At 40.2% G+C, this 72,089-nt stretch overlaps 3 protein-coding genes across 5 annotated transcripts; 1 reads left to right on the top strand and 2 right to left on the bottom strand.

Moving 5' to 3' along the window:
- Window positions 1-15,091: 15,091 nt before the first annotated feature.
- Window positions 15,092-27,759, top strand: hnrnpu.L (heterogeneous nuclear ribonucleoprotein U (scaffold attachment factor A) L homeolog). 3 transcript variants are annotated; one of them, XM_018261737.2, is made up of 14 exons: window positions 15,092-15,811; window positions 18,936-19,035; window positions 19,120-19,193; window positions 19,892-20,031; window positions 20,132-20,231; window positions 21,111-21,223; window positions 21,376-21,639; window positions 22,294-22,413; window positions 22,522-22,647; window positions 24,161-24,329; window positions 25,128-25,394; window positions 26,197-26,384; window positions 26,532-26,606; window positions 26,955-27,759. In XM_018261737.2, the coding sequence occupies exons 1-14, from the start codon at window positions 15,262-15,264 to the stop codon at window positions 27,006-27,008; spliced, it is 2,340 nt and encodes a 779-aa protein (XP_018117226.1). In that variant the 5' UTR covers window positions 15,092-15,261; the 3' UTR covers window positions 27,009-27,759. The 3 variants fall into 3 exon arrangements, with proteins under 3 accessions (XP_018117226.1, XP_041418042.1, NP_001082474.2); XM_041562108.1 differs by lacking the exon at window positions 26,532-26,606; NM_001089005.2 differs by having other exon boundaries at window positions 15,140-15,811; window positions 26,532-27,107.
- Window positions 27,760-32,455: 4,696 nt separating this feature from the next.
- On the bottom strand, window positions 32,456-39,807 carry cox20.L (cytochrome c oxidase assembly factor COX20 L homeolog). The gene is given in 4 exon segments (NM_001095885.1): window positions 32,456-33,406; window positions 35,448-35,511; window positions 36,303-36,417; window positions 39,767-39,807. Coding segments are annotated over 4 exon segments (354 nt in total). The 5' UTR covers window positions 39,803-39,807; the 3' UTR covers window positions 32,456-33,267.
- Window positions 39,808-55,586: 15,779 nt separating this feature from the next.
- desi2.L (desumoylating isopeptidase 2 L homeolog) lies at window positions 55,587-70,929 on the bottom strand. The gene is given in 5 exon segments (NM_001095287.1): window positions 55,587-55,983; window positions 62,547-62,688; window positions 65,153-65,246; window positions 66,878-66,950; window positions 70,728-70,929. Coding segments are annotated over 5 exon segments (579 nt in total). The 5' UTR covers window positions 70,767-70,929; the 3' UTR covers window positions 55,587-55,752.
- Window positions 70,930-72,089: the final 1,160 nt, after the last annotated feature.

Below are 72,089 nucleotides of genomic sequence, written 5' to 3'. Positions count from 1 at the left end.
CACCACTCTCCCATTCTCACTCCTTTAACTAACTTTTGTTCCTATTTTGCACTTCTTTTCACACACAGACACACCCTTCTGCCACAATGTACTTCTCTTTTACATATTCATATTAAGGGGGTTATTTACTAAACATCTTTTTTTTCTGGTCAGGCTATTTGGAGCAAAAACTCGAATTTTTCGAGATATATCCCCTCCGATGCTGCAAAAATCCCAGAATCTGAAAACTCGGCATCTCAAACCTGTATAGGTCATGTATAACTCAATGGCAGATGTCCTTTTCCCAATTTGAAGATATTGTGGTCTGCGCTGGGTTTAGCCCAATAATCAGAAAAAATTGGGGTTTCCTGCGATAATCTGAAAAAAATAAGCAATTCAGGATTTTAGGGGGGGGCGGCATGCTGCCCAACCACACCCACATTGGTTCAAAAACACTGGGGATGCTCAAGAGACAATTATTTTTTAAATTTCCTGTGTGCCAATCCCCATTGCTCCGGTCCAGATGATGAAAATTTGCATGAATAAAGAGGAGGGGACAGGAGCGATGAACGGCAGTGGGCCTAGGGGCGCCAACTATGTAAAATGGGGCCTGTATAGAGATAAGCCCTCGAAACACCTCCTTAAAGGAAAAATATACCACCCAAACAATGTAGGTCTCTATAAAAAAAGATATTGCATAAAACAGCTCATATGTAAAACCCTGCTTCGTGTAAATAAGCCATTTTCATAATAATATAGTAGTATGTGCCATTGGGTAATCATAAATAGAAAATTACCATTTTAAAAATTAAGGGCCCCCTGGGATCATACAATTCACTGTGCACACAAACACACCAAACAAACTATACTTTTTAGGTCACAAGCACACTTCTTCCTGTTACAGTTAGAGCTGTAGTATTTCAGGTAATGAAATGGTGGTTCAAGGCAAGAGATGTAAAAGGTCAATATTTACTTAAATATATATTCCAGTTTGGTAAGATTCTTAAATATGCCACTTAATATGATATAAACTATTTGTTGCTTAAGTATTCATTTTGGGGGTATATATATATATATATATATATATATATATATACATATATATATTATATATTTGTCTTTCAGATTTCATCTGGGATGAAATCTAGCCACATTAAAGAAAATGTTGTTCACTAATTGATTATTTCGTCCACCTGCATAGTGGGTGTGTTTGGGCGGTGGGTGTTAGCTGGGTGAGCCTTTAAATCGCTTTCACTTGTGCATGTTTGTATCTTTATAAAGGCCCCATGCGAGGGCCGAAACGTTGATGAAATAAACACTTTATCTTTTTGAAGAAAATCCTGGTGTGCTTTAGCTTTTTCTGCCTTTGGATATTTGATTTCTGAATTGCACCCAGGTATGTAACTTTTAAAGTGTGTGCTAAAGCCTTTCACAGCATATATATATATATATATATATATATATATATATATATATATATATATATATATATATATATATAGGTCTGGAAGCCAGCACAACTCGTATATCGGTTACAGTTGCCTGGGTGCAGTTAGGTTGAAAAATAAAGAAGCTTGCACTCTCAGGTCTTATTGAAACATAAAATGGTGTTTATTTAGAAAATACAAATGACTAACGTTTCGGCTAACACTCAATACTTTCTCAAAGTTCAAATACAGACAAGCACCAACCTTTTATACCCCCAGTGGCGGGAAAATGAAGGTAGTGATGTCACAGTGACGTGTGTGGAGAGTAAATCAACATAAAACAATTAAAGAAACAAAGAAGATCAATAAACGGGGACTATATACAAATGTATACTTGCAGAGGAATAAAGACATGTTTTATTAGTGTCACAGTGAAGTTATGTCAAAAAAGCAATAAACTTTGCAACAATGTATGGTCATCCTTGATAAAGGCCCCAATGTGGGCCGAAACGTTGGACACGTGAGTGATGATTCAATAAAATTCACTTTGATTAAACTACTTGGAGTGCGGGTCCATTTTGAAGATTGTATGTTATAACTCGACCGAGCACCCACCACGTATCACAAGGGATTGAGTGCAGGTACTTTCTGAACATATATATATCTATTATATATATATATATATATATAGCCTGAAAATATCTGCTTAGAGAGCTAAAAACCCAATTGATACATAGCCCCATACTTAACCAGAGGTGCGGTTGTGAAGACTCTCCAGCCAGTGGCATAACTAGAGGACAACTAGCACCCTAACCCCCCCAGTCTGCCTCCCCATGGGACATGCGTAGGGTTGCCACCTGGCTGGTATTGATGGTTGATCCCAATGTTATTAATAGGGAAAAAAGATAAATATATAGGTATTTTTTCCAGAAAAGGTGGTAAACCTAGACATGCGCCTTGCAGACAATATTACCTTCAGTCCTGTGTAGTATGCTGCTGTGACTGCAGCTGGCCCTGCTGTGGGGGGGGGGGGGGTAGGCCTAGGTGTTAATATCACAAATATCACCATAACTCCATTTACAACATTTAATTAAGATCCATGTATGGATGAAAATATTGTGCTAGATTAGGTGGTATATTAGGTGTATATTAAGTACAGAATAAGAGAATCCTTATAGTAAGGTTTAAGGACATAGTTCTGCAGGGTTAGAGGCAAATGCCTGGAGTTTGGGGAGCTCTTTGAGGGCTAGTTGTGACTCTAGCTCCCCATTCTTGTTAGTTTATTTAACTCTTCCTTTAAATATAATATTTGCACTTATATATATTTTTGTATTCATATATAGTAAAGAGAATAGTCATAGTGTCCTGTAAACTAAATACAGTGTGGTTATACCATGTATATTTTCTTACTTCACATGCGCATCTGCATTTTCTAGGCAAGTGCAGTTAGTGCAAATGCTTACATGAAACTGTCCCTGAAGAAATCACATCCACTGACATCTACTGAAGTCAGATGTGGTTGTTCAGACTAAACTGTCTGACCAAAGACACTGTATTATGCAAAGTTAATGCATAATACAGTTTTGCTACTGCTGTGCACTCTGGAATGTGTGTAATTGCACATTCAGATAGTAAATTCAACTTTTGCAAGCTGTTTGTATGATCGCACCAGTCTACATGGGTTTCCTTCCATACCTTAAAAACACACATAGGGCAGATTTACTAAAGTGTGAAGTGGCCATTAGGGATGTAGCGAACGTCGGAAAAAAAGTTCGCGAACATATTCGCGAACTTGCGCAAAAATGCGAGCGGTTCGCGAACGGTTCGCGAACCCCATAGACTTCAATGGGAAGGCGAACTTTAACATCTAGAAAAGACATTTCTGGCCAGAAAAATGATTTTAAAGTTGTTTAAAGGGTGCAACGACCTGGACAGTGGCATGCCAGAGGGGGATCAAGGGCAAAAATGTATCTGAAAAATCTGCCTGTGTGTGCTTGGAAGAGATAGTGTAGGGGGAGAGCTGTTAGTGATTTCAGGGACAGATGATAGTAAGTTTGCTGGCTAGTAATCTGCTTGATACTGCTCTGTATTGGAGGGACAGAAGTCTGCAGGGATTTGAGGGACATTTTAGCTTAGGTAGCTTTGCTGGCTAGTAATCTACTGTTCTCTTTAAACAACTGCCATACGTTGACCTTGTAGGCATTGTTTGCCCAGTTTTTTTGGACGCAGCCACTGAAGCACAGTTGCCAGAAAAAATATGCCATATAAATGCTGAAAATAGTCATTTTTCGCCATACGTTGACCTTGTAGACATTGTTTGCCCAGTTTTTTTGGACGCAGCCACTGAAGCACAGTTGCCAGAAAAATTATGCCATATAAATGCTGAAAATATAAATTTTTTTGGTTGCAGCCACTGAAGCACAGAGGCCAGAAAAATTATGCCATATAAATGCAGAAAATATGCATTTTTTTGGTCGCAGCCACTGAAGCACAGTTGACAGAAAAATTATGCCATATAAATGCTGAAAATATAAATTTTTTTGGTTGCAGCCACTGAAGCACAGAGGCCAGAAAAATTATGCCATATAAATGCAGAAAATATGCATTTTTTTGGTCGCAGCCACTGAAGCACAGTTGCCAGAAAAAATATGCCATATAAATGCTGAAAATAGTCATTTTTTGCCATATACGTTGAGTCAACGTATGGCAAAAAATGACTATTTTCAGCATTTATATGGCATATTTTTTCTGGCCTCTGTGCTTCAGTGGCTGCGGCCAAAAAAACTGGGCAAACAATGCCTACAAGGTCAACGTCGTTGACCTTGTAGGCATTGTTTGCCCAGTTTTTTTGGCCGCAGCCACTGAAGCACAGAGGCCAGAAAAAATATGCCATATAAATGCTGAAAATAGTCATTTTTTTGGTCGCAGCCACTGAAGCACAGTTGCCAGAAAAATTATGCCATATAAATGCTGAAAATATAAATTTTTTTGGTTGCAGCCACTGAAGCACAGAGGCCAGAAAAATTATGCCATATCAATGCTGAAAATATAAATTTTTTTGGTTGCAGCCACTGAAGCACAGTTGACAGAAAAATTATGCCATATAAATGCTGAAAATATAATTTTTTTTGGTTGCAGCCACTGAAGCACAGAGGCCAGAAAAATTATGCCATATAAATGCAGAAAATATGCATTTTTTTGGTTGCAGCCACTGAAGCACAGAGGCCAGAAAAATTATGCCATATAAATGCAGAAAATATGCATTTTTTTGGAAGCAGCCACTGAAGCACAGAGGCCAGAAAAATTATGCCATATAAATGCAGAAAATATGCATTTTTTTGGTTGCAGCCACTGAAGCACAGTTGCCAGAAAAAATATGCCATATAAATGCTGAAAATAGTCATTTTTTGCCATACGTTGACCTTGTAGACATTGTTTGCCCAGTTTTTTTGGTTGCAGCCACTGAAGCACAGAGGCCAGAAAAAATTAAACCAGTAGGGTTTGCACCCTAGTTTGTAACGGTGGCGGAGGGAGGAGGAGGACGCTAAAGGACAGCTGTGTGTGGAGTCATGAGGCTTGAAGAGAAGGACAGCTGCATAGAAGTCAGAACAAGTCTTCCGGCGTGCAGTAACCCTCCGAGATCCACCCCTCATTCATTTTAATAAAGGTCAGGTAATCGACACTTTTGTGACCTAGGCGAGTTCTCTTCTCAGTTACAATCCCTCCTGCTGCACTGAAGGTCCTTTCTGAGAGCACACTTGAGGCTGGGCAAGACAAGAGGTTCATGGCAAATTGTGACAGCTCTGGCCACAGATCAAGCCTGCGCACCCAGTAGTCCAGGGGTTCATCGCTCCTCAGAGTGTCGATATCTGCAGTTAATGCCAGGTAGTCCGCTACCTGCCGGTCGAGGCGTTCTTTGAGGGTGGATCCAGAAGGGTTGTGGCGCTGCCTTGGACAGAAAAACATTTGCATGTCTGACGTTACAGACTGGCCAAAGGGCTTTGTCCTTGCAGGTGTGCTCGTGGCAGGATTACTGGCACCTCTGCCCCTGGAATGTTGATGAGTTCCTGAAGTGACATCACCCTTAAAAGCATTGTACAACATGTTTTGCAGGCTGGTTTGTAAATGCCGCATCTTTTCGGACTTGTGGTATGTTGGTAACATTTCTGACACTTTATGCTTGTACCGAGGGTCTAGTAGCGTTGCGACCCAGTACAGGTCCTTCTCCTTAAGCCTCTTGATACGGGGGTCCTTCAACAGGCATGACAGCATGAAAGACCCCATTCTCACAAGGTTGGATGCAGAGCTATCCATCTCCGCTTCCTCATTATCAAGGACTGCATCATCCACGGTCTCCTCCCCCCAGCCACGTACAAGACCAGGGGTCCCCAAAAGGTCACCACTAGCCCCCTGGGAAGCCTGCTCCTGTTGGTCCTCCTCCTCCACAAAGCCACCTTCCTCCTCTGACTCCACTTCTGGCACCTCTCCCTGCGTTGCAGCAGGTGCCTGGGTTCGTTCTGGTGATTCCGACCAGAAATCGTGCGCTTCCAGCTCCTCGTCACGCTGGTCTACAGCCTCATCTGTCACTCGTCGCACGGCACGCTCCAGGAATAAAGCGAAGGGTATTAGGTCGCTGATGGTGCCTTCGGTGCGACTGACCATATTTGTCACCTCTTCAAAAGGTCGCATGAGCCTGCAGGCATCGCGCATAAGCACCCAGTAACGGGGGAAAAAAATCCCCAGCTGTGCAGATCCAGTCCTACCACCCAGTTCAAAAAGGTACTCGTTGACGGCCCTTTGTTGTTGCAGCAGACGTTCCAACATAAGGAGCGTTGAATTCCAGCGAGTCTGGCTGTCAGAAATCAAATGCCTGACTGGCATGTTGTAGCGCTGCTGAATGTCAGCAAGGCGTGCCATGGCTGTGTAGGAACGCCTGAAATGGGCCGACACCTTTCTGGACTGGGTGAGAACGTCCTGGAATCCTGGGTACTTGGAGACAAAACGTTGGACTATTAAATTTAACACATGTGCCATGCAGGGCACATGTGTTAAATTGCCTAGTCTCAACGCTGCCAACAGATTGCTTCCATTGTCACACACCACTTTTCCGATCTGCAGTTGGTGTGGGGTCAGCCACCGATCGGCCTGTGACTGCAGAGATGACAGGAGTACAGATCCGGTATGGTTTTTGCTTTCCAGGCACGTCATCCCCAAGACAGCGTGACAACGGCGTACCTGGCACGTCGAATAGCCTAGGGGGAGCTGGGGGTGCACAGGTGTGGAGGAGGAGAAGGAGGACCCAGCAGCAGAGTAAGAAGAAGAAGAAGACGAGGTAGAGAGCGATGGAGGAGTAGAGGTGGTGGCAGAACCGCGTGCAATCCGTGGCGGTGACACCAACTCCACTGTTGTTGTTGAGCTACCCATTCCCTGCTTCCCAGCCATTACCAAGTTCACCCAGTGGGCAGTGTAGGTGACATACCTGCCCTGACCATGCTTGGAGGACCATGCGTCAGTAGTCATATGGACCTTTGGCCCAACACTAAGTGACAGAGATGCGGTAACTTGGCTCTGCACATGTTGGTACAGGTGTGGTATTCCCTTTTTAGAAAAAAAATTGCGGCTGGGTACCTTCCACTGCGGTGTCCCAATTGCTACAAATTTGCGGAAGGCCTCAGAGTCCACCAGCTGGTATGGTAAAAGCTGGCGGGCTAAGAGTGCAGACAAGCCAGCTGTCAGACGCCGGGCAAGGGGGTGACAGTCAGACATTGGCTTCTTACGCTCAAACATGGCCTTCACAGAAACTTGGCTGGTGGCAGATGACTGGGAATGGGAACAGGTGGTCAAGGTGGAAGGCGGAGTGGAGGGTGGTTCAGACGGGTCAAGGAGAGCAGAGGTAGAGCAGTAAGATGCTGGACCAGAAGGAGTGTGGCTTTTAGTTTGCCTGTTGCCTTTGAGGTGTTGCTCCCAAAGTGCTTTGTGCTTGCCGCTCATGTGCCTTCGCATAGAAGTTGTACCTATGTGGCTGTTGGGCTTACCAAGGCTCAGTTTCTGACTGCACTCATTGCAAATTACAATGCTTTTGTCAGAGGCACACACATTAAAAAAATCCCACACTGCTGACTTTTTGGAAGTGTGCGATCTGGCGGTAACAGTAGAAGTTGGCGGAGTTGGCGGTATTGGCGGCAATGGCGGGTGCGTTGGCCGGCTGAACACAGGTGCCGATACATGTTGTTGCCCTACTGATCCCTGCGGGCTGTCCTCCCTGCTTCTTCTAAGTCTTATTCTCCTACTGCCTCTCTGACTCTCCGTCTCTCCATCTGAACTACCCTCCTCTTGCTCTCTTCTACTAGGCACCCACAAAACATCAATCTCCTCATCATCATTCTCCTCAGATGCATCAATTTCTTCTGACACATCACAGAAGGAAGCAGCAGCGGGGACCTCCTCCTCATCACTCATTATGTCCATCTCTATCGTGTTCTCTGCCAGAATTAAATCTGGTGTAAGGTCCTCATCTCCTTCATCTTCTTCTGGCAATAATGGTTGCGCATTACTCAGTTCAAGAAACTCATTGGAAAATAACTCCGGTGGATACGGATTACGTAAAATATATGAATGCTGCTTGAAAAAAAGTAACTCAAGTGGTTTTTCTAGAGACGATAATATTATCAATATTTAGACAAAATGTGAACAAGCTCACACAGCTCGATGGCGGGTTGAAGAAAACACTGTGCAAATAATGCCTACAAGGTCAACGTATACACTACTACAGCGGTGGATACGGATTACGTAAAATATATGAATGCTGCTTGAAAAAAAGTAACTCAAGTGGTTTTTCTAGAGACGATAATATTATCAATATTTAGACAAAATGTGAACAAGCTCACACAGCTCGATGGCGGGTTGAAGAAAACAGTGTGCAAATAATGCCTACAAGGTCAACGTATACACTACTACAGCGGTGGATACGGATTACGTAAAATATATGAATGCTGCTTGAAAAAAAGTAACTCAAGTGGTTTTTCTAGAGACGATAATATTATCAATATTTAGACAAAATGTGAACAAGCTCACACAGCTCGATGGCGGGTTGAAGAAAACAGTGTGCAAATAATGCCTACAAGGCCAACGTATACACTACTACAGCGGTGGATACGGATTACGTAAAATATATGAATGCTGCTTGAAAAAAAGTAACTCAAGTGGTTTTTCTAGAGACGATAATATTATCAATATTTAGACAAAATGTGAACAAGCTCACACAGCTCGATGGCGGGTTGAAGAAAACAGTGTGCAAATAATGCCTACAAGGTCAACGTATACACTACTACAGCGGTGGATACGGATTACGTAAAATATATGAATGCTGCTTGAAAAAAGTGACTCCGGTGTTTTTTCTGGAGACGGTAATATTATGGATATTTAGACAGAATGTGAACAAGGTCACACAGCTCGATGGCGGGTTGAAGAAAACAGTGTGCAAATAATGCCTACAAGGCCAACGTATACACTACTACAGCGGTGGATACGGATTACGTAAAATATATGAATGCTGCTTGAAAAAAGTGACTCCGGTGTTTTTTCTGGAGACGGTAATATTATGGATATTTAGACAGAATGTGAACAAGGTCACACAGCTCGATGGCGGGTTGAAGAAAACAGTGTGCAAATAATGCCTACAAGGCCAACGTATACACTACTACAGCGGTGGATACGGATTACGTAAAATATATGAATGCTGCTTGAAAAAAGTGACTCCGGTGTTTTTTCTGGAGACGGTAATATTATGGATATTTAGACAGAATGTGAACAAGGTCACACAGCTCGATGGCGGGTTGAAGAAAACAGTGTGCAAATAATGCCTACAAGGCCAACGTATACACTACTACAGCGGTGGATACGGATTACGTAAAATATATTATGGCTGCTTGAAAAAAGTGACTCCGGTGTTTTTTCTGGAGACGGTAATATTATGGATATTTAGACAGAATGTGAACAAGGTCACACAGCTCGATGGCGGGTTGAAGAAAACAGTGTGCAAATAATGCCTACAAGGCCAACGTATACACTACTACAGCGGTGGATACGGATTACGTAAAATATATTATGGCTGCTTGAAAAAAGTGACTCCGGTGTTTTTTCTGGAGACGGTAATATTATGGATATTTAGACAGAATGTGAACAAGGTCACACAGCTCGATGGCGGGTTGAAGAAAACAGTGTGCAAATAATGCCTACAGGGCAAATAATGCCTAAAAGGTCAACTTATACACTACTACAGCGGTAGTAAAATAAAAAAAGTAAAATAAAAAAAAAATGAATATTAAAAAAAAAAATTAAAGTTGGTGCTGCTGAACTACTAGGAGCAGCAGATTAGCACACCAGTCCCACTCCCCAACACTGCTAGACTAATAGCACTGGGCTCTTATAGTAGTAGTAGTAGTAGTAGTAGTAAAACAACAAAAAAATAAATAAAAGCAGTCCTTACAAGGACTACTGTTATTGCAGCAGTCAGCAGATGAGATCAGAAGCAGGACAGCTGCCCACTGCAGCTACATACAGAGCACTGCAGTAGAAGGTAGATTACTAGCCAGCAAAGCTACCTAAGCTTAAATGTCCCTCAAACCCCTGCAGACTTCTGTCCCTCCAATAACAGAGCAGTATCAAAACGATTACTAGCCAGCAAACTTTCAACTGTCCCTGAAATCACTAACAGGCAGCAGCTCTCTCCCTACACTATCTCTTCAGCACACACAGGCAGAGTGAAAAAACGCTGCAGGGCTTCGGTTTTTATAGGGAAGGGGAGTGGTCCAGGGGAGAGCTTCCTGATTGGCTGCCATGTACCTGCTGGTCTGGGGTGAGAGGGCAAAAAAAAGCGCCAACAATGGCGAACCCAAAATGGCGAACGTCGCGCGACGTTCGCGAACTTCCGGCGAGCACGAACACCCGATGTTCGCGCGAACAAGTTCGCCGGCGAACAGTTCGCGACATCTCTAGTGGCCATTGCTAACAAAATTCCCCAAAAATCTCATCCGCAGGCATATCACCAATTTTCTAACAGGCGTAGAGGACAATTCGCTAGAGAAAGAGACCATTGCTAGTGCAGTTTTGCACCCTATCACTAGGGGAATTTTCGCTCAGGCGAACGATCGTTAATCTGTAAATTCAATAATTCAATGCGAATTTTACAGAACATTACCTCTTTTGCCAGAGTTTCCTTCGCCACCTTAGACCTGGCAAACTGATAAGATGAAGCTACATCCTCCTCATTCTTATGCCAGTGACATCACTGGGTGGCCACTTCCTACATGTAAAGTTTCTATATATTTCAAAAATATAACTGGGTAACCTTTGGACTGAGGGTTACCTTGGTAAGAGGCCATTCTTACAAACAATTTTTTTTTACTTTTTTGTTTATTGTTTATTGAAACAAAGCCATAGACTATTATTTATGCATTTAATTGATATGTAAACATCTTGTTGCTATCTAATTAAAGCATATTTAGCAAATAAAATCAGAAGTGGCAGCCGTATAATGGATACAAAGTACTCCTAAAGAAAAACATTACTTCAAACAGTACAGCAAAAATAAAAAGAGTAAACATAAAATCTATTTTCATCCAGCATAATATTTCTTGGTTTCTATATGATCTTTTATGAAAAAAATATACATACATTCACTACTGAAAATGAATAGCAGTTGCAGGTATTTGCAGCACAGTAAAGTAGAGGACATTTGATAGCTGGTCAAGAAAGTTTTATAGACACGGGGTGCTGTTCATTTCCATTTCAGCTGTCTATTTTGTTGTGAGGCCGTCCACCCGAGATCACTATAAGTAACTTTACATATTTAAGAAACTTCTATGTTAACTGTTCCTTTAAATTTCAGTGGCATAAGGTGTGCTGCTGCTCGCATAATATTGCTCAGGGCTACAAGCTCTTTTGCATAGCAAAGAACAATAAACAGGGACAGATGGGCTTGCCACACTCATGCTGTCTCTATCAGCACTATTAACAATCCACAATTATGTCTCTTCTTAATAAAACAGAATGTACCCCACAAACGATACAGCACTATAAGTGCAACATCATAAAAGCAACATTTGTTCTCCACTCTATCTACAGTAAATGCACAGTATAACTGTTAACATGGAATATTATTCAATTTAAGAAAAAATTAACCTCCATGTAATTCTGCTGTATGAGAAGCACCAAGAAGAAAAAAACAAAAGACCAATGACATATTTAACTTAACATGTGCTTTATTTCAGATAAGCTGGGGGGGGGGGGTGACACCTAAATATTAATTGAGTGGTCCCTTTAACCTCCACAAAAGAAATGACAGGAAAGGAAGGTATGTAATATATAGCATATACTATTCTTAATTTATAATCAATCTGTGAATCTTTAAATGGGATGTTCACCTTCCAACACAATTTTTGGTTCAGTTGGTTTCAGAAAAAGACTTTTTCAATGACTTTTTGAAGCATATCTTGGAGAGGGGGGTCACAGACTGTAATGTAAACTGATACATTAGTTGATACATTTCTTATCTTTGGCCCTGTTAAGCTGATTCCCAGAGAGCAGCTGTTATAATTGATACTATAGTTGCTAATATTCCACATATTCTGATGAGAAATACATCAACTAATATTGCAAATTGTAACAGTTCAGATTCTGCACCAGAATTGCTGAGCTGCCAGACTGAAATACCAGGAATAGAACCATTTAAGACTGGTGGCAAAAATGCCACTCCTGGTACTTTAAGAGCCGAATTTCCGGCTTTCCAAACGGAAATTCGGCTCTTCTAGCACAGAGAGCGCAGTTAGGCTCTCTGCGCTAGAGTACTGGCCCTCTCTGCCGCCCTCTTGGACCCCCCTGGACCCCCTCAGGCGCAAAAAGGTAAGCGCACGGGGGAGGAGGGGTGGCAGCAACTGCTGCAGCCTGAGGCGGCTGAGGGGCCAGGATCGCTCCTGGTTCTGACCCATACCTTTGAACAATGGAAATCGGTCAGTTTGTCTTTTGAATACGTTTGAAAATATTTTCGACTGAACCACTATATTGGCCAGTGCGTGGTCCAATGGCAGATGAGGAAGACCCCAGCAGTGTTGGACTGTGACACCAAGGGCCCACCAAAAAACCTTAGACTAGGGCACCACTCAGTACTATTTTCTTCTTCTCCTCACTCAACTCTATTCTCCTAGTCTCTTTTATTTACATACTATAATCTATTATTTCATCTATTTAGCTACTTTCTTCTCATAGAAATAAGGAATGGCCATGAAATAGGTCAAATGTTTAGAAGCAGGAGGGCCCTCTGACACCTGGGCCCACTGGAAGTTTTCCCGGTTGGACCCCAGTTCCTCTTCACTTCTTGCCTTCTTGCCATTACTAGTGTGGCCACCAACAGTGGCATAACTCCAGTGAAAGCAGACCCTGTGGTTGAAGGTGAGGAGGCAGGAATGTAAAGGCGAGGACATAATAAATGATCAGTTTCAACGTATGTTGGTAGCATAGTTCAACTTACCAACATTTGGGGGCCCTAAATTGAATTTGCTATTGTGCCCAGTAACATCTTACACCACTGACCACCTAGGGTTGCCACTTTTCTGGAAAAAAAATACCAGCCTTCCTATATATTTATCTTGTTTCCCTATTAAAGGGGTTGACTATGAAGATTTTCATTCATCCAGGTCATAGTATATCTAGTATAGGTCAATCTAAAAACAACTGGACTTGCTGAGTAATCAATGAAGACGTTAGTGAAACATCTTCATTGATTACTCAGCAAGTCCAGTTGTTTTTAGATTGACCTATACTAGATATTAAAGGGGTTGTTCACCTTTAAAATAACGTTTAGAATGACGTAGAGAGTGATATTCTAGAGTTTGCAATTGGTTTTTATTCTTAATTATTTGTATTTTTTGGGCTATTTAGTTTTTTATTCAGCAGCTCTCCAAAATGCTATTTCAGCAATCTGGTTGCTGGGGTCCAAATTCCCCTAGCAACCATGCACTGATTTGAATAAGAGACTGGAATATGAATAGGAGAGGCCTTAATAGAAAGGCGAGTAATAAAAAGTAGCAATAACAATCAATTTGCAGCATTGCAGAGCATTTAAATATATAAAAGTAGTGTAACTGCTGTTCCCAGAATTCCCCCTTTGGTTCCGACTCGGTTTTTCCCGTTTCTCCTCAGGTGGAAATCACAATATCACAAAAAACAAGTATTCCTCTCACATTTGAGAAGTTTTTTTGAAAAGGGCATCAAATCTCCACTCTGGGGTCAAAGTTACTGTGCGTGCTGTTATACCGCTTTCAGCTCTGACCTGCGTTGCTTCCACCCGCCATAACGAGGGTTGCCACCTTTTCAGTAAAAAAAAAACGGCCTTCCTATATTCTTGAAGTTTTTTCCTATTAATAACATTGGCACCAAGCATCATTTTTACTGGTCAGGTGGCAACCCTAGCCGTAACACCCCATGGCGCTTGGAGATAACGTCACCGCCCTTGCTTTACGCGTTCCGTCGCTTTGGGACTTTGTCAGAGGCTTCAGAGCATTTGTTTTGAAATGGGGTCAGTGACCCCTATTTGAAAGCTGGAAAGAGTCAGAAGAAAAAGGCAAATCATTCAAAAACTATAAAAAATAAATAATGAAGACCAATTAAACAGTTGCTTACATATAACATACTAAAAGTTAACTGAAAGGTGAACCACACCTTTAATAACATTGGGATCAACCATCATTTTTATCAGCCAGCCCAGTAAAATACCAGCCAGGTGGCGACCGTATGGCCACCATGTATGTAGGTTTACCAACTGGCTTGTATTTGGCTGTTTTCTCTTATTAAATTGTTCTTTATGCCAATATTATCAATAACAGACAAAAATATTTAAAGGTTTGCAAAATGTCATCTATTCGGTATTTATAGTTGTGTTTCAATAGAATCCATTGTACATTTCTGCCATTATTTTCCCACAATGCTCCCAAGCAACCCCACTCCTTCCAGCAGGCCCGGACTGGCAATCTGTGGGTTCTGGCAAATGCCAGAGGGGCTTCTATAAGGTGCCATAGAAATCAGTATTCAGTGGGCTGGTGGAGGCTGTTTGGGCCTATATGTGGGCTGATTGGGCCTCTGTGTACCTGAAATTCCATGGCCTATTTTAATTCTCATTCCGGACCTGCTTCCAGTCTATATATACATATAGATATATATGGGGTAAAACACAAAAGGCAAGAAATGGCGTTCGCTAGTTTATAATACGGCCAACCAGGGCGCAGGCACAAACGTAGGGGTGCGCAGCATTGGATGCAATACGGTAATCCAGCAATTTTGATAACGGGAAAAACAAGAGGGACACAGTGCGGCCGGGTGTGAGATTGGAGCGATTTATCAGTTACAGCGGGGGTGGGGCGAATATTAAATAATTTGCGTAGGCGAATGCAGATAATTAGTGGAAATGAGAGGCGCGGTAATACTGGTTTAATACGCAATTGCATTATTTATGTGTGGAGCCCATTGGCCTCCTGCTTTATTAAGGGTGAGGGAAGAAACTAAGGGAATTCATGTTCGCATCACGACGCATTTTTGGGCCATTTAGCGGCTGCAAGAGTTAAGAGTACTGGGCGTGGCTCCTTGGTACCAGACTCTTCCCACTTCCCGATAGGCGGAGCGAGTAGAACCTTGGAGAGCCCGACTTCCCTCGAACCTCATTCTCTTCTCTTTCCTCCCCCACAGAGGGCAGCGCGCTCCGTCCTTGCTGGTGCCGCCATTTTGGAAGGAGTAAGAGCGCAATAAACACGCTCGCGGTCCCTCTCGTAGATCAGTCCACTAGCACGCACAGCTCACCGGTACAATGAGTTCCCCGGTAAATGTGAAGAAGCTCAAGGTATCTGAGCTGAAGGATGAACTGAAGAAGAGGCGCCTTAGCGACAAGGGACTGAAGGCCGACCTGATGGAGAGACTGCAAGCTGCGCTGGACGAGGAGGGAAGCGCTTGTGGGGAAGGGGGAGTGGCGGCCCCTGGTGAAGCCGAGGATGTGGCTGATCCAGAGCAGGCTGCAGCCGGAGAGGAGGAAGAAGAGGAAGGGATGGAGCTAGGCGGAGAAAATGGAGGCGATGGGGCCGAGGAAGTGCCCGACGAGGAGATCGCTGAAGCTGAGCAGGGAGATGAGAATGGAGACGATCAAGGCTTCCAGGAGGGAGACGAGGAGGATGAAGAGGAAGATGAAGGCATCCCAGTTGGGCTGGAAGAGGAGGAAGAGGACGAGGAGGAGGCGGAAGCGGCTAGTGGAGAGAACGGACAAGACGAGGAGAAGGAAGAGGATGAAAGCGAGAGTGCGCCCAGCGCCCCACAGCCACTCATGGCCATCAAATGCGACGAGACTGGCGGCGCCGGCAGAAGCGGTGAGTTTGGGGAGGGGAGCGGCACGTTATCATTTGATACATGCAGCCCTCTTGTATTGTACCCGCTTCTATTGCACCTCTTGTATTGTACCCGCTTCTATTGCACCTCTTGTATTGTACCCGCTTGTATTGTACATCTTGTGTTGCACCCACTGCACTAGCACAACGCCTTATAAAATCAGGGATATTCTAGTAGGTGTCCTTTCATCATTGTGCGTGGGAGGAGACTCGGCTAAGGCCTCGCTGACTTGTATATAATAATACCGCGCCTGTTCCCGCCGTGCAGATGGTTTTTCCCCGAGTACCACTGACAAAGGGGGTTGTCGCTAGGGGTGTGCGTAATGCGCGCCCATCTTGTCACGTCTCCTCAAGGAATCATTGTGTCGGCGGGCTTGGGACAAGTCACTGCTCGGGGAGGAGCTTCCCTGCCCCCATGTTAGAGTGCGGCTGTGGAGGAGCACCTGCTGTTGCTGCTCGTGTGGGCGGGCGCAGCCATTATTGTTTGTTAGGGGATCCGCTTGATTGAGTGTCTTTTGTGGTTTTTCCTTTTGTTGCGCTTCGTAAGGAGAAATGGGGCTTTAAGAGTGTAACTTGGTTCCAAAGTGTTGGTTTATTATGTGTGACTGAGGTTAACAAGTCATGGTTAGTCTCGGCTAAATTCAGGGAAATTGCACAGTTCTGCTATTTGTACAGATATGTCTTTTCTGTCTTGGTTTCCTTGTGCCATAAAAGTGTCTCTGAGCAACTTCCCAATAAAACTTCACTCATTAGTAATAATGTATCCGTGTGGCTGCAGTTGTGTACACTTGTGTTTGTGAAACAATGTATCAAAGTCTGGGGGAGACCTGCCCGTTGCTACATTGTCTCAAGAACCGGAAGTGAACAATGAGTGAGATGTATTTTTTTTTAACAAAGTTGCACAGGCCTATCTATGTAGAACCAGCTGTATATGTGACATGCATACTGGGACACCGGTGGCCCCTTTAAAATGCTGAGTGTAGTGAATCTTTAAGGGGTGTTTTCAACTTTTAGTTAACCTTTACTATGTTATAGTATTGCATATTCTAAGTAACTTTTCAATTGGTCTTTTTATAGTTTTTGAATGATTTGTCTCCTGACAAATAGGGGTCACTGACCCCATCGAAAAAAGAGCTACAAATGTGTTGTTGGTTAACCTCATTCTATGGCCCTCTTCTATTCATATTCCAGTCTCTTCTTTAAATCAGTGCACGGTTGTTAGGGTAATATGGACCCTAGCAACCAGATTTCTGAAACTGCAAGCTGGAGAGCTGCTGAATAAAAAGTGAAATACCTTAAAAACCTCTAATAAAACCTGAACACCAATTGCAAGTTGTCTTAACATCGCACTCTACATTATACTAAACATTAGGGATGCACCAAATCCACTGCTTTGGATTCGGCCAAACCCCCCAATCCTTGCGAGAGATTCGGCCGAATCCACATAAGCAAATTAAGGATGGGAAGGGGAAACCGTTTTTACTTGTTTTGTGACAGTCTCACGATTTCCCTCCCGCCCCTAATTTGCATATGCAAATTAGGATTCAGTTTGGTCAAACAGAAGGATTCGACCGAATCATGCTGAAAAAGGCCGAATCCTGGATTCAGTGCATCCCTACTAAACATTAACTCAAAGTATGAGGCTGATGGTGTGTTACGAAAATTGATATTTTATGTCTCTAAGTGTTGTACGTGGTAGCTCAATTATAGGAGTCCAAGATCCTGCACATCCTTTATTTATGAAGTCTTTTACTATTGCCTCTTGCACTTTTACAACCCAATTCAGTTGATATCACTAGACTGAGAATGCAGCTTTGTGGATTGTTTGGGGAGTGGCATTGTTTGCAAAAGTAGTGCTAAATTGTATCAGTTCAACTTTATGGGGGTTACATTTAAGGAAAATATTTTAATATATAGTTATTTTGTCACTGACCCTCTTGATTGTATAATCCTTATTAGGTTTTAAAGTGCAATATTTGATATGAAATTAACATGAAAGACAATTCATTACTCTCTGGCTCTTTCTGTACAATAGTGAGTTGTTGGATTGAAGGGTACAGAGCAGAAACAGGAAGTGTTCCAAAATAGAATAGAGTAAATGTTCGGTTACAGACATCACCTTGCATGCTCTCCACTAGTTTCCCTGGCACTGCACCTGTAAGAATGCTGAAAAAATAAGTCATTTAGCCATGTTTGCTGGAATACCCCAAAGACTGACTTACATTCCAGTGACCTCTTGAATCTAATCTTAGAAACATGGAAGCAGAGGCATTTTATTGAAGAAGCAATTGCCTCCAGGCCACACAGCAAACCATCAGACTTCCACATAGCATAACATTTTGTTATGCTTACTCTGTTGTAAGCATGTAGAGTGACTTTAAATCTCATTGGTTTGCATGAGGCTGCATAAAACACTGCTGGTGTTCCCCATGTTTTCTTCTCTTAGCTCACGTGATATATTTATTTCTACATCTGAACAAAACTGAATTGCTCTGTGGGGGAGGGGGCTTGGAAATACATATTTTGTAAGTGTGATTATTCCTCATTAACAGAAGATCAATATCGTTGTCTGGAACCTAACATTTGGTTTAAAGGCACAAATGACAGCACTGAGTGATTAGTTATGGTCTCTCACTTGACCGAACCAGGTGTTTGCAGGCTGTTCAAACTGAAAATGTGAATAGGGATAATTTTGGATTTTTGTCCCCCTAACCAAGAACCAACAAAACACTCAACATGTTGCTTGTGACGTCAAGCTGGCATTCAGATATCTTTATGAAATCGTTGGTTCCCTTTACTTTTCTAGTTTGGACTTTGCTCCACAGTGTGTTTACTGCTAACACATAACAAGGTTCAAGTACTCCCTCACATAAAGGGTTACACAGATTAGTGCATTTTCATGCAAACCTGTTTGAAAAGTAGATATGCTTTTATTTGCACAGCGCAATCTAGCTTTCTATTTTACAGGCCTGCAGAATGTGTTGGCTCCTTATACATAGGTGTTTCTATTAACAGTGTTTGTGAGGAAAAAGTGAGTTGAGTGAGATGTGTAATATTATTGTAAGAGCTTATGGATTTGGTTTCAGCTTCGTATTATTATTTCTAGATGGAAATGATTCCAAAGAGAAGAAACGGGGTGTGAAAAGGCCACGAGAGGATCATGGACGTGGCTATTTTGAATACATAGAAGAAAATAAATATAGCAGGTAGGTACAACATGGGCCTTCTACTTTTCATGCCAATGTTCTGCTTTACATTTTGATATGGCTTGAACAGTATCTTTATTTTAGGTCAAAGTCCCCCCAACCACCAGTTGATGAAGAAGACGAGAAGTTTGATGACTCTGTGGTACTTCTTGATACTTGTAAGTTTTTCAGATTAATTTACATTTAAATTTATACAGTTCTGTTTTTCCTATAGAACGTTAACATTTTAGGTTAATGCATTATCTGCATTACACTTATTTTCTGACAATGAATGTAGAAATAAGTCAAATCAACTGGACTTGTTGTCTTTTTCTTGAAGTCGGTCCTCCAACTGGCTTCTGAATTGAGAGCCAGTTGGATGACTGGTGAAAAGTCTTCAAGAAATACACAAGTCCAGCTGATTTGACTTATTTCTACAGACATACCATGACCTGGATGAATGAGATTCTTCGCAAAGATTTTCTGACAGTGTAAAAGTTTTGATCATAGATGCTGGACATGTAGGCTGGCAAATAATGCTCTGATAAACTTGCTCCTCAGAAATACAGGCTAGCCCATACCATTTACTTTGATTATTTGGGCAGTACACGTCCACCTGAAGACTTTGATTCTACACCATCCCTTATAATGTATGGACCTTATTGACTAGAAAGTTCACTTAACATGTTTTCTCTGATATGACTGTAGTTAAGTCCATTTGTAATCAGATGAATTTGTGCCTACATTCTGCTGTTCATTTAGAAACATTTTCTGTCCTAAACCCAGCAATGTGCTGGCAGATCATTTACACTTGCCCTTTAAACTATATTGTACACAGGTGCAGTGTAGATTCTCACTGGAAATGTCTATTTTATAGATAATTGCGATCTTCACTTCAAAGTTTCCCGGGATCGATTAAGTGCATCATCTCTTACCATGGAGAGCTTTGCACTTCTCTGGGCTGGAGGAAGAGCCACTTATGGTGTATCAAAGGGGAAAGTTTGTTTTGAGATGAAGGTAAGTGCACTTATAGCAAAAGCTGTCTGAAACGCCTAAATGTTAGGTTTTACTTTTTATTTATCCAACTTCATCTTTTCCTTCTTAAACTCTCCCCCAGGTTACTGAGAAGATTCCAGTAAAACACGTATATACAAAAGAGACAGATGTTCATGAAGTTCGTGTTGGCTGGTCATGGAGCTCCTGTGGGTACATGCTCGGTATGTAAATTAGTCAAGGGAGAATGTTGCCCTATTTATAACTGTTTACTAGGCAAGAAGTGTTCTTCATGGCCACATGATATGCCTTCCCATCTAGAATTTGGAAGCAGGCCAGTCAACCTAATTGGTGTTGAATAATGCAATATATCTAAGCTGTTTTTCCAGTCCCTTTTTAAAGGCTGTGTTAGGTTTAGGACTTTCTGCAAAGCTTTGCATATAAAGAATAAATATAGCTGGTTTGTTTAATTTAATATGCCTTTTAAACTAGGTCTTCGGTCATGTTTAGGCTCAAATTACGCAGTTACTGCTACATGTTTCCATTTATTTCCGCTGCATTGACTATTGAGGTTAGTTATCTATGGTTCCCAAAATACCATTAAGGCTTGTAAACGACTAAACTATGGGCATCTTAATTTCTGTATGATTGCTGCTTGCATCATCCAGACATAGTTTAGAGATTTCAGAAGCACAACCAAATCTCTTCATACTTCACTAAAGATGTTGTCAAGTCTGAGACCTGCTGATGCTCAGCATTATATAGCCAGCCTGCCGGTGGCACTATAGATCTCTTATACAAAATATTTAAGGTTTTCTGGATATGGGATGTTTCAGTAATCTGCATCAGCAAACCTTAAAATCTGCAAAACCTAAAATAAACCCACTTGAATTTTTGCCAATAAGGTTTCATGCAGCTTAGTTACGGCACGGTACTGTTACAGAGATACAAATTAAAATAGAATTATTAATTTAAAGTGAACTTTGTGAGATGCCCTGTTTACAGATAACTGATTGCCAGATACAGGATTCCATATCTGTATTACAGATTGGGGGTAAAAGTAAATTAAAAGCCTAATTGTAAAATTGTATTTTTTCTGCTAGGAGAGGAGGAAAATTCCTATGGTTATTCTCTGAAACCTGCAAAATGTTGCAATGGTGTTGCTGAAGAATATGGCGAGAAATATGATGAGAATGATGTGATCACTTGCTGTGCTGTGAGTAGTCCTTCGTTTGTAGTTGGAGGCCTTTTCAGTTTTGCAAAACATAATGAAATGTATCTTTTGTTTCCTATTGAGTTAGTTTAAAACTGTGGGGACACTAATTCTAACTGTTTTGGTTTGGTGTTTTTTTTTTTTTTTTCCCCCAGAATTTTGAAGAAGATGAAGTTGAACTTTCTTATGCAAAGAATGGCCAAGACCTTGGCGTTGCTTTTAAGATAAGCAAAGAGAGCCTATCTGAGCAGGCTCTCTTCCCACATGTTCTCTGTCACAACTGTGCAGTGGAATTCAACTTTGGGCAGATGGCAGAACCATTCTTTCCTATCCCAGAAGGCTATACATTAATTCAGAATGTTCCTTTAGAAGACAGAGTTCGAGCACCTCTGGGACCAGAGCAGAAGCAGGATTGTGAAGTAAGTATGTTTGAAAGTGAACTTAATGTGGCATAATTGGGAGCAGCATTTCCCTACTTTTTGTATCTTTTAGTTCACCTCTGGTGCATTTGGTTGGAAGAAATGGAAACCGTGACATGATTTTGAAATGTCTGGCATTAAGCCAGTGCCTATTGTTAAAGTACATTGGAAACACTGTACTGATGCTGAAGTTGGTTCAGGCAGCACAGTGGCTAAGCATTTCTGCCTTGTGAAAAGAGTTTGTATTTTGTTTCTGTGTGTTTCCTCCTACACTCATACAGGCAGGTAAATTGCTCCTGATAAAATGAGTCAGTGTGTATAAATGTAATGGGGACTAAAACAAACTGTAAGCTGCACTGGGGCAAGGAGTGATTGCGACAAACTCTATGAAGCACTGCAGTAATGTGTAGTCTATTTAAGTAACATATACAAACTAGGTTGTTATAGGGGAGTGGTATGCAAAAAAGCAACTGTTCAACTTTATAGTAACTCTGAATCTTGTGGGTTAATTTCTTTAAATGTTTATAGTATTTTGATAGTTAACTGTCATTATGCTTTAAATGTAGTACTTATAATTTACAGATACTTCTTAATTTTACATTCAATATCAATGAATTTTTGTTCTTGGTAACCACTGTTTTTTATTTTATAAAGGTGATAATGATGATAGGCTTGCCAGGTGCTGGAAAGACAACTTGGGTAAATACACACATTGAAGAAAACCCTGGCAAGTACAACATACTTGGAACAAACACTATTATGGAAAAGATGACGGTAAGAATCCGACTTTTAAGGGGTATATTACTTTACCCCATTTTTAAATAGTTTAATTGAACAGTCTTGTCTTACAGCCCTGTTTTTTTTTTTTTTTTTTTTTGGTAGGTTGGTTGCAAAAAGCAGATGTCGGACACTGGAAAGTTGACTGCTTTGCTGCAGAGGGCCCCGCAATGCCTGAGCAAGTTTATTGAGATCGCTGCTCGCAAGAAAAGACACTTTATCCTGGATCAGGTAACTAGCTTTTTACTTAAATTGCAGTTGGAACCATACGAGATTTGTATTTTTACAGCATATGGCCTCTGGATACCTGCAAAGTTTAAGTTCTGTTTTGAAAAGTACTATATTCCTACATCAGTCTTATACGTATTTAACACAATGTGATGTTTTCATTGTATGCTTCAGAAACTATACCATTAGTTTAAGTAAAATGAAGTTGAACGTTCAGTGTTCCTTTCTACTGCAGTTCAGTAATAGTTGCTTAATCTGTATTGTTATAATTTGTTACAATTATGTTTACATTAGTTGACTGTTTCTCTACAACATTTTGTGAAACTCAATTTTAACGGGTAAAAAAAAAAAAAACTAAGGGATTATGCTTCATAGGGCTGAGGTGTACAGTATCAACAAATGTATACTTAGTTACTCCAGAGTACAAAAATTAAACTTTAGATTCCAGGCTACCAAATGGCCAATCACAGAACTTATTTTGCATCACCCAGCAACATTCATGCTTATTATGTTGCTCCCTTACTCTCTTTACATCTGAATGTGGGTCATGGCTAATAAAAAAAAAAAAAGCTGGGCACCCCCATATTAACACAATGCAACTTGGAAGGTGAACTGCTCCTTTAAAGGAATGTGTATTTCCATTTGTTAATTTGTAATTCGTGCTGTGGTAGTGTTCTAGTACTTAATGCCAATGTTTTTGCTAAAATAGTGCATGAAGCACTACTGTTTATCGAAAGCAGCCTAATTTGTATCACTTTGTACTTGAAACTTAGACCAAAAATTGTCTCAAGACACTTTGAATTTAACCTTAAAATTCAGTAGTGTGGGATGTATTGTACTGAATGCTTTGTACATGACATTTTCTGGACAGGAATTCCTTGCATAATATGGAGCGAATAAGGCTCAATGATTTTCAATACAATTTGCTGTCCTATTACAAGTCAAGACTGTTTAAATAGGACCCTGTAGTTATTGACTGCAGTATTTCAAACGCTTTGTGTATAAATGTGCGCCAACACATTGCCTTGAATATTGCACTTTATTTGTCAAATTTAAACCACCTTTTCGATGAATATGCATTTTTAATAACTGTTTGCCAAAGGGCAAGGTAGATGATTTTCAGTAAAAGGATTTACACCACAACATAAATTACAGGAAAGTTGCTAATTTGAGAAGTGTTAATTAATTGGCTTTAATTAACTAAATTCCCTGTCAAAACAGACTTGTTGCTCATAATAAAGTAGTTTTCAAACTGTAAACAGAACTGCAAAATGTAGAGGGATCAAATGCATATGTACTTATGTTAGATGTCTATTTTATTAGTGTAATCATGCAGTTAAATCTTTAATGTGCTTAATGTTTTAGCCAGAATATGCAGTAGTGTCTGTGTGTTTTCCCATTTAATCATTCAACACAGGAAGTAAATCCTTGGGACAAAGTGTCTGCACATTGTAGCTTGCAACATCCCTCCCCAAAGTGGGTAATTCTTGTTCTTGACTTGTATTTCCCTTTGCAGACAAATGTGTCCGTGGCTGCACAGAGAAGGAAAATGTGCTTGTTTGCTGGCTTCCAACGCAAGGCAGTTGTTGTCTGTCCAACAGATGAGTTATATAAAGAGAGAACCCAGAAAAAATCTGAGGTGGAAGGTAAAGATCTTCCAGAACATGCAATTCTTAAAATGAAAGGTAAGTAGACTTCCATTTTCTTGATCAATATTAATGGATGCTTAAAATAGATATGTTGGATCTTTTGACTTCATGTGTACCTTCATAATAATTCTGACTTTCATTGTGATTAGCTCATTTCTGAACAATTTCCAGAGCTAGAGCAGGAGTGCCCATACTTTACTAATGAAAGGTCTACTTCTAGAGGTGTTGTCCTATTATGATCTACATCTATAAAAGCATTCTTGGCATTCTGTTCCATATTGCTTAAATATTGATTTAATAAAATTTATATTGCTATATTTAACAAACAACTATTTCTTATGAGACCTAAACATAATAAATATCTGAATGAAAAGCATGAAATTGGAGGGTGATTTAGACAAGCTGTTTGTTGTGTCTTGAGTTCTACTGGTCACCAGCTAAAGGTCTACTGGGAGATCCCGATCAACCTTTTGGACACCCCTGAGCTAGTGGTTTCTGTGCCATGTTCTAAACCACTAACTTGCTATTGGTTCTGTTTGTACTAGGGATGCTTGGATTCGGCTGAAACCCAGAATCTGAACCCTAATAAATCACGATTTAAAGGATTCTGTTCGGCCAGGCACAAGGATTATGCCGAATCCTGCTGAAAATGGCCGAATACCGAACCGAATCCTGGATTTGTTGCATCCCTAGTTTGTACAATAAAACCGTAGTAGCCTGAGTGGGCCCTGCATCTCTCATTTCTAGCTTCCTTTGTAACAACTGTTTTCGTTTGTAGCTGATGTGATTGCCCCTGATATAACTTTTATTTTTTTTTTTTTAACCCTCCCTTAGGTAATTTTACTCTTCCAGAAGCAAGCGAGTGCTTTGATGAAATTACTTATGTTGATTTGCAAAAGGAAGAGGCTGAGAAACTTATTGAACAGTATAAGGAGGAGAGTAAGACGACTCTACCTCCAGAGAAAAAAATGAATATTGGAGCAAAGAAACCAAACAAGAACAAGAATCCCAAGGGCAGAGGTGGCATGTCTCATGGTCATGGGCACAGAGGCCGAGGTGGTGGAGGATACAATATGCGTGGAGGAAACTTCAGGGGTGGAGGTACATATGAACCATGTAGTTGTACAGATATAGTATAGACTTTGTAAAAAGGGCTGAAGCAAGCTATGAACAGGTTTGGAATTTTCACTTAACAGGTTATTAAAGGGATTCAGTCATGGGGACCATAGTTAATAGTGCTGCTCCTGCGGACTTCTGCACTGAAATTAATTTCTCAAAAGTGCAAACTGGTTTTTTTTTATATTTAATTTTGAAATCTGACATGGGGCTAGACATTTCATCTTCCCCCAGTCATGTGACTTGTGTTCTGATAAACTTCAGTCACTTTACTGCTGGACTGCAAGTTGGCGTAATACCCCCCCCCCCCCCCAGCAGCTTAACAGAACAATGGGAAGGTAACCAGGTAGCAGCTCCCTGGTAGATCTAAGAACAGCAGTCAATAGTAAAAATTCAGGTCCCACTGCGACACATTGTTACATTGAGTAGGAGAAGCAAAATGACCTGAGATGGCTGCCTACACACCAATATTTAAACTTAAAAAAAAAAAAAAAAAAAAATACACTTGCTGAATTAAATTTTATATGGTAGAGTGAATTATTTGCAGTGTAAACAGTGTAATTTAGAAATAAAAACGACACCATAAAAATCATGACAATCCCTTTAAAAAAGGGCTGAGGCAAGCTATGAACAGGCTTGGAATTTTCACTTCACTATTCTTAAAAGTCAGCAGGCTGTACCCCAAAGTGAAAACAGTGGTGTATTTTGTATTTAGATGTCTGATACTGAGGTTTCTTGTATTAAAGACATTTCCAAAGTGATATTGAAAAAGTTTAATGTTTTGTAGCTCCAGGAAACCGTGGAGGATACAACCGAAGAGGGAATATGCCCCAGCGTGGTGGCGGAGGTGGTGGTTCCGTTGGGTATCCATACCCCCGTGCTCCAGTCTACCCCACCAGAGGTGGCTATGGTAACCGTGGAAACTTCAGCCGTGGTGGAGGTGCTGGAATGTCCAGCCGTGGGAACTACAACCAGGTAAACTTAATTTAAATAACTTCCCTTTGTGTCTTGTTTTGGGAAACCAGAGGAGAATTGCTACCTAAATGTGGTTCCTACATGTCTTTAATGAGAATATGAAGCTATGCACTGCAGTTTACTGACTTAGAAAATTTTTTTCTGTAGAACTTCAGAGGAAGGGGAAATAATCGTGGCTTCAAAAACCAGTCTCAGGGTTACAATCAGTGGCAGCAGCAGGGTGTAAGTAATTTACTGAAATGGCTTAATGACTTGAAAACCTTTTTAAACACCTCCCTATTTTTTTTTTCCTTTTTGCACCCTATTTTTTATTTTACTGAGCTACTCTAACACACAGACATTTGCCTCCAGCGTGGCCGTATCCCTTTAAATTCTCTTGCCGTAAGTTACATTAGATCAATTTTATTACTGCAGAGTTTCTTGGAATTTAGTCCGGATTGGGCTCCTAGTTTAAAATTAGTGGGATGAAACGGAATCAAATGTTACACACGTGACCTAAGCAGTTCTTGTTGGCAAATAAGCTTAAAAGCTTGTTAACCTGTTAATATTTACCCCTTTTTCTAATTGCAGCAATACTGGGGTCAAAAGCCATGGAGCCAGCAGTACCACCAAGGATATTATTGAATACCCAAATAAAAATGAACTGATACATATTTCTCTTCAATACCTTCACAAGAAGTCGACTGTTTTTCTTTAGGCTAACTTTTAAACAAAAAAAAAAAACAAACATTCCACAAGAGGAAGTGCCTGCGGGTTCTTAATTACTTTCATTTGGGTTATTCCCATTTACTTTTAGTTGAATTACATTTTTTTTGTACATTTTAATTGCAGTTTTAAAGCGATGAATAAGAACCTTAGCATTGTGCACGATAAGAATGTGTCAGTATTTCAGGGTTCTTCATTTTTATCTGTAATGTGATTTTTTTTTTTTTTAACCATAACAAAAGTAAAGATGTTGCTTTGTAACCGGTGTCTTTTATTAAGGACTGCAATGCTATAAGTGTCCAGGGGACTTTTAGCTGGGAAATCCTGTCACAAATTGCCGTTGAAATGTTGGCATGTGAAGTTGCCCTTGTTGACTGATTGGAACTTTGTATAAACCCGTTTCCTCTCCGTCCTCCTTGCAGGGAATAAATACAGGCATTTTAAGGGTTTCAGGATAGCTTGCAGCATTGAAGGGATGCTTTATGAAACTTTCACATGAACCATAGGGTGTAGTATGTTTAAAAAGCTGTTTAATGTATTTTGCTTTCTGTGGAAACCGCAGAGACTTTAAATTGTGAAGGTTCAACACCATTTACTCCGTTTGTTATGCATTTTGATTTTAAGAAAAGGCGCATTGCCTATTTCTTATTAAACTAAAACTTGTTGTAAATCTAGTTGTCCAATGGGATCTGTATGAAGTTAGTCGTGTGTTTGTATCTCCACTTTCCCTATCCCTCTTTATTTGCCTAGCGTGCTTGTAGTTGCACCAACTTTGTGAACTAATGAACTTGTGAGTCGTTTAATATTCAGCATTTCATTTTGAATCATGTCAGTTCTATAATGGTCATCTCTCACCTGCTAAACCTCTATTGAGGGTGAGCTGAAGAAACATATGCAGACCTTTATTTGCAATAAATAAACGTGAAAGACATGCTTGTGTTTGGGATTGTCACACCTTTTAAAAAAACAAAATGGAAATCCCTCATATCTGCCATGACTGCTTATCCATGAAAACAGATAAAGAAATAAAACGTCTGATGTATAGACTCATTCCGCTATAAAATAGTGGATTGGGGTTCTGTCCTTTTACAGCAGTTTGGCCTTGGTCTGTATGCATCTCAAAGGCCCTCATATGGCAGTTACTCCACATAAGCACCAGCTGCTTTATTTTCATACTGCTTCCCAAGACCCGTGCAAAGCAATTCAGCGTGGTCAGAACCCTGCGATGCGAAGCATGGTATAAAGTAACAATGGAGGGGATTTCACCTATGTCCCAGCTGAACGATACAAAATGCTTTGGAGCAGCTGACGTTCTGTGACTTATTTTCCTTAAGGTAAAGTTTGACAAGTTGATAACGGCTCCCGTCTCTTAAACATGGATGGGAGTGCCTTTTATGAGCTGACTTTGTACATAAAGTACATGCTTCACTACAATATACTAACTTTTACTGGTAAGTTGCATATGTCCATAAATCCCTTTTTCATAAAGGGATCTTATATCCCCTCTTCCTAGTCTTCAATAAAACTACCCTTGAATTATTTGGTGCTATTTTATTTTTTTAACTTGTGTGTGTATGTGGCTATTTCTCCAGAAAATGAGTTGTGGAATACCCAGAAAATGTCTAAGTGATGCCTTCCGCACCACTGCTTTCTCACAATGGTAATTGTGTAGGTTTAAATCAGAAAAGGCAGTATTAGGAGCACGCAGGGAAGCTACTGTACAGGAATAAAGGATCCTACTTAGTCATAACCAAGAAAATTCAATATGAATTATTGCACTTGCTCTCGTTCATCCTAGAAGCATAGAACTGTACAAAATATTGCACAAGAAGAGAGATTTGTTGTGGATTGTGTTTGTGTGAATGTGTAACAGATTTTAGATTCCCTCACTCTAGTATCCGTTAATGGCATTGGTTTGAGAGATTTGGTGAGAATTCAGATTAGCCAATAAGTCTTTTTCTTTAAACAAGTAAAGGGATTTTTTATTTATTTTATGTTTTTGCACTACAAAAGCAGATTTGAATTCTGACTTTTTTTTTTCTTCTCCCAATTGTGTGTATTGGAACATTTTAGTAATTTACCAAAGCACCACTGTTTATAGACCTGATGGGAGAGTGCCGGTGAGTTCAGGGGGGTTTGGACAATCGTGTGATCTGTCCCAACTGTAGGTTTTTTTTTATACATTAGATTTACAGACTTTAATCGTTTTTGCAACAACAAAAAACCTGCAAACTTTATTCCACTCCCTTTTCTCTGCTCAAGGTGTAGTACATCTTTTTTTGGACAGTGAAAGTTTCTTTTTTTTTTTTTCCCCCTCCAGTACAGCCAACTACTATACCGTCACTTTAGCCAGGTCCTTTGTACCTTGACTATTTCACGGTTCATTTTTTGTGCAGCTCTATTTGAAGATCACTTGTGTTTGTAGATATTTAATGGGGTAAAGAAATTATTCACATTTTATCTTTTTAAAGAACAAATAGTATAGCATACATCATTGATCAGTTTCACTTATTTTATTTTATTTTTTTTTCCAGCTGTCGTGGAGCACAACTTCTAACTGCAGAAGTGTGTTTAGGTAAGTACACGTAAAGCAGGTAGGTATTTAATTGATACCATGCAGACCTTGTGCCTTAGCCTGCTTGTAGTACCCCTTTTAAGGGCTTGAGATCAAGTCAACATTGATACAGTTGAATCTTGGGAAGACTGCAAGGCATTTGTTTGTTACAAATATGCCATAGTCAAAATATTAATTTATATAGTAGTATAAAGAATTGAACTGCTAGTCACCCTGTGGTAACAATATTGCCAGGGCAGCTTCTCCTTTTAGCCCAGGACTGGTGCTTTAAAGAGCATCACTTCCATTTTGTTTGAATGAAAGTGTTCTTTGCATATATCGGCAACCCCAAACGGCTCTGTAGTGCAATCTACTGCTTAAATTCGGAGTCGACTCTTGTGTAACATGGATGATGCAAAGATGGCCTATTCAATGGTTAGGAGAGAAGTTGCGGAGGCAAAAAAAAAGTTGAAAGGATTTTCCTGGCCTAGAATTCCGCTTTTAGGTGCAATTAGTCTTAAACCTAAAAAAAAGTCTGTCTAGTCTCATAACTGAAGATAGCACAGAGTAACACTAGGACTTCAGAATTGCATCCTTTAATAGGCTGGAGGGAATCTACAGCTAACATATGGTTGTTTTATTATACAATTGTGTATCATTTTTAATCTGAATGATTAGTATTTTTTCTTAGGTTTTATTGTATTTTATAGTTAACAAGGAAATGTTTTGCTTTGTTGGTGTATTCATCAAGGGGTAAATACTAATAAACAAGGTATCAGGCTTATCGGCCCATTTACTATTATTTTTTTCCCATTAAAGGACAAGGAAAGGCAAAAAATAAAATCCCATTTTTACTTTCTTTAATGAAAAAGAAACCTATCTCCAATATACATTAATTATAAAATGTGTACCTTTTTTAAGAAACCTGACTGTGTGCAGTGAAATTCTCCCTTCATTTACTGCTGTGGATAGCAATTGTCAGGCGGTCCCTAACTGCTGAGCAGGGAAACAATCATACTTATGAACAGCAGGGGGAGCCCCCGTCTTACTTACCAGCCATGCAGAATTCAAGCAGCTTTGTTTACGACAATCTCTAAGCAGCCCAGACCACACTGAGCATGTGCAGGGTCAGGCAAAGATGTTTAAGAAAGTTACAAGATGACAGCCCCATGTGGCCAACTTTGAAAGCATAAATCATTTGTTTGATTAGGCTAAGTACATGCTTATGTTTAGTATACAAAATACAGCATTTCTAGCCTTATTCTATTTTAGACTTTACTTGTCCTTCCACTCCCAGTCAGTTTTCCACAAAAACATTGAGCAGCGGTCTAGCAATTATTCAGTATTTTATACTCGTTTTCTGGGACTAAATTTTTAACATTATTAAAACCTATATAGAAAGGGGCCACTATTCTGTAGCACTGTACAACTGAGAGCTAGATGTTTAAAAAATAAAATTGCATGCAAGAGCTGATACCGATGCTAAAGAGGTCTCTGCACTTAGTCTCTGAGGTAAAATACACACAGTTTGGGAAATTTATTAGGAGTCTACAAAGTAGATATGGGGTCACTTAGGTGGTGTTATAATATATGCTGAAGAAATGCTAGATTAGAGGCTGTGTATGGTAATGTTTAAAGTCTGACTTTTATAAAAGTTCTGATGCATGTAGAATTCAGACTGGGTATATATTTAACTACACAACACAAACAAAATATTTATGGAAGAGACAAATCAACTCCAAATTAGATTTGCAATTTGTTTTATGACTAATAAAAAAAAAAAAAGCTAAAATGATTGCCATGTTTTAAATCAAATCGTATGCTACTACATGTTTCATAAATGACTCTTAAGCTCCCTGCAAGCAAGAACTCTACTGAAATCCCGTTATAGTAAGTTAACAGATCAGCTGTGCATAAAATATTAATTTTGGATTCTTTAATATGAGTGAGATCCCTTGCTGGCAACTTATCAAGAAAGTTCAAAATTACAGGAAGGCCATCTCCACAGGAGTCCATTTTAATCAAATATTTGACCTTTTTTAAACATATCCCTTTTTTTCTGTAACAAAAATACCTTGTACTTTAAACCAGTTGCGGTATAATTAATACTTATTGTAAAAACCTTCCTGTTGGGTTTGGTTAAACATTATCCTGAAAACACCAGGTCCCAAGCATACAGCATAACTGGCCCCCTACCTGTATGTTGAATGGGCAAATATGATTTTCTAGGCACTATTAGTGTACAGCAAACCTTGGCTGAGCAGTCTGATTTACTGATCTGCTTTTACATTCACTAATGCCGTAAATATTTGTTTTTGATCTAGAAAATTATACCCAAATACATGGCATTTAAAGGAAGGAAGAAGGAAAGCTACCGAAGCAGTTTATTGTCAATAGATTAGCCACAATAGTGCAAGCTATAACACTCATTTTATTCTGCAGTATGCTTTATCACAGTAAACTGCTCTAGAAGCTTGGTTTTAGGATAGCAGCTGCCATATTAGTTGGTGTGACATCACTTCCTGCCTGAGGCTCTGGGCTCAGATTCCAGTTGGTAGAAGGAACAAACTGAGCATGCTCAAGGCCGTACCCTGGCAGTTTGAGATGAAAGAAGCAAGTCTTATACAAAAGCCCATGTACCAAATAGAAGGAAAGAAATGCTGTTTCTTTTGGCAGAGGACCCAGAGCAGCATTACTTTGAGGGTTTACTAGTGTATTTATATAGGCCTTTCTGATAAAGCTTACTTTGTTTTAGCCTTTCCTTCTCATTTAACATTGTCTAATGCTCAAAAAATACACACTAGCAGCTAAATATACTGAACATCCGTTTATTTATTGTGTTCTAGTTTCAATGCTGACAAAAAAAATACAATAAAAGTTAAAAAAATAAACATTGTATTCCTAGGCATAATGTACAATAACAGGCTTTACGATACATGTTTAAAAAAACCCCGGAACTCTTGTTACAGTTGCACGTTTGTGTAGAAAAGTAAAATGTTGTAATGTGTTATCTTTAGGCACTGGCAATAGGGCTCCTAGCCAGATTTTGTGCAGCAGTATGTATGGGAGGAGATATGTGGTTGTTAGTCCATTGTTTGCCATGCCTTCTGATTGGTTTCCAGGAACAATCACACAGCCCCTTCTGTCTGCTTTGTACAGTGGGAATACAATTCAGCCTCTAGTTAAGTATATTCCCCAGATATGTTGGTGAACTCGGATTATATATAGGGAATCTCTTCCATGTGCTAATGAAAATCATAGCCGCAGAATTGGCGCACTTTCTGTAATAATAAAAGTACAGTTACATGCTGTCTTAAGTGATGTGTTCCTCCTTTATATGGTCTTCCACCGGCAGAGAATTTAAAAAAAAAAAATAGCTTTCCCTTGGGTCCAGCAATGTGGGGAAATTAATTTTGACTGTGCTGTGTAATACATGGCCTTTATTGTCGAACTTGCTTTACCCACTTTATGTATGCCATGACTTCATAGGGCAAAAAGGTGCTAAATCAAGTTACTGAAAGTGAGGTTTATTGTCTCTGGCAAAGAACACAAGTACACTGTTCAAATGTAGGTTTTAGTAAGATAAGTATATACTTTGGAGTCCTGTTTTTTTTATGTGAAAAATCAGGTTTTTGAGTCAGTTTTGTTTTTATCCATATTTGGATCCAGGCTGCTGCCTTCAAATAGTATCTTATTTTTAATGCCTTCTTGCAACATCTTTTGCTGGATCCTTAATTTTGCATTATTGTATCTGCAATGCACCCTGAAAATAAAACAAAACTTCAGTTACAAATCCTCCATTTATTTTAAATGAATAGTAACATAAGAATGGCCACACTTGTCTGTGTTCAGGGCAATAAATGTTGTTCAAAAAAAAAACTTGAATGAGTAGTTGGGGCTGTGAACAGTTTACTAGGCAGAAAGAATCTTTCAACAGGGAACAAAATAGCGTGATGTCCGGTAGAGGGATTGTGATTGCCAGTGACTAGGGAAGTATTATGTTATGCTGTCCTCAGACTTAACTACTGATTCCTGGACTCTGATCCAGTAATGTTCTAATCCTGCTTGCCTATACTAAGTGGTTCAGAGAGCTGGATGATCTGCCTAAAGAGAAGCACTAATACAATGGAGACACCCAAACAAAGATGAAGATATGAACTGTCCAGCAAGGTCTGAATACATTATTTTTAATGTGACTGTAAAATAAAGCCCCTTTATTTAAAGAAAATGAATGTGTTTCTTTAATACCTGTACAATTAGTATTGGGTTTTTGGCATTTTATTTTAAGTGTTTAAAGTCAAATTACCTGTGCTAGAAGTCAGGTTGTAGTTTGAGGAACCCTACTTTATGCTGTCAATAAGAAGCAGACTGAGTGACTGAATCAAAGAAGACCAATCACTTAAAGGGGTTGTTCACCATTGAGAAAACTTTGTATGATGTGGGGAGCCAGATTATGGGACAATTTGCAATTGGCTTTCAGCAGCTTTCCAGTTTCTGCAATGTAGTGGCTAGGGTCCAAATTACCCTAGCAACCATGAATTGATCTGAATACGAGACTGGAATATGAATAGGAGAGTATGTGAATAGAAAGATGATTAAAAAAATAGCTAACAAGAAACTAGTAGCCTTACAGAGCATTTGTGTTTTAGATGGGGCCAGTGACCCCCATTTGAAAGCTGGAAAGAGAATTTAAAAAAAATGAAGACCAATTGAAAAGTTGCTTAGAATTGACCATTCTATAACATACTAAAAGTTAACATGAAGGTGAACCACCCCTCCGATTTAGTAGCCAAGCCCTAAGGCATTTTATAAAGCAAAACTACTGGTATGTTTTTCATCACTGGTGAGTTTGGAGTGGAAGTGTGTTTATCTGGAATTGTTGGTTAAGGAGATAAGTATCCAGGGATATACACTGGCATGTCATTTAACCATGTACATACACTGCAGATAAAACATCCCCTGGCCTACTAGAGCTAGTACCAAACACCACTCTCAAACTGACTCTACTTTAATCAGTTGAACCCTGCAAGGCCATACAAGCTGCCCATACTTGTACTGAACAAGTCATAACATTTTTGGTACATGTATGGTGAGGCGGTGATTATAACATATCCATGTACTACGGATGGATGTCAGGTATGTTTGAAAATATAGATTGCCACTCTCTTCTTGAATAGAATTTACCTAAATAACTTTCTTAAAGGGGCAGTAGTACACCACTGTTTCAACATATGTTTTATGAACAGGACTTGTGCTGAACACACTTTCTTTACTTCGTTTTCCGAAGTTGCCTCACGAGGAAACTTCAGGCGACTTTGGAAAACGAAGCAACGCGTGTGCTTTAGCGCAGGTGACTTTTCCTTATAGCGAACGGGAAGACACACAAAGACAGTTTGGGGAGATTGTCGCCAGGCGAAAATTTCCCTGAATCTGCCCGTGTGTCACAAGCCTTAGAGTCTATAAAAACACAACAGAATCAATTATGTGAAAGTCACGTGCTGCACAGCTGCCTGGATATGTTGATCTATCTATTAGAGCAATGACACAATGCAATTTGTAGCAGGAACAAAAATGCCAGAAAGTACTTGTACTACATTTGGGGATACAGAAACTTGCATCTGCTAAAAATTGCATAATTGCTCGTTTATGCCTTTGTATGCATTTTTGAGTGTTTTAGCAGAGGCAACTGTCAGTATCCCCTATGGCAAGGCATTTTCTGGCCTTTGTGTAATTGTGCCAGGAAAAAAAAAATTATATATATATATATATAACTATATATAACTTTGTGCATTAAAACAACATACCAGCATCCTAGGGTAGTAAGAATGAATCCACCAACAGCAAAGTCACAGGATCTTCTCACTCTACCTATATGAAAGAAATAAAAATAACTATCAAGACTTTTTGTTAGAATCTTGCTGCTATTGGCACACCAATGTTATTTGTGGCTTCTTATGGCTACTTCTTGTGTGTGCTATAAAAACAACAATTCTTCATGGGGATTGACCAGAAACCACCACTAAGAAAAAACACACTACACATGCAATTGTCCTTACATAATATGTATATAAAACAAATGATACATTGATTTCATAACAATTTATAGGGGCAATGAACTTTTAATACTCTTATATGGCTTTTACTACTCTTATGTAAGTAAATGATTCCTTGTTGTATTTATCCGTTGCTAATAATTTACTGTTTTGTAAATTGGAAAAACTAAGATATGCTAAATTTTCTTGTAAACCCAGTTAGGTCAAATTCAGGGGCTGATTCATCAAAGGTCTAATGTAAGAGGTTTTTTTTTTTTTTTTTTACCTCGAATGACCTCGAAATTCAATAGTATCTTATTTAAGAAAAAACAAAAATGTCAAAAACTCGAAAGAATATTACCGACCCAAAAACTCGAATCGAGTCAGGAAGGCTTCAAATGGGTCACTGGACCTCTGCCATTGACTTCTACATGAACTTGGCAGGTTTTAGGTGGCTAATAGCCAAACTTGAGTTGTTCCCAAGGTCCAGGTATGACAAATCTCGAATTTCAATTCAGATTATTCACAACTCGAATTTGTGAGTTTTGACCAAAAATCCAACTTGAACCTTAGTAAATCTGACCCTAAGTAAAAAGGTCGAAATTTCTCACATATATGGTCTCTTACTTGTTGCCAAGAAATGTCCCAGTCCAATAACCAAAGAACCGACAGTTCCATATAGTATTGATTCCCGTGCACAAGGAGTTTTCTGAACATCAATGATGCCCAATAATTTGAAGGACTGCAAAGAAAAATTAAAGTTTAGCCAACAGAAAAACACAAGCGCAAAGTCTTCTTAGAAAGATACAATTACAGGTATGGGACCTGGTATCCAGAATGCTCGCGACCTGGGGTTTTCCAGATAATGGATCTTCATACCTTCAGGCTACTAGAAAATCATGTAAACATTAAATAAACCCAATAGGCTGGCTTTGCTTCCAATAAGGATTAATTATATCTTAGTTGGGATCAAACAAGATACTGTTTTATTATTATAGAGAAAAAGAAAATAATTTTTAAAAATCTCGATTATTTGATTATAATGGAGTCTACGAGAGATGTTCACTCCGTTATTCGGAACTTTCCGGATAACGGATCCCATACCTGTACTTTAACAAATTAAGGCATACTTACATCTGCAATTGATAGGAAATGGTCAGTATTGCTGGGGGGAAATGGAAAGCTATTTTATTTTGCCCCAAACACAACAGGGCAATCAGTTGTCACACCAATCAGCCCATGGACATAACAGACAGACTGTTATAAGCGGCAACACACAGGGCCTTTCTATTGTCCAGATCATTTGGGAAATAATCAGACTAAAAAGCGAAGAATAGTCCATATACTGGCAGCCATGCTGAATCAACAGATAACATTTTCAAACCTGTCCTATCACCAAGTACACATTTATTAGTTAGTTAACTTCTCCACAGTTTACAGACAACATGCAGGAACTACATAACCCACAATGCATTGCACTGTGATGTCCCTTTCCTTATTGAAATCATGTGTGCAGGGAATTGTGGGGTTTGGTGGATGCAGGCTGAGGACAGATGGCTGTTGATACAAAGTAACAGTAGTCAGCTCAGCAAAGTAGTCAGACAGATCAGCAGGAGAGCAGGGGCTAGGCTTAGGGAACTGTTCCAAACCATGAAAAGTCTGAATATTTTTTAATTGATGTATATTGCAAAGTTGCTTGAAATTATCCTTGCTAACCCTTAAAACAAAGGCACCGTGTTTAAAACTTCTACCTTGCAACAATAGTGTCCTGAGTTTGATTCCAACCTGAACATAAATGCAAGTAAAAAAGCATGAAAACTGGAGGTTGTGTGTAAGATAAAGTGTGAAAAGACCACGTAAAGCAACAGTAACACCTCCTTAAACTGGTGAGTGTGGCACTGTGTAGTAATGTGCGAGTCGTTATTTCCCCCGACTCGCCGCCTGCCACCCAACCTCCCACCTCCCACACCAAACTTCTAGGTTCCTTTTATAGACCCGCCCCGCCGATGACATTATAAAAGGGGTGGGGAGAGCAGGAGCAGCATCTATAAAAGAAGAAGTCGGAAGCCAGCATTTGACCTGCACCCGCAGAGAAGAGTGCGCGGTTGGCCCAAACCGCAGGTATCGGGTTGGCCCACACATCACTACTGTGTAGCCTGAGGGAAATCTCTCCTGTGGGCAACAAAGTGGCCAAAAATACCTTCCCATTAGGAACCGAGGAAATTGCTGCTGGTAAAACATATGAATTGCAAAATTGCCTTTTTCTGCAATCTTGTGTGAATCATATATTGTACCTCTGCGATTACAGATTTAATTGGGCACCTTGTCACCCCCTCAGTCTCTTATTCATATCAATGCATGGCTGCTAGGGTAGTTTGAATCCAACAAACAGACTGCTGAAAATGCAAACTGGAGAGCTGCTGAATAAAAAAAAAAAACTAAACTCAAAACCACAAATAATGAAAAACAAAAACCATGAAATGAAAATTGACTCAGAATGTCACTCTCTACATCAATGATCCCCAACTAGTAGCTTGTGAGCAACTCATTGCTCCCCAACCCCTTGGATGTTGCTCCCAGTGGCCTCAAAGCAGGTGCTTATTTTTGAATTCCAGGCTTGGAGGCAAGTTTTGGTTGTATAAATACCATGTGTACTGCTAAACAGAGCCTGCTAACCTACATGGGTGCTACCAAAATTTAGATTTGCCACCTTTTCAAAAAAATGTTACCGGCTGGTGGGGAGGCAGGAACAAAAGGGGGCGGTCCATGATGAAAAGGGGGCAGAGCAACATGTGCAATGGCTAGAAGCCTAAAAAAAAGTAAGTACATTCTGAGTGAATTGGGGGCGGGCCAAGGGCTTTTTTTAAGTGTATTACAAATTACCGGCAACTACATTGCTGGTAAATTTGTAATACCGGCCCCGGCCTGTGCAGGTGTTTTACTGGCTAGGCCGGGTGGCAACCGTAACGAAATAGCCAATCACAGCTCTTATTTGGCAGCCCAGGAAATTGTTCATGTTTGTGTTGCTCCCCAACTCTTTTTACATTTGCATGTTGCCCACAGGTAGGGTTGCCATTTTCTGTAAAACAATACCGGCCTTCCTATAGAATTTATTTTTTTCCCTATTAATAACATTGGGATCAACCATCATTTTTACCGGCCAGGTGGCAACCCTACTCATGGGTGAAAAACGTTGGGGAACCCTGCTCTACATCATACTAAAAGTTAACTCAAAGGCAAACAACCCCTTTAAATCAAGGCATGGTTGCTAGGGTAATTTGGGCCCTAGCAACCAAAACTACAAACTGGAGAGCTACTGAATGAAAAGTTCAATAACCATACCTCCCAACTGTCCCTTTTTCGGAGGGACAGTCCCTCTTTTGACAGCTCAACCCGCAGTCCCTCATTTGTACTGGAAAGTCCCTCTTTTCTCTGCACTGAACAGCCAGAAAAAGAAACAAAGTTTCTCACTTAATTGGCTTTTAGCAGAGAGCCCAGAACAGCTAACAGGTGCAAATAAGATACTTTGTAACAGTTTTGAGACACAAAAACACAGTTTAGATAAGGAGAAATATTTTCAAACTTTCATAACCTGCCAGATTTTGTATAACAAACATGGTAATTAGGGGGTGTGGTCACAGAAAGGGGTGTGGTCAAAAAATTGTTGCGCTACGTGCGGAAATTTTTTTTTTGTCCCTCTTTTTACTTCCAAAATGTTGGGAGGTATGCAATAACCACAAAAGAAAAAAAATGAAAACCAATTGCAAATTGCGTCAGAATATCACTCTCTAGTCTACATCATACTACAAGTTGACTCAAATGTGAACAACCCCTTTAAAGTTACAGTCACTTTTATTAAACAAAATAAAAATCCCTATGGGGGACTGTCTTTCATGCAGCAGAGACTGACGAGGATGTGATTGAGCCGCTCACTGATGTGTCTGAATGAGCTACATGATGCAGCAGCACTAGAAGAGAAATGGAATACATGTAGCCGGTGTGCTTTATATTCGCCACTAATCTTATAAGCAGGGAGAATTAATAGAAACAAGAAAAATTTAGTGTGAATGGCAGTGGGGATAAAGTCATACCTTTTCTTTTCCTACTTCGCCTTCCTCCGCCGCCATGTTGGTTGGCAAAGTATCACCGACCTTCAGAAACGTCCGCCAAGCATCAACGAGAAAGCAGAATCTAGTCTAGAACGTCTACCTTCCCTGTGGCGCTGGGACAGCAGTTCCCACGCAAGCTTATTGTTGGTAGGGGAGGGGCTTATACATTGGGGCCATGTTGAGGGTTCTGAGCTGCTTCACGTAGTTATAAAATGGACGCGCAGTATAAGGTGGCCGCGATTTAGTTTGTCAGCTCGATATGTGCTTACTGAGGGCTTATTTGGCCTCTAATATTAAAATAGAAAAATGTATTCAACATATTTGAAAACACAGAAACCCAAACATCTATGGCCTTACACGTTTCATGGAGGGCAGAATTAATGCATTTATGCGCCCCATTGATAACTAGGGACCATTTGTACGTCTGTGCTGCATTTCTGCATTAGCATTAATGTTTGTCAGCAACTTACAATATCTCTGAGGTTTATTTAACCAGATGTCAGACAATTGTGAAGATGCAATAAGCACATAAGTTGACATGGGGTTTCTGTGCTGTAATGCTATGGAATAATATGTGCTGGGCTTGCACTACAACATACCTCCCAACATTTTGGAAGTAAAAAGAGGGACAACATTTTTTTTTTGCACATAGCGAAGCAACATTGTTTGACCACACCCCTTTCGGTGGCCACACCCCCTAATTACCATGTTCATTTTACAACATTTGGCAGGTTATGAAAGTTTGAAAATATTTCTCCTTATCTTAACTGTTTTTTTGTGTCTCAAAATTGTTTCAAAGTATCTTATTTGCACCTGTTAGGTGTTCTGTGATCTCTGCTAAAAGCCAATTAAGTGAGAAACTTTGTTTCTTTTTCCGGCTGTTCAGTGCAGAGAAAATAGGGACTTTCCAGTACAAATGAGGGACTGCAGATTGAGCTGTCAAAAGAGGGACTGTCCCTCCGAAAAAAGGACAGTTGGGAGCAGGGGCGCGCCGCCAATGAGGCGAGCTGAGCCGATCGCCTCAGGCGGCAGAGCCTGAAAGGATTCCAGGGGCGGCAAAAAGCCGCTCCTGCACCTTTAAGAGCCGAATTTCCGGTTTTTGAAATGGAAATTCGGCTGTACTATTGCGAGAGAGCGCAATTGCGCTCTCCGCAATAGTGTGTCTGCCTCCCCTCCCGACACGTAAGCTGGTGAGGGGGGGCGGCATTGCAGGAGCCGCCTCTGGCGGCTCCTTAGTCAGAATCGGAGCTGGGTTGGGTATGCTACAATATGCTGACGCATCACTGAAAGACTGACTACACTTTAGGGTTGTGGCACACAGGGAGATTTAGTCGCCTGGGATAAATCTTCGATACTGCGGATGACATCTTCCAAAAATGTGAATTGCTGGCGGGATGGCATAAGTATTTCTAAAGTCGCCTCCAAAGGAAATTTAGGGCGGCTTCGGTAAACTGAAGCGACACATATTCCATCTCACCAACGATTTACATTCTTGCTGGTGGGAAGGCATTTTGGGGAGATTAGTCACCCGCAGTATCGAAGATTTATTACAAGCGACAATCTCCCTGTGTGCCACCAGCCTTAGGGTGGTGGCAGATGTGGAGATTAGTTGCCCTGCAACAAATCTTTTCTACTTGATGGCGACTAATCTCCTCAAAATGCCTTCCCGCCAGCAAGAATACGAATTGCCGGTGGAATGGCATACGAATTGCTTTGGATTTCCGAAGTTGCTTCAAGAGAAAACTTCAGGCGACTTTGGAAACCCAAAGGCATTTCAGTGGGAAGGCATTTCGGGGAGATTAGTCACCCGAAGTTGTGAAGATTTGTCGCTGGGCGACTAATCTCCCCATCTGCCACCACTCTTATAGCCTTGACAAGTAGCTGCTAATAGAAACTCTGCATGTCTTCACCCTTATTATTGAATAATACTAATAACGGCCATAATGATAATGTCTGCTAGTTTGGTGAACTTTAGCTTGTTTTGGCCCCTCAATTGCAGGGTCCAGTAAGACTGACAATCTTTTTGGTGGTAGCACCCACCTCCCAGGACCCTGCCAATTTGGTAGTATGGTGGCCTTGTGGTCAGACGTGTTTTTTTTGTAAACTTACAAGATGGATATTAATGAGAGAAAAAAAGTGTGCAGAGGTGCAAAACTAAACTGGTAAAAGGAATTGAAGGGCCTGCACATTTGTTTGCAAACTGAACAACTGCTGAATATAAAGCTAAATAACTCAAAAACCTCAAATAATAAAAAAAATGGAAACCTGTTGCAAATTGTCTCAAAATATTACTCTCTACATATTTACACAATATGTGGAGTAGCACAGACTATTAACCAGCCAATTGTAATTGCTGATGCAGCAATTCCACTTTTTCAGGATTTGACCACTATTGAATCCTTCATTAGAATAAATTTGACTATTTCCATGTGATCTCAAGTCACGTGATTTAAGGATTTAGATTCAGGTTGGCCAGGCATTTGAGATAGTCCTAATCTGAATCCTAATGAAAAAGGCTCAGATTTGGAGCATCTAATCTGGAAACCCAAAAACTCCAAATTATGAAAAATCCATTTCTCATAGACGCCATTTTATCCAAATTTTTAAAAAAATTCATTTTTCTCTATTATAATAATAATAAAACAGTACCTTGAGTGTTTGTTGAGTGTCTTTGAATCTCGCTAATCGTGTTTCTACAGTTTCTCTGCTTGGGATTTTGCCCGGCGTGAATCCAGTGGTACCATTTCTTTATGAAATTCTGGGAATCAATTGCAGATTCATTTTTCAGATCCTCAAATTTATGTATCTCCTTAATCTTAAATTACAGATGGGCCTTCTGCTTGTCTCCATTTAAGGGGGATTAGAGCTTTAGCAGGGTCCATCTTATGGGTGCAAGGGATTTCTTGGATGTCTTTATCGCAAGCGGGGTGTCGTTTAGAAGAACGGCTAAAGGGTTGTGTTAAGTATGGGGCATTCCCAGAATATGTGTGTTAGGGTGCCCGGGTGCTCCTTCCATCTCCAGCAAATGGTGGACACTGCCTTATAGACCTTACTCAGTTTGGTTGGGTATCTATACCATTTTGTGAGTAGTTTATAGTTAAGCTCTTGTAGATTAGTGCATTTAGAGGATTGGTGTACTAACTGAGTAATTTTGGCCCATTGTTTATCAGTTATGGTTGTGTTGATGTCTTGTTGCCATTTGTCCTTGAGAAGGTTTCAATGATTTTTTAGTAGACTTAGGGGCAGATTTATCAAAGGTCGAGTTGAATTTTCAAATTGAAAAAATTCCAATTTAGAGTTTTTTTGTGTACCTCGACTAGAGAATAGTCCAAATTCAATTCAAATTTGCATAAAATTCGAATATCGCAATTTATCATGTACTGTCTCTTTAATAAAATCGAATTCGACCATTCGCCATCTAAAACCTGGCGAAATGCTGTTTTAGCCTATGGGGGACCTCCTAGAACCTATTTGGAGTCAATTGGCGGACTTTGAAAAATCAAAGTTTTTTTGGGGAAAAACTTTGAAAACAAATTTCATCGAATTCGATATTCCTTCGATTCATACAATTCAAATCCGATCGAATACGGACCTATTCAACCAAAAAGTCGACTTATTTTCGGTTGGTCTTTTTGAATTCGAATTTCTTTCAATTTGAAATTCGACCCTTGGTAACCCTTAGGCTAAGGCCACACTAGGCGATAGCGCCGCGATTTGACTCGCGGCGACTTTTCGCCGCGACTTTTATGCCGCAATCGCTGGGGAAACTTTTGCGCTGGCGTCTATGGGGAATCGCGAGCGTAAAAACACACGCGGCGATCTTTTTTCTATTGTCGCTCGAAATCGCCTAGCGAGGCAATTTCGAGCGACAGTAGAGAAAAGATCGCCGCGTGTGTTTTTACGCTGGCGATTTTTCGCGATTCCCCATAGACGCCAGCGCAAAAGTTTCCCCAGCGATTGCGGCTTAAAAGTCGCCGCGAGTCAAATCGCGGCGCTATCGCCTAGTGTGGCCTTAGCCTTAAGGTATGAAGATCCAAATTACAAAAAGATCCCTTATCTGGAAAACACCAAATCCTGACCATTCAGGATAACAGGTCCCATATCCGTACCACAAATGTATAAGCATGAGTGTGGTGCAAATAATAAAGACAAATCAGCCATAGCAATTTCAATGTTTTTATTTAACCAACACAATTGTTTCTTCTTATATTAAAAAAATACAATTTTTTCTTTTGGTGGAAAAGAGCCTCGTCGCTGAAGGCTGTACTGCACTGTTTTATCAAAAGATTATTCCATATATATATATCGAAAAAACAGGAACAGTTTAAGTGACAAAGTTGTGACACTGCAAAACGCATTTCTTATCTCGAGTGAAACAAATCAGCCTGGAGATTCAAAACACATCGATTTTAACACTTGAACAATATGGCGTCCTTCTTGCACTCATTGCCGGAATCACTGCTTTTGGTTTTTTTTAATCTTATGTAAAATTCTCTATGAAATAAGCATAGTTACAAAAGGCAGATATAAAATGTTTATTATCCCATGTCCCTAAACTATGCAAACTCATTATCAATATGTAGAGAGATGTGGTGCATGAAGCTTCCTGTAGTAAGTCAATAATCTGACATACCATAGACTGGAAAGCCATATATTATTAAACTGTGGATTATAGGAAAACTATGAAGCCAATGGCCAAGCGGAGAGTCTTACTTAGTCCACAGCCCTGATATAGAGAGAGTGGTGACCAGCTTAAAACCAACATGGCGTGCCACAGCATAATTGTGAAGGTTTACATTGTAGCTAGTGTAAATAACCAAACTTAGAATAAACAGAACCTCATTCTGTAGCAGAAATCAGTGTACACCATCACTCATTGTCCCCAACAATGGAGAAAGAGCGAGGAGGAGTCATCTTATAGGGGGAACTATGGCGAAAATGAAAATTTAATATAAGTTTAATCATACTGAAATAAGAAACTTTATAAATACAATCAATTTAAAATTCTGTGCTATTTCTAAAATAAGCAAGTTTGTCTTCACTATTCCTCTCTCAGCATCTGTTTCTCTTAAGTCTCTCTTCAGGAGTTGGGTGTCAGATAATCATTGACAGTTAGATCCAATATATCTTATAGGGGTCTCCTTTTGCCTAGATGTATTAGAGCTCACTCTATTATCTCTATAAATCCTGTCTCTCTACATGCAGGATTTGTGCTAAAGGCAGTTATTTTGTTAGATTGTGTTTATACTGGAATCAGTTATTTGAGTGAGCTCTAATACATCTGCTAGAAAACAAGCCCCCCATAAGATATACATCTGACACCCAACTCCTGCATGAAGACGGAATGAAGAGAAACAGATGCTGAGAGAGGGATAGTGAAGATAAACTTGATTATTTCAGAAACTAGGCAGAATATTTAATTGATTGTATTTAGAAAGTTTCTTATTTCAGTATGGTGAATCTTATATTTTATTATCGCGATAGTAACACTTTACAAAAAAAGCTTTCTATCCATTCCTGTAGTTTTATATCATTACTTCTTAAAACATAACCATAAACATTACTATGAACACACTGGATTTATCAAAACATAGAAAAAGATATTAGCTATATCTCACCCCGAGTTTGAAATGGCATAATCATGGCAGTGTCAGAATTTGCAAAGAGTAATCTATGCTGGAATTACAGTACCGCGTTGTAAACCTCTTTATTTGGCAAAGACGCCAGTTGCAATAATGCCATATAGAGTGTCAGCATAAATCATTGATTAGGTGTAACGCAGGTAACCCGTTCTCCGATTTCTACAGGTCTTTGTTACATGAGAACAGCAGTGAGCCCTACTTGGAACAGGCGCTTGTACTTACAGCATAAGGGTTTAAGCACACGGGCAGATTCGGGGAGATTTAGTCGCCTGCCGAATCTCTTCTACGGGGCGACAATCTCCCCAAACTGCCTTCCCCCTGCCTGCTATAATGACAAAACGCCAGCGCCAATGCCCTCGCGGCACTTCGATTTCCAAAGTTGCCTCAGGGTTCAAGCACACGGGCAGATTTAGTCGCCTGGCGACTAATTGCCTCTTCTGCAGAGAGACAATCTCCCCGAACTGCCTTCCCCTTGCTTGCCGCCTGCTTTAATGACAAAACGCCAGCACCAATGCATGCGCGGTGCTTCCGAAGTCGCCCAAAGTTTCCGCGTGAGGCAACTTCGGAAATCAAAGCACCACAAGAGCATTGGCGCTGGCGTTTTGTCATTATAGCAGGGGGAAGGCAGTTCAGGGAGATTGTCGCCCCGCAGAAGAGGCCATTAGTCGGCAGGCGACTAAATCTCCCTGAATCTGTCCATGTGCTTGAACCCTTAACAGGGTACACAGTAACTAATACACAAGACTAAACTGCAAAACTCAACAGATATCAGAGCCTTTTGCAGGAGGCAGATTTTCCAAACGGAACAGGTACCCTGGCAAATGTCCAATGGGCTGCACTGAACACTCCTTCAGCAACTATGGTTCCTTTCATTATGGAGTCGTACAACTCCACCAATCTTTCATCACCAGGGGAAAATATATTGCGTGGAATGGTCAAAAACATTTTGCTTCGACCCAATAAAATGCATGTCCAGAGTCTGAAATATCAGTAGCTGTAAAAAGGCTATGGGCAATGGATAAAAACTGGCAACTTCTTCCATGGGAATTCCGCAAAGTGCAGCAATGTTGACTGTTCAGATAGAAATCTCAGTCACGATGGCAGCCCAAATGGATCAAAAGGTTGTCCAACATCAGCAGAATGGCCTCACTATACTGGGAAACCTGCTCTGAGGCATCATGGTTCACAAAACTGGTCATTTCTATGCAGAAAGATTGCAGTCTATCACTGGTTAAAATCATATTCCTTGTACAGGTATGGGACCCGTAATCCAGAATGCTCGGGACCTGGGATTTTCTGAAGAATGGATCTTTCTGTAATTTGGATCTTCTTACCTTAATCCTACTAGAACACCAAGTAAACATTAAATAAACCCAGGAGGCTGGCTGGCTGAACACTGTAATTTGGAGCTTTCTGGATAGCGGGTTTCCTGATAACAGATCCTATACCTGTATCAAGGTTTTTGCACCAAAACGTGTCCCTTAATATAAAGAGTACACTAGGGTTTATACAGACCATGTCATTACTGTGCCTACATATGAGCAGGAGTTCATGCAAAGGGGGTGTCCCACTACCTTCTCCCCAAATACAAATAGCTGTAACAACTGATACAGGGCTCCCTCACTTGGTTATAACAAATATAAAGATGGAACCCTGCAGTAAAAGGTTTATCAAATCTCTTATTTATATTAAAAGTTAGGGATGCACCGAATCCAGGATTCCGTTCGGGATTCGGCCTTTTTCAGCAGGATTCAGATTCGGGCGAATCCTTGTGCCTGGCTGAACCAAATCCTAATTTGCATATGTAAATTAGAGGCGGGTAGGAAAATCAAGTGACTTTTCGTCACAAAAGAATCATTTGTTCCACTGTTTCCTTTCCTGCCTCTAATTTGCATATGCAAATTCGGATTCAGTTTGGTCCAATCTTTCACCAAGGATTCGGGCGAATCCCAAATAGTGGATTGGGTGCATCCCTATTAAAAGTACATCAAATAGAAAAAAAAAACATGGTAAATCCCCGACACCAGGCAGGTACCCATCACTGTTCTGCTCTGCTGGAGCACTAGTACTTAATGATGGTATCTTTGTTTGTTCAAGAAACATCATATCAGATTCTCTCTGGTCACTATCCATTTGTAAGAGTACAATTTACACGGTAATAGAGTGAGTTAATGCAAGAGGGGGAATTAACCTTGGATTCCATGGCTTGAGGGCAGAAAAGGCAATGACAAGCTACTTCTGTTGGGACAGACTGACCATGGGTAGGATTTGTAAGGCACAAATAAATCCAAGTAGCCCCCTCTGCAGGTACTCATGGACGATTTAGCTCTTGGAAAGGGGTCACTAGTTCCGTTTTTCTAAATGCTATACCTTTATTATAGAGTAAATCCTCACAGCTGGTGGGTCAGACTGTCTATATACAGACTGTGCAATCTACGGAGATTGTCTCATTTCGCAGAAGACAAAAGCCAGCTCTCTATATACAGTATAACCCTCATTTTACATTTTTAAGGGAACCAGAAAAAAAAAGTCCAAGAAAACGTTAAATCGGGGAAACATATTATGCATTATATATTCGTGGGACCATAGGAATGTGGGAAAACTCAATATCAAGGGGTGTAAAATTGAAGTTTCACTGACACGAATATTCTAATTGATGTAATTACATTAATATCACTTTAAAGGAAATTAGATTCAAGAAAGACTTTACTTGGCAATAGGTTACATGTATCCTCCCTAATATTCAAGTATCTGAATAAGAGTTTATGATTTGCACTTACTTGAGCTGCTTACAGCAATGTATCTTACAGCAGTGTGTTCATTATCTTATATACAGGTATGGGATCTGTTATCCAGAATGCTGGGGACCTGGGGTTTTTCAGATAACATATCTTTCAGTAATTTGGATCTTCATACCTCAAGTCTACTAGAAAATAAAGTAAACATTAAATAAACCCAATAGGCTGGTTTTGCCTCCAATAAGGATTAATTATATCTTAGTTGGATCAAGTACAAGGTATTGTTTTATTATTACAGAGAAAAGGGAAATAATTTTTAAAAATGTGGATTATTTGAAAATAATTAAGAGTCCATGAGAGACAACTTGTCTGTAATTCGGAGCTTTCTGGCAAACGGGTTTCCAGATAACAGATCCCATACCTGTACCACTAATTGCAGCGCAATCCTCTGATAGGTTGCTTAGGAAAGTTTACATGTGTGTGGCTGATTTAAGCAGACGTGGGCTAATTGTTCGCTATAGAGACGAGGCAACTTCGGGCGACTTCTGCAAACAATCCGTTTTTTTCATTTTACCCGGGGCAGAGAGAGGGAAGGCGTTTGGGGAGACTGGTCGCCGAAAAGATGAGACGATTAGACCAAATCTACCCAAAACGCCCAGTGTGGCCTTACCCTAAACTGCTAAAAATTTTGCAACAATTAGTTGATACATTTCTCAGCAGCATCTCTGGAGTATTAGCAACTATTGTATCAATTCTAACAACTGCTTGTAATGAAACGCAGAGATTCTGCTGAGGGACAAAGATAAGAAATGTATCAACTAAATGTATCCATTTAGAACAGTTTACAGGGTCGGCGACCCCCCCCCTCCTAGAACTGCTTCAGGTAAAAATGATTAGAAAAAACGGTCACACATAGAAAATTGAAAGTAATCGGAAAAAGTTATTTCTGGTGATCTATTTGAAAACAACTAGTTGTTTGAAGGCGAACCACCCCTTTTAAGCAGTAAGGGAAATTTTAGGGGTGATTTCTAGTACCCACCTTTCCAGGCCTGGGTAAATAAAGAGAAAAAGAAACTAGCATTAATGGTGTGCCACAATAAATCACAACCTTCAGTCATGTAACATACAAAAGAGGTTTCCAATGCATTGCTTTAAGCAAGTCATCTGATAAATTGATGGGCATGAATATGGCACGCAGGTGGAACTATAGCAATCACTGCATGGTGTGGTTATGACTTTTAACTAGTACCAATTCATCATCTAGATTCTAGAGCAATAATCAGACTCTTTTAGTTCTCCCGTGAAGGCCCAACATTTACTCAGGGCTACATGTGGTCCATACCAAGGTTATAGATTTAGGAAAACATAAGTGACCAGCCCCACAGTTTGTAAACTACGGATCTAGTAAAACCTTTCTAAGGAAAAAGAGCACAGTAGGTTCCGTCACTACCTATGTGTATTTTTATACTTAGCGTGCATGGGGCCGGGGGGTGCACAGGGGTTTTTTGGAGAAAAGACAAACGTATTGTCCTCAAAATAGGAGCCCCAATTAAAGGTCTGCACAGAATTTACACATATTTTTGCCTCAAAGCAAATAAATTACCAGCCAACAATATTTTAACCATTTTTTACTTTCTTGTTTTCTGACAAAAAGTCACACAATTCCCTCCCCGCCCCTAATTTGCATATGCAAATTAGGATTCGGATTCAGTTCGGCTAGGCAGAAGGATTCGGACAAATCCTGCTGAAAAAGGCCGAATCCCGGATTCGGTGCATCCCTAATGGAAACCACCTAGTAATATCCTCCCCAGATACTCATTTTACCTCCCTTCCCTGTAAGTAAAGCAACTGTGCATAACTTACTATATAATGCAGGACATGCACCCATACACAGCAATGGGTCTTATTCACAAGCCGCTGCAATGAATACTGCGCTTAAGGTGGCCATACAGGGGCAGATTAAAGCTGCCGATATTGGTCCTTTAGACTGATTTGGCAGCTTATCTACCCGTGTGTGGGGGCTCTCGACGGGTCCTCCCGATTGAGATCAGGCGAAAAATTGGGCAGATATCGATCTGTCAAGTAAGTAAGTAAGTAAGATTTTTTTCTGAGAACCAGGACTGCATCGGCTAGTTGATGCAGTCCTGCGACCCATCCTCGCCCATTCGTAGCATTGTAATCCCCCCAGGATTCACCCGATATTGCCCAGCTGTTAGTGGGCATATCGGGTTAAGATCAGCATGTTTGCCAACCTCGCAGATCTAATAATGTATGGCCACCTTAAGGTAACCCCAATGCAAGAGGAACCAGGAACTGATGGAGGGAGATTAATGTCACGCACACAACTTTTTCCACTGCATCAACAGCCAACTTTCTGCCATTGCTCACTGTAAAGGTGGCCATACATGGGAAGATTTAAGCAGACCATTTCAACAGCTTATCTGATGTGTATGGGCTTTCCAATGGGCAGGTTTGATTTTCCCATCAGTTTAAGGACCACTACTTGCTCCTTCCTCTAGGACAAAACAATAAGATTAACCCGATATATTGGGGAAAGATCCGCTTGTTTGGCGACCTTGTGTATGGCCAGTTGAAGCAAAAATGCCTCACTGTGGCCGCTACAAAGAAACACTGATAACACTAGAATATCATCGCACCTTACAAGAATAGAAACAGAAGTAATATTCAAGTCTGCCATTACAACTATTCCCTGGTAACTAAGTTGCAACTGGAAAGTTTCAATGAAAACTGGACGGCAATGTAAAGATGAAGACCAATTTCAGACTGAACGACTCTCTCACTCAATTACCTTGAAATGTACACATGAAAACCCTGTCTAATCTCTCATTGGAATGATTTGTGTATCTATAACATTAATTAGAATTTCATATCAATCGTATTCTTGTTGTCGGTATAGCAGGGAACTAGGATTGTTCAGTGGAACTGGTCAGAAACATCCAGAAATCATATAATTTGTATTGTATTCCACCCGCTTTTTCTGCATATACCAGTCACTAGTCTGCTGCCATATAACACAACTAAGGGATATCAAACCAATGACTAATTTTTTTGGGGTGAGACTTAAGCTTAAAGTAAATGTAAAGCCTACATTTTCTGATCATGTATATAAGTTGGGCATATCTTTCCCACCCAAGCCACAACATTTGTACTGCATATACACCCTCCATTTGCCAGCGCCATCACATTTTAGTAAAACAAATAGCAGCTTTCCTAAAACAAATAGCAGCTTTTCAGCCATTTTCCCTCTGAGACACCATCAATAACATTGACATCTGCAAACAGAACATGTATGCTGTAAAGTTCATGCAATGCAGAATGCAGGTTTACACAGGCACAACATACTTTGATAAAAAGTTCTGCTAGGGTTGAGCACTGTAATGGTTAAGCTGAGCTCAGGAGACATGGTTAGGAGAAGCAAATAGGATCAGACAGCTAGAGTTTCTATAGGAACCAGCAATGCTATCTCTTCATTGGCTGTTAGACTGGAGGGTGTGTTTAGTAAGAACTGAGCATGCTCATAAGTCAACAGCCAAAGCAAATTCCTGAAGGAGGGGGTCAATGAGGGCTAGAGGAGGAGAAGGATTTCTAAGTGATTAAGACAATGCTGCAACCTTACTGTTAACATTTTAACAACCAGAGTGGTAGTTATCTAAAGATTTCAAAGAAGCTGTTCACTAATTACATTTTTGCTGGGGGGGTTTTACATGTCCTTTAAGACTTAAAGTGGACCCGTCACCCAGACCTAAAAATCTGTATAATACAAGTCCTTTTCAAATTACATTTTATTAAAGCATTCATAGCTGTTGTAAACTCATTTAAAAATCTCAGCTGTCAATCAAATATTGTCTGCCCCTCCTCTATGCCTAGGCATAGAGGCGGGGCAAGCAATTACTTTCACTTTCCATTCAGCACTTCCTAGATGTCACTGCTCTCCCTACATTCCCCAGTTCTCTTCACCATTTAATTATGTAGCCAGGGCATGAGGATGGGCATTGGGTCCCCCATTCTGGTGCACAAACAAGACTCAGATGATACAAGGCTTGTCTTAATAACAGTGTCCACAAAATGGCTCCTGCCTGCTTGTTATAATTATGAGTCCCAGACTGATGGAAACATAATTTATATTGTGTAATTAAAGTTCATTTTGCTTTACTAACATGATAAAATAGGATTTTTTGGGTGACGGGTCCCCTTTACGAATCACATGACTGGAAACCAGTCGATAGTGTCCCTTTACATGCAGCAGAGAAAGCAAATGAAATGTTCTATAATGAACACAAATATGCTACAAAAGGCCCTATAGAATCATGTCAGAATATACCCCTCTATCATCAGTTCTTATATGGATCTTAGGAAGTGCCAAAACACATTTGCCACATTTAGGCAAATCCAGTAAGTCTATAGTATAAAACAAGCAGCTTTGTGAATACTATGTACAGTAATTGTCCCCTTTTTTGCACAGAACAAGTTTAGAAAAATAAAATTCACTTGCACTGATATTCTGACGGAACCAATTACTAACAAATATGCACCCAAATTTATTACACTTAAATGTAGTTACAAAATACTCCACAATTCTGATTTCACCTGTACACAGTGACGGGCACCTGAGGAGGAAAGTTCAATCACTGGGGGGTGCCAAATGTTAGGAACCTCTAGCAATTATGGTCACTTACCTGATGACCCAGGCTGGTGGTCCTGTTAGTAGACCTGTACTGGCCTAGGGTACTTTTCAGTGAGTACCACAAAGGCATCGTCTTCCTTCTTAAAGGCAGGTGAGCATGCGTAGTAGAGCGAAAAGCTGAAATTTACTATAAAGCTGTTTTTTTGTTTTTTTTAAAATCTACTGGGCATGCATCAGCCCAGGGCCATTGAAGAAGGAAGAAGAGGAGGAGGATCGCTCTGTGGTGCTCGCCTATAAGTACCCAATTCAGTGCAGTTTTCTGCTAATAGAAGTACCAGCACAGGCGATTAAGTAGGTGATTATCATCATTGGGATGGGTGCCTAACACAACATTTGGCACCCCCAGTAATTGAAACTTTCCTTCTCCTTTAAGGTCTTCAAATGTGTGTTAAAGCTGAATGCTTGCTGGTGTCTGTCTCGCTCGCTTTCAAACAGATGTGCCCTTTGCTTTGTGGGAGCAAATCAGTTCACGGTCTCTGCTCAATTCTATCTATAACATTGTTACATAGGCTGCTGCAAATTTTGCCAACTAGGAAACCTAGACATGCCTATGAGGGGCACTTAGTTTAGTGTACACCGGAATTATGAGAGCTTTCTTAATAGAGGCAAATTTATGAAAGTTGGGCGTTTAGTAAACAACATTAGTAAAAAAACTCATCCCACCCAACTTGTATTTGTTTGAAGGAGAGGTTAACGCTTAGTAAGCCTTATCAAAAAGGTCCACCTAAATATACTATTAAACCCTAAATATACCAGTAAACCCTCAAAGTGGTGCTGCTCCGAGTCCCCTTTTAAAAGAACCACTGCATTTCTTTCCTTCTATTGTGTTGTACTCATGGGCTTCTGTATCAGACTTCCTGCCTTTAGCGTAAACCTCCTTGCCCTGGGCATGAGCATGCTCAGTTTGCTCCTCTTCCCCCCCCTCCCTTCTCTGCTGTAATCTGAGCCCAGAGCTTTAAGTGAGCAGGGAGAGACTCAGGCAGGAAGTGATGTCACACTAAGCTAATACTGCAGCTGCTATCCTAAACAAACTGAGCGTCTAGAGCTTTTTACTGGTAAAACATTCTACAAAATAAATATAGCATTCTAGCCTGCACTATTCCTTCTCCTTTAAGTAAATACTGCAAAAAGGGTCAATTTCAGAGCAAAATGTTTGACCTTTGAGGGTTACCAATGCCATTATAAGAATCATAAAGACTATAGTTAGAGTTGTGCTAGGTTCTCTAAAACAGAAGTGATTAGCAATTCTGAAGCTTGCGGTAACAACACATCACAATAAATTAGGATTCATGCGCAATATATAGGTTATACCACACCTATATTTAAAATCAGTTCCACTGCCAAACATACAGTTGAAAGAAAAAGTCTGGGCACCAAAATGACAAATTTAGTTCATATTTAGTTTAATATGAAACAACTACTGCTGGGTTAAAAACACAGTTACATTTTATTCACCAACTTGAAAACATTGGAACAAAGAAAACAGTAATAGTGCCCAAACTTGTACTTTCAATTGTATACACACAACATGCTGGAGTTCTCCTTTTCCCAGAGATAATTTGAATAATATAAATATAATTTTACTCCTGTACTTTAACGGAGCTAGCACACGGGCAGATTTGGGGGAGATGTAGTGGCCTGGCCTAATCTCCTCTTCTGCGGGGAGACAATCTCCCCGAACTGCTTTGCCGTGCCTGCCGCCTGCTATAATGATAAAACACTAGCGCCAATGCACTCGCGGCGCTTCGATTTCCGAAGTCGCCCGAGTGCTTGAGGCTTAAACCCTTCCATCTCCAGCACGACCAACAAATAACGCACCTTTATATCTGTATTCGATCTTTAAGTGGTCTGACATACATTAAATAATGCACTGTAACCCAAATCTAATTTTGGGTTAATTGTTTCTACATATTTCTCACCGGAAGATAGAAAACGGACTCCTATGGAATTATTCAGAAGATAAAATAAGAAGGACAGCAAACAAAGCTGCTTTGAGAAATATGTCCCCTGAGCCAGAGCTGATTTTCCTAATAGCCAATATGGTAATACAGCCCCAAGCGTTTCAGTTTGGCTGATGAAGCCATAAATGCACCAGTGGGGTTACTGGCCAACCTGTTCTCTCGCCTCCTCAGCAGCTACATAACAGTGCAAGTGATTCACTCTTTTATTCAGAGCAGCCATATACAGACCAATAGTCATTCAGTTTTAGTTGGATATGGCTGAACAGCATGGCTAGATTAGTGTTATAGTTTCTATTCTTGAAGCAGTACTAAGAGGACACTATAAAAACAGATAAAGAGGAAGAAAAAACTGCTAAAGTGCAACTAGTGATTTTACCTTCCCTTCTTTAAACTTTGTGTGCTTTATATGCCAGAAACACAAGCTTCTCCTCAGCTGAGGAAGCGATGCCTCTGGCAAATGCCTTGTACAGAGTAAAAGCCCCTTCAGCCTTTGTAAGAAACCTGCTCAGACATCTGTAAGCAGCTGTGTTGCTGCATTACAGCGATAGTATCTGTAAATATGAGGTAAAAGACCATAAAGCCATATGTATCTCCCTTTCTTTGATAGCAGTAAGATGCAATGAGACTTGTAAACAGCAAAAATCCAGAATACTAAAAAAAAAAAAAATCCATAACACAATTACTAAAACAAAGGCAGGACATGTATGATATGCTATAGGAGCAACAACAAATGGACGGACAACAAAACGACTTGCACGTGTTTCATCACATGTATTTTGCCGAATACAAATAGGATCCTGAGCTGAGAAGGGAAAAGTTGTGTTCTCACATCCCAATTGTTGGATGGAATATCAGTTGCTGGAGATCGCTCTTAACAATGCAAATTCATTCCTCTCCTTACAGGTCCCCCAAAGGTATGCTCCTATAGTTTTGTGTGGCGCCCAGGTCTGGGCATTGCAGTTGTAGAGGTGGAGGCTGATGCAGCGGCATCTTCAGCTTCCTCCAGTTCGTCTTGGAGTTCCTGGCTTATGCTAGACTGCAAAGCAGCCGGTGTCAGCCATTCCTTGGGTAGGCAGCTTTGCAAAAACGGTACACAGGTACTGAAGTAGGCTAGTCGGTTAACCCAACGAGGAATCTCTTTCCCGCACAGGATCTAAGCAAAAGAGACAAAAGGATCAACAAGGGGTGGCCATTTTTTCCCATGTAATACTAATTTTGATTATACCTGAACTAATGCTCACACATACGCTTCCATTTACAAAATATTTGTCTTGAAGAAACTTAAAGAGGAACTATTGTGAAAATGAAAAATTAATATCAGCTTCATCATACTGAAATAGGAAACTTTGTAAATACAATCAATTCAATATTCTGCATCGTTTCTGAAATATTCAAGTTTATGTTCACTATCCCTCTCTCTGCATCCTCTCTTCATGCAGGAGTTGGGTGTCAGATAATCATTGACAGTTAAATCCAGTATATCATATAGGGGGGGGGGGGGCTTCCTTTCCTAGCAGATGTATTAGAGCTCACTCAAATAACAGATTCCAGTACAAACAAAATACAATAACTGCCTTTTGCACAAAACCTGCATGTAGAGAGACAGGATTTCTGGTGATTTCAATAGCGTGAGCGTAATACATCTTCTGGGTAAAAGGAGCCCCCCTATAAGATATATTGGATCGAACTGTCTGACACCCAACTCCTGCATGAAGACAGAATGAAGAGAAACAGATGCTGAGAGAGGAATAGTGAAGATGAACTTGATTATTTAAGAAACAGTACAGAATTTTTAATTATATTTAGACAACTTCTTATTTCAGTATGCTGAAGCTTATATTAAATGTTCATTTTCGCTATAGTTCCCCTTAAAAGGTTCCCATACATAGGCGGAGGGTGATTTTCTTGTTTGGGGAGGCTAAAGGTAGTCATACAGAGCTCAGTAGCATAACTACAGTCTGAGGCCCCCCAGCAACAAAAAGTGCCTTTTGCACGCTCACTCTGTGGGAGACCCAGCAACAGTTAGTGGTGCTGTACAGCAGAAACTGCAACAGGTCTGGGCCCCCTTTGTCCCCAGGCCCCCCTGTAGACACAAGGTGTGCTGTTAGGTAGTTACACCACCACATGGGCTACATTACTGCATGATTTGCCATTTACATCTATGAATAAAGTCCAGTGCATTAAAAATGTGCTTGCAAATCTTATGCTCTATAACAGTGCTGTCCAATTTCTGTGGTACAGAGAGTCAGAATTTTTCTGGACTAAATGGTGGAGGGCCGATAATGGAAACCAGTGTTGACCACTCCCTTTTTTTTAAACCACCCCCACATTACCACAAGACCATGTCCACATTAATGGTGGTAGCACACCAAAAAACCAAATGGTTGGTGCTCAATGCAGGTATACCACTCATCACTAATATGTGAAAAAAAGTTGTCATATTAAGACATACCCTTAAATCCATATGCCTCATCCTCCCCTGTGGATAACACAGCACCCTCAACACATGATTAAACACATCAGGGGCCCCTAACAATAATTTTCAAATGCTAAAAAATTCCCAGAACAAATACCAGGCTTATGTTCCACAGAGTATGAAACACACAGGAAGCATAGGGAAGGCAGAGTATGGCACACCCAAGGAGAATAGGACGGACAGAGTATGAAACACACAGGAAGCATAGGTCAGGCAGATTATGGCACATATAGGGAGCATAGGGCCGACAGAGAATGGCACACACAGGGAGCATAGGGAAGGCAGACCAGAGCAGGAGACAGGGAAAGATATAATTCTAATACAGTATGTACTACATACAGTGACACAGTGCTGGTGCCTCATTAGCATTTTGTTTAAAGTGTGAACAGGAGAACAATGTGGCAGTTTCAGTCTGGGTCTCAGGTGTGAACAGTACAGGACTTTAGGATATAAACAATAGAGGTGTCACAAGTGTGAACAATACAGGGGATAGCAGTCTAAAATTGAGGTTTAAACAATGCAGGGGCCAGTTAATCTTTGTAGTGATACCTATAAAATACACATGCTAAGCAGTCACAGCAGGCAGACTTTAATGTAGTATCAACACAAGGGGGTTGCCAGTTGGACAGCCCTGCTCTATATCAACAGCAGAGTATCATACATAACAGTATTCAATGGTGCAGACTTTCTCAATCCCCTGAAATTCTACATGCATGATAGATACTTTATTATCCTGTTGACATTTTAACTATTTTTTCCAATTATATATATTCCTAATTGAATTTTTAGTATTAAATTAGTTCTTCTAATGTGGATCCAATCCTTGTTGTGCTGCGACTGCTGTGCATGGTGATTTGCAATCACTTACACCTGTTTACCTCTTTCTAAATTTTGCATTAATAACATTTAACTTTGGAACAAATAAATATTTACATTTTATACTGCCCCCTGTCCTGAGTGAACATTATTATAGTGGAATCTCACATAACTCAAAATGTTTGAGTCTCAAAACTCAGACTAGGCCATGTCCCCTTACATCAAAAATGTTTGTGTTAAGCCCCGCCCCCTTTTAGGTCCAAAATTCGTGTCCATTGGAAGGTATGTGAACCTCTGCTGGATGCCTTCATTTATGCCACTATTAATATTCCGATAAACATACCCATCAGCCCACTGCCCAGCCAAATTCGGGAACCAGAAAATTGCACTGCCTGCATCAAACTTAGGTTGTGATGTCCCAGCAGCAACCAATCAGCTGCCGTGAAAAGTTTGCTGTCATAGCTGCTTCCTACTAAGGGGCAGGTCGAAGTGAGCTGTATCTACATGAACATGCACACTGGAAAGAGGGCGCTAGTCAGTGAGAGTCTTTATATTTTCTCTTTTTTTTTTTTAAAAGTGTTGCAGGCAGGTTTGGGAAGGCTTAGCCTCCCCAAGCCTTATGGAAAATCCGCCTATGTTCCCATATATCCACTGCACAATTCCCTTTCAAGCGTCACTTTTGTAGCAGCAAGGACCAGCCTACTTGCCACTAGGAGAGAAAGCTAACTATTCCAACATACATTAGAATCGGTTACTTGCAAATCAGATTCAACTATGCACACAGATATACATTTTTGTAAGCTTTTGTGCTACAGCCCAATCTGGGTTAAATGGATCACTCTCATAAGATTAAGACATATGTTTGGTTTTTGTTGTTTAAACAGAGCAACGTATGAAATTGTAAAATGACATTCAGTCCCCGAGAAGCCTCTATATAAACAAACCGTCCCTTCACCCCAGGTACAGCCTGTAAGGACAACAAAACACCAAACAATTCTCTTCCATTGTGGTACATTGAGTGTGTTAGTAAAAGAGAGTAATCATGTTTTTGCCGCTATATCCAGTGAGATTTCAAAGCATCTCAGGTGTCATTGCCTGTAGGCTTTCAGTTTATTATACAGAGGGCTTGTTAGCAGATTGCGGATTATTTTTGCTCATACAAACAGGAAGTGTAATGTGACACTAGGAGAAAAAAAAGCAGTTTTCTTTATTAAAACAATAGGCAAAAAGTATGCAGATATTGTATTGTATTCAGCAGAAGTCTTGTTTAGTCCATCCTATTTACTGAATCACCGGTAGGCAATCACAGAATAACCCATGGCCATGACAGTGACAGTAAGTAGATATTTTTTTCATCCAGCACCCACAGCTAAATGAATCCTTGGCAACAAATATCTTTTTTATATGAGAAGGTTTTTCGCCAAATACTAACCAATTTATTGCACATAGTTTTACTCTTGACTGCTATGTACTACAGGGGGCTCTAAAGCCTTCATTTAACTTGAAAGGAAGCCATTGGGGTATATTTATCATTTATTATTAAGAGTGAAGTTGGAGATCACCACAGTCCTCTAGAGTGAAATTCCACCTCTCTCCATTGATAAACACTCTTAAAAATCCCATAGGAATGGAGAGTGGCGGAATTTCACTCTAGAGGACTGTGGCGATCTCTTACTTCACTCTTTGATAAATATGCCCCATTGTGTTTACGCAGCAGCATATCATATATATCTATTTATGATATACTCTGCACTAGTACAAACCGTGTGCTTACAGGGGGATTATCCCCATTAATTGAAGAACATGTGCTGTATATATTTGTATCCTGGCTGGGCCCTGATTGCCTGTCTCCTAGAAAGGCGAATCAGAGCGTGTGGAGCAAGGTATTCTTAGTATGGATTGGTTTACTTACCAGGCCAGATGCACCTACAGGTTACACTCATGTGGGATGCAGAAACGCATTACTAATCAACCATGTAGCATGCAATAAACCCCTCTTAGGGTTGTGCTTGTGCATGAAGTTATGACACCGCCCCACACAGAAAACATAGGAAAATGTAATTCTCCACTTACTCGGACTTCTGTACACATTTTTTTTTTATGTGCATGCAAAAAGATGATTTCTGGGCACACAGCTTGTAGAGAAAACATTCCTAAAACCAAAAACCTAAATTGCCATACTGCAGCGATGATAAATAGGTTTATATGTGCATTGCTTGTGTTCAAAGATAGCAACTGCTGTGTACATGGAAGAGAGTTAATAATTAGCTCTGCAGGATGCACATTCTACTGCTTCTGCACAAATGAGCTGCAGAAAGAAACTGGCTATCCTGATTAGTGATGGATCAAAACGGACCATTTATTTAAAGTGAAAAAGATCATTTTGACCTAAACTTATTTACTTGTTAGTTCGACGTTCTCTCTCCGTTAGATCTGCAATTGACCTTGACAGGTTTTAGATTTTTGGATTCAAGCTATTTCCAGGGTCAGGTTATAATAAATCTGGGAAAAAAAGGTTTTTTTTTAACCTGAAAAACTGATTTTTGACCACAAAAAAAACCTCAAAAACTAGAATTTTCGTGGAAAACACAACTTAAACTTTAATAAATCGGCCTTGTGCTTACATTTTACTACTCTTCAAGTTATAAGCACTAGATTGAGAAGGTTCCTTATACTGTATTTTACAGTACTTATAAGGGCTGATTCTTTTACTCATTACTACTTAAAAACAACATGAATCCCTGAAAAAATTCAAGTTTCACTTCTGAGTTCTCGTTTTACATGGAATACCCCAAAGGGTGACATGTACCCCACAGGTACATGTCAGGTACCCTATAACAGTATCAATTTAACAAGCTTAGTTTTGTTACAATTTAGTAAATATTCAAAAACCATTCCCTCAGGGACAGAAATAGCTGCTTCGTATAGTGCACAGCACCTGATCTGTGGGGATCACAGCTCTGGTTCAATTTCATCAACTTTTTTTTGTTCTTTATTAAAGGGATTCTGTCATGATTTTTATGAAGTCATTTTTATCTCTAAAATACACTGTTTATACTGCAAATAATTCCCACTACAATATAAAATTTCATTCCTGAACCAGCAAGTGTATTTTTTTTTTTAGTTGTAATATTGGTGTGTAGGCGCCATCTCAGGTCATTTTGCCTGGTCATGTGCTTTCAGAAAGAGTCAGCACTTTAGGCTGCACCTGCTTTCCGTTGTTTCTCCTACTCAATGTAACTGAATGTGTTGCAGTGGGACCTGGATTTTACTTTTGAGTGTTGTTCTTATATCTACCAGGCAGCTGTTATCTTGTGTGAGCTGCTATTTAGTTACCTTCCCATTGTTCTGTTGTTAGGCTCTGGGGGGGGGGGGGGGTTGATATCACTCCAACTTGCAGTACAGCAGTAAAAAGTAACTGAGGTTTATCAGAGCAGAAGTCACATGACTGGGGGTAGAGCTGGGAAACTGACAATATGTCTGAACCCTTGTCAAATTTTGAAATTAAATATTAAAAAATCTGTTTGACCTTTTGAGAAACGGATTTCAGTGCAGAATTCTTCTGGAGCAGCACTATTAAGTGATGCATTTTGGAAAAAAACATTTGTTCCCATGACAGTATCCCTTTGAGTTGCAGCACAAAAGAGGAATTCAGCAGCTCGCCAACCAGGACAGCCATGTGTGCCAGTTGTTCAGATGTGAGTTTTATTTAAAAACACAAATGCAATATGCAAGAACACAAAAACAGATGCAAATAACCATGATTTTTTTTTCACCCACAATTCACACAATTTACACCCCTATTTCAGCATAACTCTGGAGGCCCTCTAATTAGGGTCAGCGCAAGCTGTGTTTGTGCTTTGCCAACACTCATTGTAGGTGCAAATTGTTTTAGATTGTAAGCTTTATGAAGCAGCACCCTCTTTACCTCTTGTATAGGTTATCAGATATGTTGTTGTATATAATCTATATGTTCAGTTCGGTTACATAGCACTACAGCATGTTAATGCCTCACAAACGTGTTAATATAATTGCATCTGTTCTTGTAAATGGCATGCAATGCATTAAGTGCAGGTCAAATACCTATGTAGGCACAGTTTAGTGTACCTTTGTAAATTTGCATGAAATTTTTCACTTTGTACTTGATTTAATTTGTGAATTATCTAACTGGACAATATTTAGCTACAAGTCATAATCTAGCCTAAAGTAAGGTTATCATATATTAAAAAAAAATCATTATCAGGGGCACATCTAGAAAATTCAGCTAGAAGGGCTGCACTTATTGAATTTAATTACAATACAAACAGCTTGGCTATGTATCCGAGTCTCTTGCATTTATAAAGGCCCTTGATTTTGCACATGACCTGTAAATCTTACCCAAAAGGGTTAATACGTTTCAGTTTATAATAGAGAAGCCTTCTTACCTCCGATAAAGCTGAGGAGAAGTGGTTGCAGTTTTTGTGCATCAGATGATATGCGTTTCCTTTGTATTCTTTTCCTAGTTCCTCGATTATTTTTTCGATATCATTTTCTGTGAAATCTGTGCTCCCCAGGGCTATCGCTTCTCTAAGAAATAATGAACAGGAAGATTGATGGAACAGGTAGAATTTTTTTTTTAGATGCTAAAAAGAGGCTATGCCAGAAAGAAGTCTAAATGAATTTAATAGATTTAAGTCTATGCATCACATTGTCCTTATATAATGACTATTCTAATCTATTATTATCATTTTGCCTGTTCTGTAGCTGTAGAAATAGAAGAAACCTTTCTATGAATAAAAAGAAAAAAGAATTAAGACATGAGTCATTTGGGAGACTTTTGCACAGCAAGCAATGAAAAATTCTCCAAAAATCATTGGACAATTCAGTCAAGTATGTGTCCACTAGGTGATGCTAGCCATATAAATAATGATATGCCATGGCAAATATTTGCAGACTCAGGTTGTGGGCCACCACATTAATGACCTGTCCAGAGCTGTGTGGACAGTCAACCAACAGAATTTTTGTAACTCGTCTGATGCGAAAATGTCATTTTGGTGGGTGCTTATGGACATGGGTCAATAAGTTGCCAAGCTGGAAGGAAATAATGACTTATTGCTGCAAGGCATAGCTTCCAGGGACACCTGATTATCAGCTGGGGGGGATATCTCTGAAAATGGTTTGGACTAAGCAATAAACTGCCTTTCTTTCATCAGTCTACGCTGAGCTATACCATTCCCTTGATCACCTGAGGCTATTGGCCAGACCTACCAGCAGCTGCTGTAGCCTGTGTTACATTATTATTGAGGTGTGCAGTGCAGTTCCTCCTACATGTACGCCATTACATTTTTTTTATGGCGTTTATATTTAGCTGAACAAGCAGGATAATAATGGGTCTTGCAACTCCTTATCATATAGTGAACGCATAATTAATCACAGTCACAGCTTGTAACAAAAAAGTACTTTAGTGCCACCCACTCACTGCAGCAGTTCCTAAGGCCAATGTAATTATACTGTAGGCAAAATTCTATGGGTGCTAATGCAGATTACACAATATTGAAAAGTATATAAAGAGAGATTTGCCCTATAAGTGCAGGGAAGTTTGGTGTTCTAGAGGCTGCTTTGGCCAGATTAACTATATTTATACATGCGTATAATAATATAATCTTAATAATAATAATAATAATAATGTTCCTCAATTTACACAAAACCACTTATAGCCCTTCCATCTCTCTAGTATCTGTTTAGTTACACTTTAATGCTTTCCTCTGCATTACTTTAAAGGGATTCTGTCATGATTTTTTTGGTGTAGTTTTAATTTCTAAATTACACAGTTTACAGTGCAAACAATTCACTCTACAATATAAAATATAATTCCTTAACCAGCAAGTGTATTTTTTAGTTGTAATATTGGTGTGTAGGCAGCCATCTCAGGTCATTTAGCCTGGTCATGTGCTTTCAGAAAGAGCCAGCACTTTAGGATGGAACTGCTTTCTGGCAGGCTGTTGTTTCTCCTACTCAATGTAATAATGTCACAGTGGGACCTGGATTTTACTATTGAGTGCTGTCTTATATCTACCAGACAGCTGTTATCTTGTGTTAAGGTAGCCATACACAGGAAGATCTGCTTGTTTGCCGATGTCACCAAACGAGCGGATAATACCCGATATGCCTACAGTGAGGTGGGCGATATCAGGCTGACCCGATCGTGGGCCCTAAGGCCCAACGATTGGATCAGAATGGAGGCCATACGGGAGGTTGGTTAGCGGGACCGCATCAACGAACAAATGCCGGCAGCTTTTATCGGCCTGTGTATGGAGACCTTTAGGGAGCTGTTATCACTCCAACTTGCAGTACAGCAGTAAAGAGTGACTGGGAAACTAACAATATGTCTAGTCCCATGTCAGATTTCAAAATTAAATATAAAATAAACAGTTTGCTCTTTTGGGAAACGGATTTCAGTGCAGAATTCTGATGGAGCAGCACGATTATCTGATGCGTTTTGAAAAATACATGTTTTCCCATGACAATATCCCTTTAATCTGTTAGAGTTAGTCCTCATTTTTTACTTTGGCCTGTTTCATTACTATCTACACATCAGTGTTTGAGTTGTAGGAGCAACACAGTGCAGCAAGATACAAAGAAGCAACTCACACCTACTAGGGAGTGGGGTAGGGAGTGTCAGGAGCTCCCGGCTTCAGTTAATTAAGATTTTGCCAGCATCGGGTGCTTCACTTATACATTCATTATATTAGCAAAAAAAAAAAAAACCCTGCAAAATTGCCCTCTAAGCAATTATACATTACATTATATATATATGGTATATCTAGCCTATAAAGGTGACTGGAGGATGGTGGAAAACATAAATGGAGGACAGGACAAAAAAAAGGGAAGAACAGACAGGGAGAGATCACAGGAGAGTTAAACATATTAATCTTGGAAAGAAGGAGAAAAACAGGGTGGAATAAGATAAGAAAACACTTCAGAAATGCAGATATTTAACAGTTGGGGAACAAAGTTTCATCCTCAGAGCAAAATATATTGAAATACTTACTTAAATTTAAAAGTGTCTCCCAGTTCGGTGGAATCTCCAGGAGAGATTTCAAACACACCAGAGAATGGATAGGGGTGACCTCCATAAGCAAACTCTTTAAAGAAACACGGATACACAAATGTCAGCTGCAGAACACAATATATTAATACTACACATTTGCAACTACTCTGATAGCCTTCTTTTCATCAGGCATACCTTAAAGGAGAAGGTAAGCCACTGAAGCAGTTTATTGCCAATAGATTAGCCATAATAGTGCAAGTTATAACACTATATTTATTCAACAGAATGCTTTACCATACCTGAGTAAACAGCTCTAGAAGCTCTCTGTTTGTTTAGGATAGCAGCTGCTATATTAGCTTGGTATGACATCACTTCCTGCCTAAGTCTCATCCTGCTCAATCATAGCTCTGGGCTCACATTACAGGAGGGAGGGGGAGAGAGGTGCAAGCTGTGCATGCTCAAGCCCTAGCGGTTTATGTTGAAAACAGGAAGTCTGCTACAGAAGCCCATGTGTACACAATAGAAGGAAAGAAATGCAGAGTTTCTTTTGACAGAGGACTCAGAGCAGCATTACTTTGAGGGTTTACTGGTGTATTTATATAGACCTTTCTGATAAAGGTGAAGGAAAAGCTAAAACTAAGTAAGCTTTAAGTGGAGGGATGCACTAGGAGACTTGATAGGGTGATCAATAAGAAAAAGCAAGATGCAACTTTTACTAAATTCTAATATCCTCCTATGACAGACTTATTCAATAGAAACTCTTATATAAAGCATACTTCACTCCACTGAAACTACACAAGAGAGTCAAAAGAAGATACCATCTCTCTTCAGTCTTGTCTACAATAAGTGGAGAGAGAATTCTTTTCTATCTCACCTCTTTCTCCTTCCTTTCTCTCCTTATCCAAAATAGATAAAATTACATATTTCATTGCACATTTAAATAAGGGATGCAGTGAATCCAGGATTCGGTTCGGGATTCTGCCTTTTTTCGTCAGGATTCGGACGAATCCTTCTACCCGCCCGAACTGAATCCTAATTTGCATATGTAAATTAGGGGCGGGGAGGGAAATACATGACTTTTTGTCACAAAACAATTTTTTGTCTAATTTAAATTACTGCTTTCTAACCCTCATAACATTGTATGTTTCCTTAATGCTTTCACAACCATGTCATGAAGGCGTTAGGCAGGCTCCTCAGGTTTCAGCCTTTAAAATGTATTATTGCATTACACATAAAGCAAATACGGGCACCAGGTTTACAAGCCATGAGCATCAACACCAGGGGCAGAAAAGCCCCCTAAAAGCAGGAACTTTGCTGGTACTAGCAGAAAGTGAATAATAAAATGTACGTACTAAATTTATTGGAAAAAAAGTTGTTAATTATGGAAAGCATTTCCTGCCCTAGAAACAGGCTCAGGTTACACATTTTAAACTGCATTCATAATGTTCAGCACTTTTCTACTGTAGGGGCAAAAAACATTTGATCAGAACCTTTTGGAGGACACGATGAAGCGCCTAAATTCTGACAACTGTATAAATTGTCTGGGGGAAGTTTGCCCAAAAAAAAGTGTATTATTGCAGAGCGTGACTAATGTAATTATTTTTTTCCAGTAATTTTACTCCATTGTTGCTGCGTGGTTTATGTCCATAAAGTGTTCATTGCACAGTGAGTTTGCATTTTGGCAGTTTGGAGTACTGCTGTATTTATTCAGTAAAATGTACATACCTCTTCCATATACCTGAATTCCAGAGTGGAAAACTCCTATTCCAAGGGATGATGTATATTCATTAATCCAGTACTGCAAGAAGAAAAAAAAAAAACATTGATATATATTTTATAAACCTTTATTTATTTAGAACCAACACACTGCATGATGCTTTGCAAGATTTAAAGGGGTGGTTCACTTTAAATTAATTTTTAGCACGTTATAGAATGGCCAATACTAAGCAACTGTTCAATTGGTCTTTATTATTAGGGATGGGCGAATTTTTTCGCCTCGTTTTGCCAAAGAAATTACGCTCATAGAAAACAATTTTGCAGCGCGCCAAAATTTTTTTGACGCCCATAGACTTTAATGCGACATTTTGCTGGCGGCGAATTTTTAACGAAACGGGTGAAAATCGCCCTTCCCTATTTATTATTTATAGTTTTTTAATTTTTTAATTACTTGCCTTCAAATGGGGGTCACTGATCCCATCTAAAAAACAAATGCTCTGTAAGGCTACAAATGTATAGTTATTGCTATTTTTTATTACTCATCTTTCTATTCAGGCCCTATCCTATTCATATTCCAGTCTTTTGTTCAAATTAATACATGGCTGTTAGGGAGCCAAGCAACTGAAATTGGAAAGCTGTTGAATAAAAAGTTAAATAACTTAAAAGCTACAAATAAAAAATGAAAACCAACAAATTGTCTCAGAATATCACTCTCTACAACATACTAAAAGTTTAACTCAAAGGTGAACGAATAACCTAAAATTGCAAAGAATTTCGCGATTGTGCCATTTACAGTACATAATACCATCAAAAGAAAATCTAGAGAAATCTGCAATTTTGTGAATTTATTCGCCGGTGGGAAATGCGGAAATTTGTCACAAATTTGCACCTTCTGAATAAATTCGCCCATCGCTTCTGAACAATATATACAGGAGCAATATATATGCTGCCATACAGATAATGTTTTTCATGTACATACAGATATGGGAACGGTTATCCAGAATGCTCGGGACCTGGTGTTTTCTGCATAATGGGTCTTTCCATAATTTGGATCTTCATACCTTCAGTCTACTAGGAAATCAATTAATGAATGAGGAGAGCACTTCTCAATAGCAAAAAACGCTGGTTGTGTTTATTTAGGGCTACTACACGACATGTTTCGGCTCATTACATATCCTTTCTCAAGTTAGCTGGAGTATTCGGATTTGGATTTTTCTCAAAAATCTCCAGTTTTATTTTTCTCTAAAAATTCGAGTTTTCCCCCTTAAAAAAAACCGGACCAGAAAAAAATTGAGAGAGAAAAGAGACCGTGGGAGATCAACTTACAACTGCAAGTTTGAAAGATAAGGGAATCACAAGGCTAATTGCCACTTTCCCCCCTATTGTTACCCAACAGATGTAGGGTGGTTGAAACAGATGGGGATATAGATATATATATATATATATATACTATGTTTCCACATTCATAGTGACTTTCGGATATCAACAGTCTGTCTCATGGCATTAATGTTACTAGTGATTTGCATTATTGATAATAGGGATTTATATGGGGGGTGGGGCTAGTGGGAAAGATACGGTCATAAAGACTCCATATCACTGCACATCACAGGAAGACAAAGGCTAGCATGCTAGAGAAAAACTCGACCTGCAGCCGACCCGGATACGCCCACACCCTGCTTCCCCCTCCATTTATAGACTCTTCTAGCCCCGCCCCACTGATAACATTACAAAAGGGATGGGCACGAGCTTATAAAACAGGAAGCAAGGCGGAAGTCTAAGGTCGCAGGTGGGGAGAGCAGTTGGTGACTCGCAAGAGGAGCAGCGAGGTTGGCCCGAACCTATCCGGCCTGCCAGGTATACCCGCGGGTCCCGGGCCGGCCCACACATCACAAGAGCATACACCTACTTTCCTCCAGCTATGTTGAACAACTTCCAATTCTTTACAAATTTCCAATACACTAGAAACTTAAAGGAGACATATAGGATAAAAAAAATAATGTATTCTATATGGTGCTGGTTTTACTTTTGGCTGTAAATTAATATTATCTTCACAATTAGCCTCTTTATTTGAGCTCCCCATAAATGTTCTCTGGTCCCTGTTTTAAATGAGGGGTGGTGTGTCTTAAAGGTCTCTGCCAGAAGCACAGCCCTGCAGTCACACAAGCAAAGGCAGACTTCAGTTCCCCATCAGGTCCTGATAGCTGCTGATTGGTTCCTGTCCTACAGTGCAGTGTGGTCAGTGCCGCTGGCTCCCCTGCACAGCCTGGGAAAGGAGGCAGCAGGAAGTGGAACAGATGGGCGGGACTAGAAGGGTTTTTGCGGACATTTTAAAATAAATCAGCCCAAAACACAACTTTTTAAAGAACATTCCTTCTGTATCTAAAAGAGTTTAATGCACTAGTATAGTTGTTTTTTTTACATAATATGTCTCCTTTAAAGGTGCTAACTTACATGTGTTTGGAATAAGCACTAGCACATGTAATTACTGCTCAACTAAAATGTTTGTGATATGCTAAATATTTATCGTAAAATAATTTAATTGTATTTACTCATTGCTTTTCTAAATATGCCTGTGTCTGTATAGTTTTTACCCATTGTTTATATAGTGCTGACATATTCCACAGAACTTTAAATTATACATCAGTCCCTGCCCCAATGGAACTAACAATCCAAGGTCCCTATCACAATTAACCTGCCTGTAGGGTTTTGGAATGTGGGAGGAAACTGGAGTACCCAGAAAGTAGACAGCAAAAGGAATATGGTGCATCTAACCTATGTGAACGCTACTAGAGTCAATACAATTTCAAAAATAAAATATGAGTTAGCAGGACATACTCACAGTTCACCCCAGTCCAAGGGTGCATATACATAGAACCAATATCAAGAATGTGAGTTCCTCCAAATAATTTTTTGGGCAACAAGCAAAAAATAACAAAAAATTATTGAAACTTATTAGGACATGGCCTGACACGTTTCGTGCCTGTTGCGGCACTTACTCATAGGCAAGAAACGCATCAGGCCATGTCCTAATATGTTTCAATACATTTTTGTATTTTTTTACTTGCTGCCCAAACACTTTTTTGGAGGAACTCACATTCTTGGTATTGGTACCCAGAAAGCAGCTAGGGTTGCCACCTGGCCGGTAAAAATGATGGTTGATCCCAGTGTTATTAATACGGAAAAAAGATAAATAAATATGAAGGCCGGTATTTTTTTCCAGAAAAGGTGGCAACCCTAAAAGTAGCCCATATATGACAGAGACCCCCATACAAATTCCTGGGATGGAACCTAGCACTCCATTGGTGGAAGGCAGCAATGCTAGCCACAATGTGCTTTGTTTAAAAGTTATTGCGATAGAACTAAATACAGTTATGGGATCTCCTATCCAGAAAGATCTGAATTACAGCGTGTATTTGTACAGCTCAAATCCCACAGCAGCACAATAATGAACTTTCAAAGCACTACAGCAGAAATCAATTAAAACCCTGAATACTTCTTGATAATTCCATTTTGCGGTATTTACATTTTTTATAGTTAATTTTAGGCCTGGAACCAAAATGGTGTCTCTATAACCCCCAGGTGCTAAGCAATCCAGATCACAGATACTGTAGATACTGTTGCTATGGATACAGTGCAGGATGAAGCAGTATGACAGCTCCTACCTGTGAGTAAGTAGCAACTTAACAATTGTGTTGGGCTTTCGTTGCTGTCATGAGCTATATATTAAGAGGCACAGAAAACAGCACTGGCAAAAACAAATCCTTGTTAATGATGTGAGCTAAAGAAGAGGATAGTAAGGAGGGATAGGCGAGAGGTCAGTTAGGAGCCACAGGCCGCCACTAACGCCCCATTCACTCACCATATCATACACATTGAGGATGATGGGCTGGTTGGCCATTCTCCTCCTCCTCCTGAGAATATCCAGGGCAGCCACAAAGAGGGAATCCCTCGCCCTGTAACGTGGGGGATACACAAAGCTGAGCTCCTTCCGGTCCGGTGGATACTAATTTGGTGATGTCAGCAGAGGGGTTAGAAAGCCGCTCGGGTTACAGGTCATGGCCGGACAAGAATGCCCAAGGGGCTTATGGGTATCAGCAGGAATCTGGGATCTCCCGGCTTCCAGTCCTGGAGGGATTGTTGTCGCAGAAAAGCGGAGAGCAGAATTCATGGGCTACAAAGCGCAGCATCCTCTCTCTGTCCCGCACGCCCGCTCTTTTACAGCATAGCGGAAACAGCTCTATAGAAAATCCGGTCTTTCCCCGGCAGCATCCCAACTAGCACCTCCCGCGAAGCGGAGACCAAACCCTAATGCCAGATGCTATAGCTGTACGGCGGCCGCCAAGGCACAAACACGTTCAATGTGCGAAGCGGAACATTGAACTGCTTTGTTTGGGGGGCTACTGAAATATTTCTGCATAACTGTGCGCCCATTTTTTTTATCACGAACAGGGAATGATGATACTTGCAGTTGGCTTTACAACTTAATCTTCTAAATATGTATAAGGGCCAACGTGAAGCTTCTTAAAGGGGTGGTTCACCTTTAAGGGGAACTCCACGAAAACATAACTTAAGCTTTTTGAAAAGTAAACATCATTTCAAGCAACTTTGCAATATACATCAATTAAAAAATATGCAGACTTTTCATGATTTTTAATGGTTTCTGACAGTTCCCTGAGCCTAGCCCTCTGCTCTTCTGCTGATCTGTCTGACTACTTTGCTGAGCTGCCTGACTACTGTTACTTTGTATCAACAGCAATCTGTCCTTAGCCTGCACCCTCCAAACCCCATAATTCCCTGCACACGTGTACGGAATGCAGTTTAGGACATCCTCTGGCGAAATACCTGTCCTCCATGCGATGTCCTACAGCTTAGGAATGCCGCATCGGCTGCTTTTACCGTCACTCATCCTCCAAATCTGCAGTCATACATCCGTCCTCTACCCTCCCTTCTCAGCCGTCAGCCATACGAACTCCGCCCTCAGTCCTCCGCCTTCCGCCCTCAGTCCTCCGCCTTCCGCCCTCTTCCCTCCCTGCTAAGCCCTCTACCCTCAGCACTCAGCCTTCCGCTTTACCTCTTCATCCCTCCACACTTCGCTAGTATTATTATAGAGATGTTTTAAACACATTTCCGCTTTCTCGGACTGAAAATGCTCGCTCACCACTTTAGGAGCTTAGAGAGAAGACTGAAGGATGAGTTCTGAGGGGGGAGAGCGGAGGGCGAA

This window comes from Xenopus laevis, chromosome 5L (assembly GCF_017654675.1).
Source record: "Xenopus laevis strain J_2021 chromosome 5L, Xenopus_laevis_v10.1, whole genome shotgun sequence".
NCBI classification, from domain to species: Eukaryota; Metazoa; Chordata; class Amphibia; order Anura; family Pipidae; genus Xenopus; species Xenopus laevis.
This window is presented reverse-complemented; position numbering and strand designations above follow the sequence as displayed.

Excerpts from the sequence above, each read along its gene's own strand:
- hnrnpu.L (NM_001089005.2), top strand. The coding sequence starts at position 15,262 with ATGAGTTCCCCGGTAAATGTGAAGAAGCTCAAGGTATCTGAGCTGAAG. Across the intron at positions 19,194-19,891 it reads TGTGGTACTTCTTGATACTT|ATAATTGCGATCTTCACTTC; the intron begins GTAAGTTTTTCA and ends TCTATTTTATAG. Across the intron at positions 20,032-20,131 it reads AAGTTTGTTTTGAGATGAAG|GTTACTGAGAAGATTCCAGT; the intron begins GTAAGTGCACTT and ends ACTCTCCCCCAG.